The 72089-nt window shown below is 39.7% G+C and overlaps 1 protein-coding gene across 1 annotated transcript; it reads left to right on the top strand.

The window, feature by feature from the left end:
• The first annotated feature begins 46795 nt into the window (after positions 1–46795).
• LOC124146981 lies at positions 46796–69548 on the top strand. The gene is made up of 8 exons (XM_046517570.2): positions 46796–46855; positions 47696–47732; positions 60492–61694; positions 62121–62315; positions 62850–63113; positions 63692–63883; positions 66194–66430; positions 67166–69548. The coding sequence occupies exons 1-8, from the start codon at positions 46832–46834 to the stop codon at positions 68239–68241; spliced, it is 3228 nt and encodes a 1075-aa protein (XP_046373526.2). The 5' UTR covers positions 46796–46831; the 3' UTR covers positions 68242–69548.
• Positions 69549–72089: the final 2541 nt, after the last annotated feature.

Raw genomic sequence — 72089 nt, 5'->3', positions numbered from 1 at the left:
TGAAACTTTTCTGCTTCCAGGGTGTCTTCGTGACAGTGAAGTGTCACTGAATATCTTCTTAGCAATCAACGCCACGACATGTCCTCTAAGAAATCGTCTGCCTTCAGGATGTCTTCGTAACAATCCCAATGGAACTTTTCTGCCTCAAGGGTGTCTTTGTGACAGTGAAGTGTCATTGAATATATTCTTAGCAATCAATGCCTCGAAATGTCCTCTTGGAACTCTTTTGCCTGCAGGGAGTCTTCGTGACAGAGAAGTGTCACTCAATATATTCTTGGCAATCATTGCCTCGGGATGTCCTCATGGAAGTCTTCTGTCTCCAGGGTGTCTTCGTGACTGTGATGTGTCACTGAATATCTTCTTGGCCTTCATTGCATCAAGATGCGTCATGTCACAGTTTTCCCTCCAGGGTGTCTTCTTGCCAGAGAAGTGCCACTTAATAATTCTTGGCAATCAATGCCTCGAAATGTGCACTTTTATCTCTTCTGCCTCCATAGTGCCTTCGTGACAGTTAGTTTCCACTGAATATCTTATTAGCAGCATCACTGCATTCATAAGTCTTCTTGACCCCCTTTTGCCTCCAGTGTGTGACCGTCGTTATCCAGTGGTCAGGCATGCTTCAGGCGGATACAAAGAGGCTGACACTGCCTCTGACAACCAAACAATCCCCGATTTTGAACCTAAATCTAAATAATTTGGAAGTGTCTTTCTATAAAGTGATGCGCCTACGTGCAGGTTGTTAGTGCGGGTTAGTGCAGGTTAGTACAGTGTTAAGTCTCTGAACCTAACGTGCCTCAGAAGCATACCCGACCCTTAGATCGAGGTCTCCGGAGGTCTTATTTGGATACCAGTGATCATGGGAGTTGGGAAACCTGGTCCTGGAGGGTCTCCTGGTGATGCCTTTTGCCTCAATGATGTCTTATTTGCAGACATATTCCAAAAGATGTCTTCTCGGCCATTTTCTGCCCCCAGAAGTCTTGTTGGCACCCTAATGCTTCCAGTATTTCTTCGTGACAGTCAGTTGCCACTGAACAGCTCCTTGACAAACATTGCCTCCAGACGTCTCCTTGCAACTCGTCTGTGTCTCTTCTGTGATTTGTTACAGACTATCCTCTTGGACATCAATGTTTCCAGAAGAAATCAAGGCACCTTTCAGCCTCAATGGTGTCGTCGTGACAGTGAAGTGCCACTGAATATCTTCTTGGCAATCATTGTTTCAAGAATTCTAGGATGTCTTCTTGACAGTGAATTGTCACCGAATATCTTCAAGGAAATAATTGCTTCATGAGCTGTAGACGCCGTCGTAAAATGGAATTTTCACTGACAATCTTTTTGGCAATCATAACTCATAGATGACTATTTGGCCCTGCCCGCCTCCAGGATGTCTTCGTGACAGTTAAGTGTCACTGAATATCTTTTCAGCAATCAATGCCTCGAAATCTCCTCTTAGCACACTTCTGCCTTCTGCCTTTCTTCGTGAAAGTGAATTACCACTGACTTTCTTCTTAGCAATCAAGGCCTCGATATGTCCTCTTGAAACGTTTCTGCTTCCAGGGTGTCTTCGTGACAGTGAAGTGCCATTTAATATATTCTTAGCAATCAATTCCTCGAAATGTCCTCTTAGAAATCTTATGCTTCCAGGGTGTATTCGTGTCAGAAAAGTGCCACTTGATACATTCTTAGCAATCAATGCTTCGAGATGTGCAGTTTCATACCTTCTGCCTCTCGTGTGTCTTCGTGACATTGAAGTGTCATTGAATAGCTTTTTAGGAATCAATGCATCGACATGTCCCCTTGGAAGCTTTCTGCCTCTAAAGTGTCTTCGTGACAGTGAAGTGTCAATGAATATCTTTTCAGCAATCAATGCCTCGAAATGTCCAATTAGAAAACTTATGCCTCCAGGATGCCGTCGTGACAGTGACGAGTCACTGAATATCTTTTTAGCAACCAATGCCTCAAAATGTCCTTCCTCTTAGATCACTTCTGGGGTGTATTCGTGCCAGTGAGGTGCCACGTGTCACTGAATATCATCTCAGCAGACAATGCCTCGAAATGTTATCTGAGAAATCGTCTGCCTTCAGGGTGTCTTCGTGACAGTCCTATTGGATCTCTTCAACCCCCAGGGTGTCTTCGTGACAGAGAAGTGCCACCGAATACATTCTTTGCAATCATTGCTTCGAAATGTCCTCTTAGATCTCTTCTGGGCATTCTTCCTCCCAGTGAGGTGTCACTCAATATCTTCTCAGCAGTCAATGCCTCGAAATGTTCTCTTAGAAATCTGCCTTCAGGATGTCTTCGTTACAGTCCTGATGGAACTCTTCTGCCTCCAGGTTGTCTTCGTGACAGTGAAATGTCATTTAATATATTCTTAGCACTCATTGCCTCGAAATGCCTCTTGTACGGTGTCTTCGTGGCAGAGAAGTGTCACTTGGTATACTCTTGGCAATCAATGCTTCAAAATGTCCTCTTAGAATTCTCCAGGTTGTCTTCGTGACTGTGAAGTGCCACTCAAAATATTTTTGAGAATCAATGCCTCGAGATGTCCTCATAGAACTCTTCTGCCTCTAGGGTGTCTTCGTGCCAGAGAAGTGCCACTAAATATATTCTTGGCAATCAATGCCTCGAGTTGTCCTCTTGAAACTTTTCTGCCTCAAGCTTTCTAAGTATCAAAACTTTATTAAGTTTATTTATAATCTGAACGTATTTACGTAGTAACAAAACGATTTAATAGCAGCATAATGCAGATTATGTAAAATAATCAAACTATTTGTAATTTTAAGCACATACAGCATCGTACATATCTAAGTCTAAGTTTTGAAGCCGAAATTGGAAAATGGTGTTATTGATCTATCATTGCATGAAGGACAATTTAGAATGTCTTGGCAAACTTTTTCTGAGAATCTCCCGTTCTCAGAACGGATGGGTGGGTGGCCGCTTTATTCAATATTCAAGCAATATCACGGTGGAGAACACCAGAAATTGGCTTCACACATTGTACCCATGTCGGTAATATACCCCGGGTTATCGGCGTGACGAGCGAACGCTTTAACCACTATGTTATCCTCTCAGAACGGATGAAACAAGTTACACGTGATGTTTGTTATGTACCATAAAAATATGTTCTACCCAAAATGTTTATTGATTTTGTACCCATGAATATATATAGCAATCGATCTATATAATTATATTTCTTTTTACATGTATATTGCAAACAATAGTAAATGAGCAGAACATGTAAAAAAACATATGATCAATTTTATGATATGACTGATGAATATGAATGACTGTGACTGAGTGAGGGCAATCCAATTGGCAAAACTCAAACTGATTGTTTGGTTCTGATAGGACAGTGAAATTGATTAAACCTTAGTTGATTATAATGTTTTGATAGGAAAAATATTGTAAATTAAAGGTATAAAACTAATATTTACGTATATCTTGCATAACTAATGCAAACTTATTCTGGGTATTCAATCAACAGAAGTTATGATTTCGTGGTGTAAGGGATAGTAAAAAGGAGATATATCGCCTGTAGGTTTCCTTTTCACATTTTAAAACAAGAATTATTTTTTTATTCCATGTTTGTGCTACCTTTTACTGGAGAGCTGCAACATGGATTCTTTCCAAATGTAAAAACACATTCTATTCTAATAAAAAAGGTGCAGTCCAAATGTTGATTTTGATGTGTGTATTTTATGAAACAATATTATTTTTTTACAAGTTTTGAATGGTTTTTTTTAATTCAACATTGTGCGACCTTTAACGTGAGAACTGCTACATGGGTTCTCTTCAAATTTTAGGAACACTTTTTATATTAATTGGAGACATGCATTACAAAGCTTGATTTTGATATATGTATTTTATGAAACATTATGAAATTTTGCATATTTTGAACTTAGAATGTTTTTTTTATTTTATGTTTGTGCTACTTTTACTCGAGAGTGGTAAGTTCGTCTGATGCTTCATTTGAGGACTGAAAAGGCTCCTCAACCACTCAGCCCAAGTTCTGACTTGTCATTTAACAAATTAATAAAGGTCACCTAAACCACAACTCTATTGTCATTTTGTTGCTGTTATCATATTTTTTAATGGATCAAGGCAATCAATCATAGGACATCCGATGCATGGACTATTTTGCCTGTCTCAGTGTTGCTCTCAATGCTGAATGTATTGGGTAACGCCAAGGAAAATTAAATGTTTCAATTTGTGCCGGGCTTATTGTCTGATGGTTTTTAATTTGCAAACTCGTGGGAAAATCATATATCTTTTATTAGTGTTGAAACATTTGTGAACAATTTGCATATAGTCTTGAAAATTGTTTTGGAAAGTAGATATTATATCACGAAATTGTGCATGTAATTAAAAACATTTTGAATTCTGTCTTGGCCGTATTTGAAACTATGTATGCCGAGGCACCCTGCCAGAAGACAGCGCATTTCATTGACATGCTCTTTCATGGATAGAGTTCAGAGTGAATTCAGCTTGCAGAATGTAGTGCTTGTTACCTGATATTTTATCCAGATGGTACAAACACTTCTAGCAGCCTGGGAGGTATTGAGGAATAAAACAGGCGTAATCTAACGTTTGGCCAACGCTGTCTATCAACGTTGGACCAACGTTGTTTTGACGGACGGCACAACGACTGACTTCTTTCTGGGATGTGTCATGTACCCTGTGATCTGCGTCGTGTAATATTTTTTTGTGATATATGATGTGATTAATTGCATATTTGTGATGTGTGATGTGCCATGTGCCATGTACCATATGTGTCATGTATCCTGTGATATGTGTCATGTAATGTTTTCTTTTGGTGATATGTGATGTGATTATTTGTATATGCGTGATGCGCCATGTGACATATGTGTCATGTATGCTGTGATATGTGTCAAGGAATGTTTTGTTTTTTTAATTTTTCATATGCAATGTGATTAATTTTATATGTGTGATGAGTGATGTGCCATGTACCATATGTGTCATGTATCCAGTGATCTGTGTCATGTGATGTTTTTATTTGGTGATATGTGATGTGATTATTCGTATATCCGTGAAGTGCCATGTGACATATGTGTCATGTATGCTGTGATATGTGTCAAGGAATGTTTTGTTTTTTTAATTTTTCATATGCAATGTGATTAATTTTATATGTGTGATGAGTGATGTGCCATGTACCATATGTGTCATGTATCCAGTGATATGTGTCATGTGATGTTTTTATTTGGTGATATGTGATGTGATTATTCGTATATCCGTGAAGTGCCATGTGACATATGTGTCGTGTATCCTGTGATATGTGTCATGGAATTGTTTGGGGTTTTTTAATATGCAATGTGATTAACTTTATATGTGTGATGTGTGATGTGTGATGTGCCATGTACCATGTGTGTCATGTATCCAGTGATCTGTGTCATGTAATGTTTTTGTTTGTGATATGCGATGTGATTGATTTTACATGTGTGATGTGCCATGTACCATATGTGTCATGTATCCAGTGATCTGTGTCATGTAATGTATTTTCTTGATATGTGATTAATTGTACATTTATGATGTGCCATGTGCCGTATGTGTCATGTATCCTGTGATCTGTGCCATGTATTTTTGTGTGTGATATGTGATTAATTGTATATTTGTTATGTGCCATATGCCATATATGTCATGTACCCTTTGATCTGTGTCATGTAATGTTTTTTTTTATGCGATATGTGATGTGATTAAGTGTTAATGTGTGATGTGCCCTGCAATAATATATACAAACATCTTTAATAATAAAAAATAGATGTTTTTTTTTAATGATATCCCGAATCTAAAAGGGCGGGTTGATAAAGCCATACCAAGGATTTACGTCTGTCCGTTTATCTAAAGACATTTTTGTGTGTGAGTGTAGTGGAAGATTGATTTTGATATGTATATTTTATGAAACAATATGATGTTTTACTTGTTTTGAACTTAGAATTTTTTTTAATTCAACATTGTGCGAACTTTAACTTGAGATAATAATTAGAGAGATGTAGTGCAAAGGTTGATTTTGGTGTGTTTATTTTATGAAACAATATGAAATTTTCACATGTTTTGAACACAGAATGTTGTTCTTAATTCTATGTTTGTGCTACCTTTTACTTGAGAGCTCCCACATGGATTCTTTCCAAATGTGAGAAACACTTTCTATACTAATAGAAGAGGTGCAGTGCAAATGTTGATTTTGATATATGTATTTTATGAAACAATATGATTTGTTTGCATGTTTTGAACCTAGAATGTTGTTTTTAATTCTATGTTTGTACTACCTTTTACTTGAGAACTGCTGTATGGATTCTTTCCAAATGTGAGACACACTTTCTATACCAATAGGAGAGTTGCAATGCAAATGTTGATTTTGATATGTGTATTTTCGGAACAAATATTATTTGTTTCATGTTTTGAACTTTGAAAAAGGAATGAGTCGAGGTTACCCTTGTTCATTTTAGTGTTAAAAGCTTTCCTGCTAATGTATGATCCAAGAGCATCATGGTATTTTTGTCCATGCCACTTTCCAAGTTTTTGCAGTTTTTAACAGTTTAATGACTTGGACGGGTGGAGGTAGCACTGCTGAAACTTTTTCAGACATCAAATTATTGTTTGAGGGAAGGCAACTTTTTAAGGATCAAAATTATGTCTCTTACCTTGGAATTTAATTATATTTGTGTAATTATTTTATTCAGTTACCAAGGCAAAAGCAGTGACCATGGATAAGGTTGAAGATCCACCCTGTGATAAGTTCGTCTGATTCCTCATTTGAGGACTGAAAAGGCTCCTCAACCACTCAACCCAAGTTCTGACTTGTCATTTAACAAATAAATAATGGTCACCTAAACCACAACTCGATTGTCATTTTGTTGCTGTCATCATATTTTGGATCAAGGCAATCAATCATAGGAGATCCGATGCATGGACTATTTTGCCTGTCTCAGTGTTGCTCTCAATGCTGAATGTATGGGATAAGGCCAAGGGAAATTAAATGTTTCAATTTGTGCCGGGCTTATTGTCTGATGGTTTTTAATTTGCAAACTCGTGGGAAAATCATATATCTTTTAATAGTGTTGAAACACTTGTGAAGAATTTGCACATAGTCTTGAAATTTTTTTGGAAAGTAAATATTATATCACGAAATTGTTCACGTAATTAAAAACATTTTGAATTTTGTCTTGGCCGTATTTGAAACTATGTCTGCCGAGGTACCCTGCCAGAAGACAGCACATTTCATTGACATGCTCTTTCATGGATAGAGTTCAAAGTGAATTCAGCTTGCAGAATGTAGTGCTTGTTACATCATGTCTCATATAGATTGCTACAAACAAATCAGGCTGACTGGGCGGTATTGAAAAATAAAACAGGCGTAATCTAACGTTGGGGCAACGTTGGCTACCAACGTTGGGTCAACGTTGTTTTGATCGGCGGTCCTACATTGGGCGAACGTTGGCGCAAAGTTTGATTATGATGTGTGTATTTTCGGAAAAAAAATATGATTCTTTACATTTTTTTAACTTCGAATATTTCTTTATATTTCAACTCTTTCATCGTCAGAGTTCAAAGTGAATTCAACTTACAGAATGTAGTGGTTGTTACCTGATGTCTTAACTAGATTGGTACAAACATTTCAGGCTGACTGGGCGGTATTGAAGAATAAAACAGGCGTGATCTAACGTTTGGCGAACGTTGGCTTTCAACGTTGGGCCAACCTTATTTTGATCGGCGTTCATACGTAGGGCCAACGTTGGTGCAATGTTTGATTTTGATATGTATATTTTCGGAAACAAATGTGATTCTTTACATGTTTTTAACTCCGAATATTTCTTTTTATTTCAACTCTTTTAAGGTCAGAATTCAAAGTGAATTCAGCTTGCAGAATGTAGTGCTTGTTACATCATGTCTTAACTTGATTGGTACAAACATTTCAGGCTGACTGGGCGGTATTGAGGAATAAAACAGGAGTAATCTAACGTTGGGCCAACGTTGGCTTTCAAACGTTATTTTGATCGGCGGTCCTACGTTGGGCCAACGTTCGTGCAATGTTTGATTTTGATGTGTATATTTTCGGAAACAAATATGATTCTTTACATGTTTTTAACTTCGAATATTTCTTTTTATTTCAACTCTTTCGCAGATATATACTGAGTCAAATTAAGAACTTCACATTTTTAAAAGTAATCCCATATATGATATACAACGGACAAATGTATCAGAGAAGGTAATTTTTAATCATTTATGTCCAAAAGAGGGATTTTAATTAACGGTGGTAACCATAATTTGTTCCAAGCACCTACGGTATTTGGTAATAACATCAACAGTTTAAATCATAAGTCACAAGCACGAGAATCTGATGGCACACAAGTTCAGTAGCGTGTATGGCCACCATGTGCGTTGACAACTGCCACACAACGCCTCCGCATGGACCTTGTGATGCTTGTGACGCCATTGTTACTGCAAAATGGTGCCAAGATCTAGCAAATTCTGTGGTTGGTTCTAGAGAGTGCGCAGACTTCTGCCAAGAGCATCCCAGACGTGTTAGATGGGATTGAGGTCGGGAGACCTTGACGGCCAGTCCATGACGTTGACTCCCGCATTCCGAAGGAAATTCCTTGTCAAAATTGTTGTGTGGGGTCTGGCATAGTCGTGTTGGAAGATAAAACCGGGTCCATGTGCTGCCATAAAAGCAGCAGTTCTGGCGCCAGTACCTGGTCGCGGTAAGCAGCAGCGTTGAGGTTGCCACGGATGAAAAGAAGCCTGGAGCGTGCATTGCCACAGAAATCTCCATACACCATGACACTTCCGCCTCGAAATCTGTCAACTTCCTGTACACAACACTGGGCGTAACGTTCATGACGGCGCCTCCACACCCTCGCCCTTCCATCAGCAAATCGAAGATTAAATCGGGATTCATCACTGAGGACGACTTGATTCAAATTCCTCTGAGTCCATCGTAAGTGTCGCTGTGCCCACAATTGACGTTGACGTCTGTGTAATTGAGTCAGAATCGGCCCGCAGTATGACCGTCGTGCTTGAAGGTGAGCAGTTCTCAGACGGTTTCGAACAGTTTGCGCACTCAGTCTACCCCTAAACAGTTCATTTCTGGTTGATGTAGCCGTCAAAAATCGGTTACGCAGGTGACGTAAGACAATCTGACGATCCTCTGCATGTGATGTCACACGTGGTCGACCTGGCCGAGGGCTATCAGCGGTGGTACCCGTTTGCTGTAGACGCGTCTGTAAATCATAAACATGCCGATAGCACGTTCACGTTGCACATTTGAAACTCGTGGCATGACAAATGCCGTAAAGACTTTTGTTTTCTTGTGTTTTTTGTTGTTAATGACTGCTAACAAGTATGGCTGAAACACGTGCGGCATTATGGCCACGTGACCAGTTGCATGTGAAAAACCATTTTTGCCAATATAGTGCTGTGCACATGATTTTGATCGATTCACCTGCACAAAGACGGGTGTTATCTGAAGACAATACGTGGCCATTACTGTTTAAATACACAATAAGGGCCCACAATGATAACTGGTCAAAATGTTAAAATTTTAGGATTGTGAAGTTTTTGATTTGGTTCAGTATAGTTCAAAGTGAATTCTGCTTGCCGAATGTAGTGCTTGTTACATCATGTCTCAAATAGATTGGTACAAACATTTCAGGCTGACTGGGCGGTATTGAGGAATAAAACAGGCGTAATCTAACGTTGGGCCAACGTGTTTTTGATCGGCGGTCCTATGTTGGGCCAACGTTCGTGCAATGTTTGATGTATATTGATGTATATTTCCGGAACGAAATATGATTCTTTACATGTTTTTAACTTCGAATAATTCTTTTTATTTCAACTCTTTCATGGATAGAGTTCAAAGTGAATTCAGCTTGCAGAATGTAGTGCTTGTTACATCATGTCTCAAATAGATTGGTACAACCATTTAGGGCAGACTGGGCGGTATTGAGGAATAAAACAGGCGCAATCTAACGTTGGGCCAACGTTGGGTCAACCTTATTTTGATCAGCGGTCCTACGTTGGGCCAACGTTGGTGCAAAGTTTGATTTTGATATGTATATTTTCGGAAAACAAATATGATACTTTACATGTTTTTAATTTCGAATATTTCTTTATATTTCAACTCTTTCATGGTTAGAGTTCAAAGTGAATTCAGCTTGCAGAATGAAGTGGTTGTTACATCATGTCTTAACTAGATTGGTACAAACATTTCAGGCTGACTGGGCGGTATTGAGAAATAAAACAGGCCTTATCTAACGTTGGGCCAACATTGGCTATCAACATTGGGGCAACGTTATTTTGATCGGCGGTCCTACATTGGGCCAACGTTGGTGCAAAGTTTGATTATGATGTGTATATTTTCGGAAAAATGTGATTCTTAACATGTTTTTAACTTCGAGTATTTATTTTTATTTCAACTCTTTCATGGTTAGAGTTCAAAGTGAATTCAGCTTGCAGAATGATTTGCTTGTTACCTGATGTGTTAACTAGATTGGTACAAACATTTCAGGCTGACTGGGCGGTATTGAGGAATAAAACAGGCGTAATCTAACATTGGGCCAACGTTAGCTATCAACATTGGGCCAACGTTATTTTGATCGGCGGTCCCACGTTGGGCCAATGTTGGTGCAAAGTTTCATTTTGATATCCATATTTTCTGAAAAAGATATGATTCTTTACATGTTTTTAACTTTGAATATTTCTTTTTATTTCAATTCTTTCACGGCTAGAGTTCAAAGTGAATTCAGCTTGCAAAAAGTAGGACTTGTTACCTTATATTCTAACCAGATTGGTACAAACATTTCTGGCTGCCAGGGAGGTATTGAGGAATAAAACAGGCGTAATCTAACGTTGGGCCCAGTGATCTGTGTCATGGAATGTTGTTTGTGATATATGATAGGAGTAATTGTATATGTGTGATATGCCATATGCGCCATGTATCCCGTGATATATGTCATGTAATGTGTGTAACTGTATATATGTGATGTGTTTTATATGTCATGCATCATATGATCTGTCTTACAATGTTTTTGTTGTAATATGTGATGTGATCAATTGATATTTGTGATGTGCCATATATGTCATGTATGCGTGCCATATGCGTCATATCATAGTCATTGTATATGGGTGATGTGGCATGTGCCATATCTGTCATGTATCCTGTGATATGTGTCATGTATTTTTTGTGTTATGTGAGTAATTGTATAAGTGTGATGTGCCATGTGCAATATGTGTCATGTATCCAGTGATCTGTAGCATGCAATGTTTTTATTGTTATATGTGATGTGATCAATTGATATTTGTGATGTGCCATATATGTCATGTATGTGTGCCATATGCGTCATATCATATGTGGTATATTTCATTTCATATATCATTTGTCATTTTATATGTGAGGTGAGATATGTGTAATGCGATGTTATATGCAATGTGTCCTGTGTCTTGCGATATATATCAGGAGATATGTTTCATGTGACGTTTGTCATGAGTTCGTTTATATGTGTCCTGTATCGTGCGACATGTATTAAGTAATGTGCCATATATATCATGTATCCTGTGATTTGTGTTCTGTAATGTATTATGTGATTAACCTTTTATGCGTGATGTGTCTTCTTTCATGTGATATTCGATATGTTTATGATATGTATCATTTTACCTGTGATATGTGTCATGTATTCTGTGGTATGAGCCCCGAAAGGTTTTTCGTAATATGGGGCGTCCGGTATTTGTCATGTGGCATATGATGTGTGTAGTGTCCTGTTTTGTCATGTGTCGTGTCCTAGGTGATATATACGTCTCATATGTCGTGTGTCGTATCATGTGAAATGTGATTTGTGTGATGTATCATGTGTTGTGTCACGCGAAATATGTCATGGCATACATTGAATGTTATGTAATATGTTATAGTGAGTGAGTGAGTGAGTATAGTTTTATGCATCTTTTAGCATTATTCCAGCAATATCACGGCGGGGGACACCAGAAATGGGCTTCACACATTGTGTCCATGTGGGGAATCGAACCCGGGTCTGAAGCGTGTCGAGCGAACGCTTTAACCACAAGGCTACTCCATCGGCCCTTATGTTATATGTTTCATGTGATATTTGATATTTGTCATTCCTCGTGGATACATGTGAAATGCGTTATGTGTCATGTCATGTGTGTCATGCGATAGATGACGGGTAGCATGTATGAAATGTAATATGTGATGCGTGATGTGTGATGTGTGATAAACAATCTTACTCAACAATCTTACTCAGTATTCGCATGATAGAGTAACCCTGAAACATCGCTACAAACATTAAAGTTGCTATCCATAACCGTTTTATGTCCCCATGTTCCTACAACTTCTAAATGGCTAACCAAGAGTATTTTACAATTAAATAAGCATTAGACCGGTGTATACAAAGTAGTATCTTGCTGTTTAAAAGAGGAATACTGGCTTGACAGTCAACTCATCTCTCATCAATGTTATGCAACAATCAGACACCGAGTTATGTTCGGGGTAGTGAGTGAAATGTGTCGACCATATCCGACACTACTCGTGAGAACACCAGAGATTATGTCAGAGTTCACAGAGTAATAGTTCATTACTTTCTGTTCACGAGGTCACGGCAAGACCTTTTTGTCTCCAGCATTAAGACTTTAAATTACGTATAAATTACTCTGGCATTTAAACTTTAATTACGTACATACTTTGTTAATAAAGATTTTCAATAGGCGCTCATGACCATCTGTTTCGCTATGTTATTGTGTAAGCGTTGTATGCTAATCGGTAAACACACGGAAGTAACAGCTGTAAATACGTAAACTATGCCATTTCATTTCAAAATAATATTTAATGCAATTTAATTAGGTTTACACGTTTGAAGTAGTCGAACTTGAGAATGTAAAGCTTTTGGAAGCACGTGAGTAAAGATGAATATCGTCAAAGAAACATCTATGTGATATACTAGTCATTAACAATGAATGTTGACAAACTGCAGCAATTACTTGTAAATGAATTTACAGGGATTCTGTCGCGAAATCGTAATATGATAGCTTCTTTTATCAGTAAACATTCAATATTTGTAGAGACATCGTATTTAGAAACTGCAGACATGTTACATTGCGGCGCATGCGCATGTTGTAAAGTGCGTCTGGTGTTGCGGTAATGTCCGAACTCCCTACCCTTATTCTGGTGTAGAAACATTAAAATTTCCTCTGATTATGTAGGATATATGGTAGCATTTACGTGGTTTATAGCTCCTTACCGATATGTAGTTCGCTTTGGGACAGCACGCTTCAGATCTTGCCCCACGTGCGGGCACGTGCGTTTGTCGGTTGCATGCCGATTTAGTGTTTTATGGTTATAAAGGTGGGTTGGACGGGTGGATTTAATTAGGAAGTAATGTAAGCTATGTGACGTAGCTACATTGACCGATTGTGTTGGGAGGTTTGGAAGGGTGGTTTGTTTGTCCTTGTAGACTGTGTTAAGGATGCTGTAGTGATTATTTATTAAAGTGACTTAGTTAGGGGTTTGTTCGTCTGCTTTAGGCTGCTTCTGGGTTTTATTCTTAAGGTATAAGTAAGTAGGATTTTTGGCTTAATAATGTAAATTTTAGTTAGGAATAGTATTGACTAATTTGTAATTGTTGTTTTATATTTTGTTGTGTGTTTTTTTATTTCCTTTTATAAACTGTTGAAACTTGATTATATTTTGTCGTGAATCACCTCCCTACATCCAACGAACTGAGGTCGTAAAGGACAGACGGAGTAATTGTATATGTGTGATATGCCATATGCGCCATGTATCCCGTGATATATGTCATGTTATGTGTGTAACTGTATATATGTGATGTGTTTTATATGTCATGCATCATGTGATCTGTCTTACAATGTTGTGTTGTAATATGTGATGTGATCAATTGATATTTGTGATGTGCCATATATGTCATGTATGCGTGCCATATGCGTCATATCATAGTCATTGTATATGTGTGATGTGGCATGTGCCATATCTGTCATGTATCCTGTGATATGTGTCATGTATTTTTTGTGTTATGTGAGTAATTGTATAAGTGTGATGTGCCATGTGCAATATGTGTCATGTATCCAGTGATCTGTAGCATGCAATGTTTTTGTTGTTATATGTGATGTGATCAATTGATATTTGTGATGTGCCTTATATGTCATGTATGCGTGCCATATGCGTCATATCATATGTGGTATATTTCATTTCATATATCATTTGTCATTTTATATGTGAGGTGAGATATGTGTAATGCGATGTTATATGCAATGTGTCCTGTGTCTTGCGATATATATCAGGAGATATGTTTCATGTGACGTTTGTCATGAGTTCGTTTATATGTGTCCTGTATCGTGCGACATGTATTAAGAAATGTGCCATATATATCATGTATCCTGTGATATGTGTTCTGTAATGTATTATGTGATATGGGATTAACCTTTTATGCGTGATGTGTCTTGTTTCATGTGATATTCGATATGTTTATGATATGTATCATTTTACCTGTGATATGTGTCATGTATTCTGTGGTATGAGCCCCGAAAGGTTTTTCGTAATATGGGGCGTCCGGTATTTGTCATGTGGCATATGATGTGTGTAGTGTCCTGTTTTGTCATGTGTCATGTCCTAGGTGATATATACGTCTCATATGTCGTGTGTCGTATCATGTGAAATGTGATTTGTGTGATGTATCATGTGTTGTGTCACGCGAAATATGTCATGGCATACATTGAATGTTATGTAATATGTTATAGTGAGTGAGTGAGTGAGTATAGTTTTATGCATCTTTTAGCATTATTCCAGCAATATCACGGCGGGGGACACCAGAAAAGGGCTTCACACACTGTGTCCATGTGGGGAATCGAACCCGGGTCTGAAGCGTGTCGAGCGAACGCTTTAACCACAAGGCTACTCCATCGGCCCTTATGTTATATGTTTCATGTGATATTTGTCATTCCTCGTGGAAACATGTGAAATGCGTTATGTGTCTCGCATGTGTGTCATGCGATAGATGACGGGTAGCATGTATGAAATGTAATATGTGATGCGTGATGTGTGATGTGTGATAAACAATGTTACTCAATAATCTTACTCAGTATCCGCATGATAGAGTAACCCTGAAACATCGCTACAAACATTAAAGTTGCTATCCATAACCGTTTTATGTCCCCATGTTCCTACAACTTCTAAATGGCTAACCAAGAGTATTTTACAATTAAATAAGCATTAGACCGGTGTATACAAAGTAGTATCTTGCTGTTTAAAAGAGGAATACTGGCTTGACAGTCAACTCATCTCTCATCAATGTTATGCAACAAACAGACACCGAGTTATGTTCGGGGTAGTGAGTGAAATGTGTCGGCCATATCCGACACTACTCGTGAGAACACCAGAGATTATGTCAGAGTTCGCAGAGTAATAGTTCATTACTTTCTGTTCACGAGGTCACGGCAAGACCTTTTTGTCTCCAGCATTAAGACTTTAAATTACGTATAAATTACTCTGGCATTTAAACTTTAATTACGTACATACTTTGTTAATAAAGATTTTCAATAGGCGCTCATGACCATCTGTTTCGCTATGTTATTGTGTAAGCGTTGTATGCTAATCGGTAAACACACGGAAGTAACAGCTGTAAATACGTAAACTATCCCATTTCATTTCAAAATAATGTTTAATGCAATTTAGTTAGGTTTACACGTTTGAAGTAGTCGAACTTGAGAATGTAAAGCTTTTGGAAGCACGTGAGTAAAGATGAATATCGTCAAAGAAACATCTATGTGATATACTAGTCATTAACAATGAATGTTGACAAACTGCAGCATTTACTTGTAAATGAATTTACAGGGTTTCTGTCGCGAAATCGTAATATGACAGCTTCTTTTATCAGTAAACATTCAATATTTGAAGAGACATCGTATTTAGAAACTGCAGGCATGTTAAATTGCGGCGCATGCGCATGTTGTAAAGTGCGTCTGGTGCTGCGGTAATGTCCGAACTCGCTACCCTTATTCTGGTGTAGAAACATTAAAATCTCCTCTGATTATGTAGGATAAATGGTAGCATTTACGTGGTTTATAGCTCCTTACCGATATGTAGTTCGCTTTGGGACAGCACGCTTCAGATCTTGCCCCACGTGCGGGCACGTGCGTTTGTCGGTTGCATGCCGATTTAGTGTTTTATGGTTATAAAGGTGGGTTGGACGGGTGGATTTAATTAGGAAGTAATGTAAGCTGTGTGATGTAGCTACATTGACCGATTGTGTTGGGAAGTTTGGAAGGGTGGTTTGTTTGTCCTCGTAGACTGTGTTAAGGATGCTGTAGTGATTATTTATTAAAGTGGCTTAGTTAGGGGTTTGTTCGTCTGCTTTAGGCTGCTTCTGGGTTTTATTCTTAAGGTATAAGTAAGTAGGATTTTTGGCTTAATAATGTAAATTTTAGTTAGGAATAGTATTGACTTATTTGTAATTGTTGTTTTATATTTTGTTGTGTGTTTTTTATTTTCTGTAATAAACTGTTGAAACTTGATTATATTTTGTCGTGAATCACTTCCCTACATCCAACGAACTGAGGTCGTAAAGGACAGACGGAGGGACCGTAGACACATTCTTTAGTATTTTCGGCATCAATATTTCTTTGATAAAAAAATCACAACGCAAAGTCATGAAAATATTAGGTGTCTAAATGTGCCCAAAGCCTGTCCTGTTACAAGTGACACACCAAGCTGTCACTAACAGGTGAGGTGACCCTCCTAACACAAGTACCCCACCCCTACCCTCATTGTTTTTACCAATCACCCGTCTGACTGATCATAAATATCCAACGGTAGGTGTTGACAATGACGCAGGTTTTATCACACGGTTGTTTTACAACATGGATTTTTTTGTGAAATCACAGTGTCTATTAAATTATATGTAATAAAAGCATAACTTACGTTTGGTGATATTTGTATTTACACGGTTGTGTTTCTTCAAAACAAAGAAATGATTTTTGAGTGAACGAACACGCGCTGGTTCATGGGACAAATGTTTACATGACGCTAAACATTGAATTATATTAGACATCGGTTGAGTTATATGTCTTGCCTGCCAAAAATATCAGACTTGTGCAAAGGAAAATTGGTCACCACGTGGTTTTTCGACAACATATTGCTGCGCTTTTCACAACTTAGGATGTCTCCGCGGAAACAACACGATCAACTGTGTAAAACCGGTCACAATGCTTAGAGTTTCTGGACAACAGATTTTTAAAGAATGAAAATTGGACGTGGTATAGATAAGGGAAGAAAAATCTTTACCTTGTTGTTTGTCCATTGAACTGTCTCCATGTGGGTCGGGCGGGGTTCGGGCTTGCAATTGCTGCGTGCTTGTTTTTTTTCCAGTGTGTGGGAGGGGGTTATGTTTGTAAAAAAAGTCATATAGGCAATATACACCAGACGCACATATTCTCAATCACCGACTTCTTGGAATGCTCTCTGTGAACACGTTTTGGTGGACGTCCATTTTGGGGAATCACGTCGACTATTCATTTCTACTCTTCCTCTCTTCGTTCCGTTTTCTTTATCATCAGTGTATATTTCAGACAGTTCATTTTCAAAATAAATTCCATCACGTTGTCCAAGCCGTCTGTGTATTGCTTTGAAAATGTCAATGAGTGTGTCCTCCACACTTTGGATATCGTAGCCCGTCTTCCTTGCTGTGAGAACTGGTCAATGCTTCAATAACCCTGCACGGGCTGCCCATTGTTTGTTGATTGACTGGACGCTGGGTCAGTCAGCAGTGACAATACGCCTTCACATTTGTTTACATTTTGGACACTTGATTTTAAGCAAAACGCTCAATAATGTTCATGATTCACTCACATATACCCATTCCGGGTTGCTTCAAGGTCAAATTACATTATTTTTGCACAACATCATCTCATAATTAACCGATTGTGACGGAGCATTCTTTTCAGCGACATGCTATTCAGGCGCATGCGCATCCTGCTATGATCTACACTAACACCCAATGTGAATACGTACCAATATACATGTTGCACTCAATGTGTTAAATCTGATTCATTTAGGCAATTTCTAAAATGTCTAAATATTTTAGTCATTTTACAAATTAAGTGACAAATCTGTTCATTATCCATTGACACGCTGACTGATTATACACATTGTCTGAAACATAATGTTCTGTGTTGACAACCGGGCTGTGCACATGTACCACTTTAAAAAGCCACGATGCATACTGGCATCCAGGGTGTACATGTGCCACTATATATAGCTACGTTGTATACTGACATCATGGGTGTACATGTGTCACTATATATAGCTACGTTGTATACTGACAGCCTGGGTGTTCATGTACCACTATATATAGCTACGTTGTATACTGACACCCAGGGTGTACACCTTTCACTACATATAGCCACATTATATACTATCATTCTGGGTGTACATGTACCACTATATATAATTCTAGGTGTACATGTGACAGTATATATAGCTACATTGTATAATGACATCCTGGGTGTGCATGCGTCACTATATATAGCTACATTGTATAATGACATCCTGGGTGTACATGTGTCACTATAAACTGCTATATTATATACTAACATCCTGGTTGTGCAGATGTCACCAGGTAAACGTATTTCATATACTGACACACTTGGCGTGCACGTGTCACTACATATAGCTACGTTGTATACTGACATCCTCTGTGTACATGTGTCACTTTATATACCTACGTTGTATAATGCCACCCTGGGTCTACATGTGTCACTATATATAGCTACGTTGTATACTGACATCCTAGGTGTACATGTGTCACTATATATAGCTACGTTGTATACTGACATCCTGTGTGTACATGTGCCACTTTATATAGCTACGTTGTATACTGACATCCTGAATGTGCATGTGTCACTATGTATAACTCTGTTGTATACTGACACCCTGTGTATACATATGTACATCTACCACTACATATAGCTACGTTGTATACTGAATTTCCCTGTATATTTGTACCAATATATAAAGCTTAGTTGTATAATGACATCCTGGGTCTACATGTGTCACTTTTTATAGCTATGTTGTATAATTACATCATGGGTGTACATTTCTCACTATATATATCTACGATGTATACTGACATCCTGTGTGTACATATACTACTACATACAGCTACGTTCTTACTGACATCGTAGGTGTACATGTGCCACTATGCATAGCTACGTTGTATACTGACATCCTGGGTGTACATGTGTCACTTTATATAGCTACGTTGTATACTGACATCCTGGGTGTACATGTGTCACTATATATAGCTACTTTGCAAACTGACATCCAGGGTGTTCATGTACCACTATATATAGCTACGTTGTATACTGACATCCAGGGTGTACATGTGTCACTATATATAGCTACGTTGTGTACTGACATCATGGGTGTACATGTGGCACTATGTATAGCTACGTTGTGTACTGACATCCTAGGTGTACAGATGTCACTATGTATAGATACGTTGTATACTAACATCCTGGGTGTACATGTGTCACCATAGATAGCTACGCTGTATACTAACATCCCGGGTGTACATGTGTCACTATAAACAGCTACATTATATACTAACATCCTGGTTGTGCAGGTGTCACCAGGTAAACGTATTTCATATACTGACACACTTGGCGTGCACGTGTCACTACATATAGCTACGTTGTATACTGACATCCTCTGTGTACATGTGTCACTTTATATACCTACGTTGTATAATGCCACCCTGGGTCTACATGTGTCACTATATATAGCTACGTTGTATACTGACACCCTGTGTGTACATGTGTCACTTTATATAGCTACGTTGTATACTGACATCCTGCGTGTACATGTGTCACTATATATAGCTACGTTGTATACTGACATCCTGGGTGTACATGTGTCACTATATATAGCTACGTTGTATACTGACATCCTCGGTGTACATGTGTCACTATATATAGCTACTTTGCAAACTGACATCCTGGGTGTTAATGTACCACTATATATAGCTACGTTGTATACTGACACCCATGGTGTACACCTTTCACTACATATAGCTACATTATATACTTAGTCTATCATTCTGGGTGTACATGTACCACTATATATAATCCTAGGTGTACATGTGTCACTATATATAGCTACGTTGAAAACTGACATCTTGGGTGTGCATGTGTCACTATATATAGCTACGTTGAAAACTGACATCTTAGGTGTGTATGTGTCACTATATATAGCTACGTTGTAAAATAACATCCTGGGTGTGCATGCGTCACTATATATAGCTACGTTGCATACTGACCTCCTGGGTGTACATGTGTCACTATATATAGCTACGCTGCATACTGACATCCTGTGTGTACATGTGTCACTTTATATAGCTACGTTGTATACTGACATCCTATGTGTACATGTGTCACTATATATAGCTATGTTGTAAAATAATATCCTGGGTGTGCATGCGTCACTATATATAGCTACGTTGTATACTGACCTCCTGGGTGTACATGTGTCACTATATATAGCTACGTTGTATACTGACATCCTGTGTATACATATGTACATCTACCACTACATATAGCTACGCTCTATACTGAATTTCCCTGTATATTTGTACCACTATATACAGCTAAGTATAATGACATTCTGGGTGTACATGTGTCACTATATATAGCTATGTTGTATACTGACATCCTGTGTGTACATATACCACTACATACAGCTACGTTCTTACTGACATCGTAGGTGTACATGTGTCACTATGTATAGCTACGTTGCATACTGACATCCTGTGTGTACATGTGTCACTATATATAGGTACGTTGTATACTGACATCCTGGGTGTATATGTGTCACTATATATAGCTACGTTGTATACTGACATCCTGGGGGTACATGTGTCACTATATATAGCTACGTTGTATACCGACATCCTGGGTGTACATGTGTCACTTTATATAGCTACATTGTATAATGACATCCAGGGTGTGCATGTGTCACTATATATAGCTACGTTGAAAACTGACATCTTGGGTGTGCATGTGTCACTATATATAGCTACGTTGTGTACTCCCAACCTGGGAGTGCATGTGTCACTATATAAAGTTACGTTGTAAAATAACATCCTGGGTGTACATGTGTCCCTATAATAGCTACGTTGCATACTGACATCCTGTGTTTACATGTGTCACTTTATATAGCTACGTTGTATACTGACATCCTGTGTGTACATGTGTCACTATATATAGCTACGTTGTATACTGACATCCTAGGTGTACATGTGTCACTATGTATAGATACGTTGTATACTAACAACCTGGGTGTGCATGTGTCACCATAGATAGCTACGCTGTATACTAACATCCCGGGTGTACCTGTGTCACTAAATATAGCTACGTTCTATACTAACATCTTCGGTCTACATGTTTCACTATATATAGCTACGTTGTATACTGACATCCAAGGTGTGCATATGTCACTATTTATAGCTACGTTGTGTACTGACATTCTTGGTGTGCATGCATTACTATATATAACTGCGTTGTAAACTGACTTCCTGGGTGTGCATGTATCACTATGTATAGCTACACTACTGCCTTGAAGTTCATTCCCCTTACACGCATGGGAAACGCGTTACGCAACCCGTGTGCACCCCGTTGGTCACTCGAACCGGTCCGCGACGTGTGTGATACCCGTGTGCAATGCGTGACACACTCATTAGAGGGAGAACAAACTTTTGTCCAAAGTAGGATCCATGTCTAGCTGAACCTGGACGTTCTCTAGAGTTTATTTCCTCCAAGTTTCAGGCCATAGGCCCATAGAACATACATGATATCAATAAAGTGTATGCATAAATACATGAAATTAATATAATACATAAATAATATATCAGAGAATTGTGAGTGACTCGCGTAATCTAAAAGCGTGGTAGATATATTTAGCAAGTTGTGTAATAGTGTATTTACATTTAGAAGACATAAGATTTACAAATTTTTCATATGATGGATTAGTGTGAAAATATGTATCAATAAAATGTAAACGTGATGTTGAATATGAAGTACAAATAAGGAGGAAATGATATTCATTTTCAATGTAGTTGAAGTCCAATTTTTGACATTGTGGGCAAAATCTTTTGTTTTCTTCTATATTGGTATGACGTCCAGTTTCGATCATAAGTTTATGGCAGCTGCATCGGAATCTTGTTAGGGTTTCTTTATAGATCTTCTTGTTTACTTCCTGAAGGTACATTTCTATTGTTAATACCGATTTGAAAGTTAAATATGTTTTAAGTTTTGATTTTTGAGATAGGTTTTCAGTCCAACGTTGTTGACCACAGTCCACGATACGTTGTTTGAATTGTGAAATGAATATTTGCGGATCTCCAACATCTTGAATTATCCAGGCGTAGCCAAATCCATACTTGAAAAGAATGGGTTTTTTTTATATATGTTGCCCATGATATACGGCCAGCTTCATCTAATTTGTACATCACTAAATACGTTTGCTTCGGTAGACGATCAGTGTTCATAGAGATTAATTTTGTCCAATATTTAATACATTTACAAATATAATACACATATAATCGTTGTCTTCCAGTTTCACCAAGAACAGCGTCATTGCTTGCATTATTTGGTAGGTAAAGCATCCGTTTGTAATATTTAGTCTGTACCATCTCTATAGTTTCGTAGTATTGGAAACCCCAAACTTCAGAGCCATATGTTAATATTGGTAAAACCATGGATTCGAACATCTTGATTGCAGTAGTGATTGGTAATCCTCCACATAGATAGTTTATTTTATAGATATAATGACATACTTTTTCTGCTTGTTGTGAAAGTGTTGCCGTTGCTTTTGTCCATAGCAATTTAGCAGTGACAAATAGTCCCAAATATTTATAAGATGAAACAGTCACTATCTTTTCTTCTCTGTAAGTCCAATTTTCATAGTTCCTTAAACGTCCACCATTTCTAAAAACGATTATCTTTGATTTGTTCATATTTAGAGACAGTCCCCATTTTTTACAAAATTCACTTATACATTTGATCTGTTGTTGTAATCTTCCAGTGGATCGGCAGTGTTGGCAACATCATCGGCGTATAATAAAGAACAAATATTTGGTGCTTCTTCTGAGATGAATATTCCACGAGAGTCAGATTGATTTAGTTCGTTGACAAATTCATTTTTAAACAGGCAAAAGAGTGTCGGGCTGATCATGCATCCTTGTCGTGTTCAAATAAAACAGTTAAAATATTCAGTTAAACCATTATCAGTTCTCACATAAGCTTTTAGTTTCGAATACATATCTCGTAGAATCTTTAGAACGTTTCCATGGATACCATATTTCATAAGCCGATGCCAAAGCAAGTTATGGTGAACACAGTCAAACGCTTTACTGAAGTCAATGAAGAGACAATAAAATCTTCCACCGGTTGATTTTGATAGGTATTTCTGTATCATTCCATACAATGTGAAAATACTGTCGACTGTTTAGCGTCCTTTTCTAAAACCAAACTGGTTTTCATATAATATATTATTGTCATCACACCATAGCTGCAGGCGTTCGTTGATCATTTTTGTGAATATTTTCCCCCAAACGGGTAATAATGAAATGCCTCTATATATAATTATTCACACTGTTCGTATCTCCATCTTTATACAGCGGACATATAACTGCTCTTCACCATGATTCCGGATAAACACCTGATTTCATTATCTCGTTAAACAGATGCACACATATAGGAACAATACTATCCAAAGAATTCAGAAATAGTTCAGAAGAGACCCCATCACATCCTGGTGCTTTATTTGATTTCATGTTGATAATGGCTGTCTTCACTTCATCACTTGATATCTCTCTGTTTACGTCTTCACGGGATCCACGTTCACAAGCCTCACATACATCATTGTCATGCTGTGATATGTCTGATTTTACTAAATCTTCAATAGATGACTTCGAACGGGGAGAATTTAATAGATTCTGGAAATATGAAAACCATCCCCAAGAACTGATACTGTTTGTTTTCCTGCAACATTTTATTTTCTTGATTTCCTTCCACAGTTTGTTGTTATCACTTTTTATCTCATTAAATCTGTCTGAATGAACGCTGAAATTCATCTTGTTTCTGTTTGCATAATTCTTTAAAGGTTCGTCTGTGCTGTTTATATACTTGGTAATATTCATCTCTATCCGTGTCTCTGAATCTAGCCAGTGCAAAATACTTCTCCGACTTCAGTCTATCACACTCTGCGTCCCACCATGCAGGCTGAACCTAGACGTGGTAACAAGGAGATAACGTTTTGATTTCCTGACGAAAAATGTTAACACACATTTTATTTTATGTACTTGCTGATGTCTCATTTTTAGATGTGATTTTGTTTGAAAATATGAGGAGTACTGTTGTGGCTTCTACATGATGTTTTCCGATGGTGTTAAGAGAATACATGATCCTGTTATATGTTATAGCTATTCAAATGGGTTTTTTTGTGATTTGACATTAAAAGTCTGTTGTACGACTTTCAGTGATCATGTTTATGAGGTTTGATGGAGCATTGTTTTCATTGGACCCTAATTATTTTATGATGGTTGGGTCTCTTTGTCTCAGCTCCATAGCCGTGACGCTGGGAAAGGGCAGCATTTAATTAATGAGAGTAGGTTATATCATGGAGGACACACTTGAGGGAGGGGGTTCTACTAATTACCGTACCACAGGAAGAGACCTGTAGACGTGAGCGCGGGGTTTTGTGTAAGATGGCCGTTGCATAATGGCCGCCAGGAGTGCTAAACATTGAGCTAAAGCAGTGTTGTTTTCACGGGCCTGTTGAATAAAATCCCGGCGCTGCTGTCCATATATCTTCTACTTGATCCTGGATACATCATTTTGGCATTTTCAACGTACATTAATGGTTAAGTAGTTATATCTTTTAGAGTATTTGTCAATTGTGTCGAACGTACAAGCAAAAATTGTAATTTGTGGTGACATATAAATATAAAACGTCTCATTTAAAACATGAAGTAAGTACGATAGTAAATAATAATATTCAAATCCAATTAAAATACAATGATAACAAGATTTATATGTAACCCTAAAGCCTGTGTTCCACATTCATAGCCAGGAGGACAGCTGCTGACTAAACAAAGGGAAGAAGCTTGCCTTTACATATACTGAACCAAATTAAAAACTTCACAATCCTAAAATTTTAACATTTTGACCAGTTATCATTGTGGGCCCTTATTGTGTATTTAAACAGTAATGGCCACGTATTGTCTTCAGATAACACCCGTTTTTGTGCAGGTGAATCGATCAAAATTATGTGCACAGCACTATAGTGGCAAAAGTGGTTTTCCACGTGCAACTGGTCACGTGGCCATAATACCGCACGTGTTTTCAGCCATACTTGTTAGCAGTCATTAATTAAAAAAAGAAAAACACAAAACAAAATAAAAGTCTTTACGGCCATTTGTCATGCCACGTCTTTCAAATGTGCAACGTGAACGTGCCATCGGCATGTTGCAGACGGGAACGTCCGTAGCTGAAGTCGCAAGGTCGATGGGTTGTAGTCGACGGACTGTTTGTGATTTACAGACGCGTCTACAGCAAACGGGTACCACCGCTGATCGCCCTCGGCCAGGTCGACCACGTGTGACATCACATGCAGAGGATCGATAGATTGTCTTTACGTCACCTCCGTAGCCGATTTTTGACGGCTACATCAACCAGAAATGAACTGTTTAGGGGTAGACTGAGTGCGCAAACTGTTCGAAACCGTCTGAGAACTGCTCACCTTCAAGCACGACGGCCATACTGCGGGCCGATTCTGACTCAATTACACAGACGCCAACGTCAATTGTGGGCACAGCGACACTTACGATGGACTCAGAGGAATTGGAATCAAGTCGTCTTCAGTGGAGAATCCCGATTTTATCTTCGATTTGCTGTTGGTAGGGCGAGGGTGTGGAGGCGACGTCATGAACGTTACGCCCAGTGTTGTGTGCAGGAACAGGACAGATTTTGAGGCGGAAATGTCATGGTATGTGGTGCTTTCTGTGGCAATGCACGTTTCAGGCTTCTTGTCATCCGTGGCAACATCAACGCTGCTGCTTACCGGGACCATGTACTGGCACCAAAACTTCTGCCTTTTATGGCAAACCCGTGAATATTCCGGGGTAGAATATGTCTTCAGCAACCCATGCTTGCCGTAAAAGGTGACTATGCTTGTCGTAAAAGGCGACTTACGGGATCGGGTGGTCAGGATCGCTGAATTGGTTTATGCATGTCATCGATCCCAATTGCGTGGATCGATGCTCATGACATTAATCACTGGATTGTGTGGTCCAGACTCGATTATTTACAGACCGCCGTCATATAGCTGGAATATTGCTGATTGCGGCGTTAAACAACAAACCAACAAACCAATTCAACCAACCTTTTATGACAGCACATGTACATGGACCCGGTTTTATCTTCCAACACGACAATGCCAGACCCCACACAGCAATTTTGACAAGGAATTTCCTTCGGAAACGTCATGGACTGGCCGTCAAGGTCTCCCGACCTCAATCCCATCGAACACGTCTGGGATGCACTTGGCAGCAGTCTGCGCATTCTCCAGAACCAACCACAGAATAAGAAAGATCTTGGCACCATTTTGCAGCAACAATGGCGTCGTCTTCCCAATCATGTGTTCACAAGCATCACAAGGTCCATGCGGAGGCGTTGTGTGGCAGTTTTCAACGCACATGGTGGCCATACACGCTACTGAACTTGTGTGCCATCAGATTCCCGTGCTTGGGACTTATGATTTAAACTGTTGATGTTATTACCGAATACCGTAGGTGCTTGGAACAAATTATGGTTACCACCGTTAATTAAAATCCTTCTTTGGACATTAATGATTAAACATTACCTTCTCTGATACATTTGTCCGTTGTATATTATAAATGTGAAGTTTTTAATTTGACTCAGTATATATGTAGGGACATCATCTGAATATGACTATATATGCAAATGTTACGATACTGTATCTATCTTCACGAATTTTTTAAAAAAGGGCATAAAGCTCACGGAGAGGAAGGCTATAGATACAATACCACATTTGATTTTTTAGATGATGAAGTACATTTGATAATAAATTCAGTTATTGATATCTAAAAAACCGATTTGCCATATTGATAAACATTTCATGATAAAACAAAATCAAATGTGTGATATAAATTCATTCTTTAGTATCCATATATGAATTATTGATATCATATAACGAATAAATAGTAAAAAGGCGCCCTATATATTGTTCTTTGTGGACTGTATTAAGTAACGCATTTGCATCACGGCTATAGTGTTAATTGCTAGTCTGTTTTTCTGCACCATCATTTCTTTCATCTTATGAAAAACTGTTTAAAAAATGGCAACTTATAATTAACAAAGGTAATAATACTTACCCGACCTGCGTTTATTTATCTCCCTGTCATTATTATCGTTAACATGTGTCTACTTTTAAGTGTATATACTTATGCCATACATCGTACTGGTTACTCCATACACATGAGCACAACGGTACTTTGATTCTATAGCACAGAAATTGTTTCCCCGAGTTACTGTGTAAAGGTTCACCCCTTGTTTTCAGGCGTCTCATTCAGACAAATAAGTCATGATCAGGTGTGACAGTTATCACAATAAAAAGATTTTATACCTGGCGACTGACACTCTTGATGGGTCAGTGATTAAGACAACAGATCAATACACACGCTTCCTATTCAGCATGTACGTATGATTACATGGCTGTGTGTACGCATGGTATGTATGGCTGTATGTATGATTAAATGTATGTAAATTATGTATGAATGTAAATGTATGTAAGCCTAGATTACAAAATAAATGCTTTGGTCGTTTGAAGCCAGAAGGCAGAGGTATTCCCGGGAAAGAAGCCAACTCTCGGAGTTGGTCACTAGAGCTGAAACTTCTCTCAATCTTTTTGAATAAGGCGAATGGACCAGAGTAAGCTTCGGGATTATCGGCTGTTGTGTGAAAACAATACTACAGAAAGAACGACGTCCTGTCCCAATGAACAAACCTACAGATTACGGATTGAACGTCAAAAGTGTCTGTCAGGTTTCTTATTGCTTAATTACTTTTCCTGGAGAATATGTTTCTTGTACAAGCGCTATCAAACATGTTAACATACAAATATATCAATGTTGAAGCTAGGCTTCACTTCAGTTTTCCTTTATTTAGCAGGCCCCTCATACTGCCTAACTGTTTATATTACTATATCCTGCTGTGCTTTACACCTACCAAAGCTATACATTACTAATATATATGGGCTTAATTTTATCTATATTGCAAACTTTTATACATCATTTATAATTAATAGTCAACATATATACCTATAAATCTTTACTATACTCAATAATGTAACGTAATGTAATACATTAACCCCCCTTTCTTTCTCTGTGTGTAATTCTGATGGAAAGAAGTCACTCAACCAGTTCATGCATACCATGGTAAAAAAAAATCTGACTTGGTTAGAATCCGTATTTACCTCCGACAACTTCCCACTGGTGACATTGTAGTGAACTTGGGAAGTGGTGATGACTTTTTATATTCCTATTATTATAATCTGCCAAACTGTACATAAATGTGTGTGTTAAATCATAAAATTCAAAGGGACTGTTCCCTACACCCATCAATATCATAATGAATGAACATTAGTTTATTGTATGGATTATAGAAAGCTCTCACTAAGTATATGTTTTACATGCATGAAAGATGGGATTAAGGGAGAAAGGAGAAATGTTCTAACTGTCAATCGTCTTAATAGGACCATAACGTTTGTTATATATCGACTGCCTGTCTCTATGTCTTAAGTTGTTAATCGGTAACTGCGGTCCAGATTTATTTAATTTATTCATCTATTGTTGCAATCTTGACTGATTTGTTTACACAATCAAAATTCTAATTGATCATGCACTACTGAGGCAGTCAAGCACCTGTATAAGAAATATAAAAGCAGCCATGTTACATGTAGTCCCAAAAGCTGGCAATTATTTCGCCGCAATATAACTGAAAAAAATGCTGATGTGACGTGACATATACCCACAGACAATACATTTTTCCAATGAGTGTAGCACAATTTTATCAAAGTTTTATTTACAATTTGAAAAACTATAATAATATGAATATTATATTTCGTCATCACTTTTCAAGTTTACTAAAATGTCACCAGCTGGAAGATGTCACAGATAAACAAGGATTCTAACTAAGTTTGATCGTCACAGGTTTATCCCCAATTTGCCAGCACAATGCAGAGGATTAACAGTTACTGTGAGTGAGCATGGTTTTACGCCGCTTTTAGCAGTTACTGTGTCTATACAAGCACAGAAGTCATGCAAAAATCGCTCACAACCTTTGAAAGCTAACATGTGAATAAACTCAGTTCACTGAAACTTAAATAATTAAGGCACTTGCAGTGACCAGTTAACAAGTAATCAGTGAGATAGTATATAAATACTGGGAACGCCAAACAACTTCATTGTAAATAGACAAATGCACCTGTGAATGGTCAAGGTTTTACATACCGAGTGAAACAAAGACGAGGCGCCAGCCTACACTGGAAATGCTGTATGCTGCATGTCCAGCCTCCATCAACACCTCTAGTGATCTTTTCTTGATTCCGAGCCTTGCGCATAACCATTGTCATGACCTGGTTGAGTGACTTCCTTCCATCAACGTGAAAGGATTACCCACAGAGAAAGAAAGGATTAAAATCCTAAAGATATCCTATCCAAATGGTATAAGTACTCACAACCAATTTCCTCTAATAGTAAACTGTCACCTTTGGTATCCCCAACAATCCTCACCATGGTCATTGGGCAAATGTAAAAATCACAAACCTTAACGAGATTCTGTCTACATGGTCACACCCGGTCATTGTGAAGATCTAAAATTCTATCAACAGTGAGACAACATGGCTGTTCATAATCATTTCCAATATCCTCTTAGAATTAGTGATAAATGTTAAGTCCCACACTAAACATTCCCTTAATAATTCTTACAAAACACCAAACAGAAAGTGGGGTGTGGGAAATTGGGACATATTCCTACGTGAAATAATAAGACATAAGTAGTGATGACTGTTCTATCATAATTGTACTATCTAAAGCATGAATTTGGCGAACGAAAAACATTATATTCATAGTCACCCTCAATGACTAACGTGGGCAAAACTTAAAATGAATATGTCCGCAATCCACTAACAATCACTTCACTAATGGCGAGCATTTACCAACCCGCGACAATCGTGTCAACTCGGGGATTCCCCTAGCAATAAACTCGCTTCTAAACTCACTGCTGTTCTACTGTCGGGTAGCCACAATGGCTAGACTGGACCCTTCTGGAATGGTTCATGCCATAAAAGTCCAACAACGGAACACTAATTAAGACGGGCCGACCTTGTGTTCATGGTCTGGTGAACACAGGTCAATGGCGGCTCGTTGACTCAAGATTCACATCTCACTGTTTTGATTTATCTCACTATTCTTTTAATATATTTTCCAACTTCAACTGAAACCCGGTCCCGTGTTACACGCATGGCACACGCGTGTGCAACGAGTGACTCACGCGTGCTCAACGGGTTGCACACGCGCTGCACACCCGTTGCACACCAGTGTCATATGCGTGTTACACGCGTTCTCAACGCGTGTTAGGGGAATGAACTTTTAGGCAGTAGTGTATATGTACTAAATATAAAACGTCGACGACAGAAAATAACCAGCCTCGACAAAAAGATCACTGAAGGTAGGAAACATCGGTAAATCCACGACTAGAAAGTGCAATCGACCGTCTGTCATTCAAATTGACAGTGGAAGCATAAATCAATGCCACAAAGGAACACATTCATCAGAACAAAGTCAAAAGCTGCTTTTGTATGAACTATAAAGTCTTCTTGGTGCCATTATTGTGGAATGAATACGCTTTATCAGATATTTCAATTCTGACCCTGTTTTTATTTTCTTGATTTCCTCAAAATGTATTTCCCTATGTCTGAAAACATTGATGTGCTACCAAGCAAAGCTGATACATTTTGAAATTCGTCGTATGTTGATGCTGCTGTCACGTGAACAGAAAGGGTATCTCTCCGCCAATCAAACCACGCGCCTGGAGCATGTGGGGTTAAGATATGGTCGTTGTAGCCCCGTAACCATGGCGGATGGCACTTCCGCCTGTAACAAAGAACTTGAAGATGTCTGTCTGCGAACAGCATCCTCGGAAATCTCTCGTATGTCCTATAGGTCATCAAGGCTGAGTTATAAATCCACCTTTCATCATGATAGTCTGAAAATGTTTTGATATATTCTTTAATAAATCTTGACCCTTTTTTAGCCATGAAGACTCCAATATTAAAGGTTTCCGGCCACAGTCCAACTTTCACCCAATCAAATCCTAAAACGGCTTCGTACGCTAAATATTCATCATTGACGTGATCCAACCATAACACATCCGGGTCCTGGTGTACTCCGCCATATTGAGATAGTATATACGTCTTAATAACGTCGTTGGAATGGGCGGGCTCTTTCACCTTGTTACCGTAAACAAATTCGGGTTGTTCTGTGTGAACAAATGTTATGTTTTCTTCGTTCCTTAGCCGTTTCCAGTATTCCCCAAAAGGTTCATGATCTCCATGAAAAGACACCACATCGAAACCAGCGACGTTAATTGCACTCAGAACACTTAAATAGTGAACAAACTTGAATTCTCGCTTACCAAACCAAATATAATGCGATATTCTTGGTGCAAGATTTGTGTATTTTTTATGTGGATAAATCACACTTGAAGAATCATATAATATCCATCGCATCAGTTCTCCAAGTTTGTTTTCCTTTCGCCAAATGTATTTCGGATATAACAGATGGTCAACTTTGAGGTCAACACATTCACAGTGAGTCTTCATGATGGTGTAGTCAGATACTGAGCAACATGGGGTAATCTCTCTCGAATTGCGGGGCACATTTTCCATGATTTTTATAATTCCATCCAGGTCTTTGAGGCGAGAATCAAACCCCAAATTCGTGGATACCTGACTTTTTAAGCTGCTTTCAATGTTCACGCTCATGTTCTGAAATGAAAATGACTTCGTTAGGATCGTATTCTCTCCTATGTAAACTCCCGCTCCATTGTTACCAAGGAGTCTGTGGACTGTTCTCATCTTCAAAGACATTGACACGCGACAATAATGATTTGCTCCAAGATGATGCAACACCAAATATGGTAATCGCCTTAAATCCTGAAACCAGGTGAAATACTCGTGAGGGTCCACCTGGGGTTCTGTTGTATAATGAAACACTATTTTCATTGGTTTTAAGATTTTTACAACACTCATAACACTGAGATAGTTTTCCAGAAGAAATATACCGTCCTTACACCAGACATAGTGTACTGTTGGAGTCGTGTTGACATACTGGCTGCTTTCTTCCAGCAGAACTCCATTGGGAGAGTCCAATTGTTTTGTTCGTGCAAGATCTGAGGTTAGATATTGTAGTTCCGTGTCGGGTATATTATGTACAGGATAATGCTGCTCCAGTTTTGCCAGTGAGGGACAAATGTACATAACATTGAATCGTGTTGACATTAAACAAATTAACACAATGCAGGGAATGATTAGGAAAGTCATTAACTGGCGTCTACTTGTGACAGATGTCAGTCCTCGTTCCGAGTACATCTCCATAAGTGCCGTTAGCTGTCAACCTAGAATGCGAATATATATGTATATGTTACATACTGAACAATGTATGTGCTGTAGACCGGAAATCAGACTGAGTGTATGTATTGTAATTGTAAATTGTAAATATAAATATTTTGATGTGTTGTATATATTGATTTCGGGTGTTACGACTAATTATTAGTGCCACAAAAATATTTCCCTATATGACTACAAAAAAGGAAGGGTGTAAAATGAGTCTACTCCATCGCGTGAACAATGAGAGATATGCTGTTACATTGTATTTGTATTATTTATTATTTGTTCTTAAATTCGTTATTTTCCCAACAATCACAGAGAATTACCTTACCCAGTTTTAATACTTACACGACGGAAAACAGTTCACATACTGCATCACAAAGGACGACATGGCGTCATTTTTCATACTTACACGACGGAAAACAGTTCACATACTGCATCACAAAGGACGACATGGCGTCAGTTTTAATACTTACACGACGGAAAACAGTTCACATACTGCATCACAAAGGACGACATGACGTCATCAACACCACGGAAAACAGTTCATATACTGCATCACAAAGGACGACATGGCGTCAGTTTAAATACTTACACAACGGAAAACTGTTCACATACTGCATCACAAAGGACGACATGGCGTCAGTTTAAACACTTACACAACGAAAAACTGTTCAGTTGCTGTAACACGACCATGCTACGTTTCCACCAGGTCGTACTTTCCTTGACAATCTTCTCACAAGCACATCGACATCCCATGTCACAGATGGTAACATCGAGTAACGGTATCAAATTAGCCTTGGATTCACGCACCTGCTGGTCAAACAATTGTGTTGAGATACGCTCGTATCTTGACGGCAATGGTATTCTACTGTGTGAGGCGAGAACTGACTTAATCGAACGGAAGATCTCCTTACCACAAATACCACATTTAATATTATATTTAAATATTAACTGTGTAAGCCTTAAGGCAGTCAAGATGTTTACTTCAACTAAGTAAATTCTCTGACATATATGCAGATCTGGGCACCGTTTAAAACACGAGCTAAGCGGTTATATAAGGTTCTCGACATTCCAATACTTTAACATAGGCTTACGGTAGTCGTAGCGCTACGATCGTTTTATGGAACGGGGTCCAGTCTTATACGTATGCTTATAACAACTAGGATGGTTGGTTGGTTTGTTGTTTAACGCCGCACTCAGCAATATTCCAGCTATAGGACAGCGGTCTGTATTTAATCGAGTCTGGACCAGACAATCCAGTGATTAATATCATGAGCATCGATCCACACAATTGGGATCGATGACATGCATCAACCAAGTTAGTCGCCTCTTACGACAAGCATAGTCGCCTTTTACGGCAAGCATGGGTTGCTGAAGACCTATTCTATCCGGAATCTTCACGGGTTATAGTACGTAACCCAACTACACTTCAAAATTGTTGCTAACAATAAAAAAAATACCCCCGACTTCGACTCCAACATATGTCTTAAGTTCGAAACCTGAAAAAAAACTTGCACTGCACTGCACCTCCCTTGTTGGTATAGAAACTGTACCCCCAATTGGAAAAGAATTGTTGAAGTAGAAACATTCTAAGTGAAAAAAGCGGCATTTTTTCAGAAAATCCAAATATTGAAATCGAACTTCGCACTGCATCTCTCCTATAGGTATAAAAAATGTTCAAGTTTGAAAAGAATCTATGTGGTAGTTTCAAGTTATAGGTCACACAAAAAAATGTCCTGAGAAGGACGGAAGGACGGACGGACGGACCACATCTCTACTACATGTGAGAGATTTTGACAAAATTTACGGTAGTAACCAACTTAACCAAGAAATCTCAATAGTTCTGGTTTAGATAATGTGGGGCAAACAAACAAAGCCGTATGTAGTCTTCTAATGAAGTGAATTCAAGAGACATATTCTGAAACAAGAGAAAGACGTCGTGTATAAAGGGGAAGCGCTCGTAAAATACTCATCTGACAGTCATAATCATGTAAAGTTTGTTTGTTGTTCAACGCCGCACTCAGCAATATTCCAGCTATATGACGGCGGTCTGCAAATAATCGAGTCTAGACCAGACAATTCAGTGATTGACATCATGAACATCGATCCACGCAATTGACATGCAACAACCAAGTCAGCGAGCCTGACCACCCGATCCTGTTAGTCGCCTGTTACAAGCATAGTCGTCTTTTATTGTAAGCATGGGTTGCTGAAAACCTGAATACACCCCGGATCTTCACGGGTCTATTTTACATGTAGTACTTTTCATAGCCACGAAATGGCTGAAATTCTGCCGCCTATGACGTTTTACTAACTTAATTCACTGTTTAACTTTGCACTCAGCAATATTCCAGCTTTAAGACGGTGTCTAGTATGGGCCAGGCCAACCAGTGGTTGACATGTATATTTGTTTGTTGTTTAACGCCACACTCAGCAATATTCCAGCTTTATGACGGCCTGATGAGCATCGATCTACGCAATTGGGGATACGATGACATGCATCGACCAAGTCAGCGAGCCTGACCACCTGGTCCCGTTAGTGGCCTCTTACGACAAGCATGGGTCGCTGAAAAACAATTCTAGCCCGGATCTTCACGGGTCAGTGTACTTTATGAATAAGTCTAGTTCTTGCTAATCTACTTAACAAAGTACATGTACACGACCGTCTTTTGAATCGATTATGATCTCCAGTTAACATGCATGTACATCATACGGGAGTCTATGCGGGTTGGGTTGTCTTGTCATAACGGATTTTGAGTAAATGTCCTAGTTAGAAGAGGCTAGGTGACGACGAATAACAGACACAACATAATCGAAATGATACAGGACTAAACAGGAAATCTGTTTATCTGGTGGAGAACACAGAACTGTTTATTGATTAAATCTGATAAATGATCTTTCTGCAGAGTATTAACACAATCATCGTGCAGTTCAGGGGGCACGGGTGGCCCAGTCGTCTAAGGCGCCGCGATTCGCTGTGCAGAGTTGCGTCCCTTGGGCACGCCAGAAACCTATGATTGTGGGTTCGAATCCCGGTTCGCCCCGATTATGTTTCTAGGTTTGTCAGCACCATACCCGTGCTCGTGGGTTTCACCGAAGTGGTAAACGTCTGAGACCTGTATCACTTCGGGCTTTCCTCCCACATTAAGCTGACACGCCACGATATAACTGGAATATTGTTAAAAGCGGCGTTAAGCGCAACTCACTCACTCACTCACTCATGCAGTTCATGTTCACTCAACTACATATACCTTTGTCCCCTTTTGCCTGTGTTCGAGGAAATGCCAGTCAACAGGCAGATGTCCTTACACAGCCGCTCTGTCAGTTCTCTCAAATACAAAGTTCTACATATTGGGACATTACCCTCAGTCTATCACAGAGTGTAAGTATAACAGCTGTCGCAGTGCGTGCCACAATGACACGTATCTATTTGGCTGCATGACACATTCGCAAAGTCTTGACAGGGGATAACATATCGCAGTGCAGAGCACTCAGAACTCCCAGCACGCAATAGTTTATAGCGAGTGGATTGAAACTGAACCAGTGTGTATATGGGAATGGCTTTAATATAGGGTCCAAACATTCGAAATGTGAAAAGATAACGCGCCGCAGTTGACTGTGCACGTTACGACCCTTAAGCTTTCACCTCTCCTCAAGACCCGTGAAGATCCGGGGTAGAATGTCTTCAGCAACCAATGCTTGCCGTAAAAGATTATGCTTGTCGTAAAAGGCGACTAACGGGATCGGGTGGTCAGGCTCGCTGACTTGGTTGATGCATGTCATCAATCCCAATTGTGTGGATCGATGCTCATGATATCAATCACTGGATTGTGTGGTCCAGACTCGATTATTTACAGACCGCCGCCATATAGCTGGAATATTGCTGAGTGCGGCGTTAAACAACAAAACCAACCAACCACCTGTCCTCAATGGGTTCGAATATCATGTTCCTCTTTATTATGATTCATTCGTCCGTCTGCATGAAATCCGGGCTTGTTTGTTTTACCAGATTCGTCACCTCTTCCATTTGCGTTACGGATCGGTCGGGTAGCCTGGCGGTTAAAGCGTTCGATCGTCACGCCGAAGACCCGGGTTCGATTCCCGACATGGGTACAATTTCTGAAGCCCATTTCTGGTGTCCCCCGTCGTGATATTGCTGGAATATTGCTAAAAGCGGCGTAAAACCAAACTCACTCACTCACTCACTCACCATTTGCTTTACTTTTAATTTGAAATTCTGTCAAGCTTTTGGCTATCCGTATCCGGATTATTTTTGTAACTTCTTATGAATGTTTTTCTGTACACCAGTGAAGTTCACCTTAATATATCTATATATATATTCTGAATTACATTGTTTCAGTGGAGATTCAATAGACGTTCATTGCATTGAATTTGAACAATGATTTGTTGTGGGGAATGAAGTACTTTTTAATGGTGAAATGACCTCTGAACTGTGTGGTGAAGTGTACGACATGTTGTGTGCCAAGACAAGAACCGACGAAGTATACGCCAAGTTACGTGCGAAGGCCGACGAAGTGGTGGGCGACATGATACGTTCGAAGATAAGGAAACAGACTGATCCCAAGAAAGTAGCACCGAAGAAGATAAAGAAGACCCAGAAGAAAAAAACAAGCAAACCAGCAGCAGCAACAACAACAGCAGCGAAACGAAAGTGACAGAATTTTTGAAACCTGCAACACCTGCAAAAAGGCGACCACGGAAGAAGTTGTCTTTGAAGATCCCTCATCAAGAACAGCTGTAAGTACCATACTATTCTTTGGGATGTGTATGCCGTTATTTTCATGAGTATCACGAATGCATGACTATGATCATGGGTATACTTAAGGGTTCTTTTCTTGTTGGATTGACAGGACACCCATCCTTCCTTCCCCCGATGTCAGTTCAACACAATCCATGTTGGATCAGTGGTGGGAACAAACCCCTCCGGAGCAAACCCCTCGGGAGCCAACCTATTCGCCTAATCCGCCTGTGATGATGATCAGTGACGATGATAATGAAGCACACAAGTTGTGCCACACACCCACCCTGCTTGATGCTTCTTGGTCACCATCATCACTGGAGGATGTCTTCTCCTCAGGTATGCCAGCGGTTTGAAACGACGACAACGAGGACGATCCTTATGGAGAAGCTCAACTCACTTCCATACAGCGTGAATGTAGTGTCTGCCGCCACAACATGTTGAAATACATAAGCTGCAACAGTGGTCAAGTGATGTGTCATGTCTGTTTCAGGGAGGCCATAGACTTTACCTGTTTTACTGAGGGGTCCCAAACATTGTTGGGACCTGTTTGGGACAGTATGATGAAGGACCACATCTTATGCTCGTTGTAAAGTAAAAAGTAAAGAAAAAATAGATTAAAGAGAAAGGCCATGCTACAAAGATCAGTTGTCTTGTGCCAGTCACCCAGAACACATGATAGAGCCCTATCACATCGTCAGTGGCATGTAAGACGTCACGGAGTCGTGTTCAGACTGTGGTAAGACATTTTCTAGAAGAGATGCCTTACTTCATCATAAATAAACACGCCCATGGCCCTTTCACCAAAACCATCACCTATGAGACCAGCGACATCACTGTGGCCACTGCCGCCGCCGCTGCCGTGTGTCAGTCACCCAGAACACAGGATGGCGTCACGTGGTGATGATGATGAAGAGGTCATGACCTCACCTTTGACCCTACGCCACCCTTTTACGATGTTCATTGCGGGACCCACAGGACCAGGAAATAGTTCCTTTGTGAAATCATGTATGGAGCAGATGCATCGCCCTGAGGTGTTGGATACACGGCCTCAGGCATTGAATCTCAATTTGTTTTGACTTGTGGAAATGTACGCTTACTTAGTAGCAAGTTAATAATAACAAGCATGAAATACTCATATCCCCCGCCAATGTGACATGTCCGGTTGTGTGCAATGCATTAGCTCCTGTGAACTAGGTCCACTGGGCCTTTTTGTAAATGGCCAAATAGCAGCACTAAAAAAGTTATTACTGTTGTTTTGCCATCTGCAGTTTATGCTAGAATATGTAACTGTATTTGTAATGTGTAAGGATGAGACATACCGACAAACAACTTCTTTATTACAATTAGGATGGATGGTTTCGGTGTAGGTTCTAACACCATTATCAAGCAAGTGAAGTACAGGGTATGGTTAACAAGAATATATACAGGACGGGAGGCAGTGTTTATACAGTTGAGTAGGTTTAAGATCAGTTACACTGTTGTATTTGTAATGAGTTGTGTTTCTGCATAAAGTTAGTCAATGAATGCAACAACCGTGTCCGTGACACTTTTGGAGGAACATACACACAAGCAATGCAGAACTTACCAACAAGAATGGAAATGTAATCAATGATGCGAGATGACATTATGTGCCAAGTTTGGTGAAGAAATGTTGTACTGTTTTCAAGATCTGCTCCGGAAACGAGGACTAATGCCATTTTCAGTCTAAATCAAAGTCGTTGCCATGGAAACTCGAAAAATATTATTTTTTTAAATCCCAAACTATCAAAATGCACCAGTTCACCACTAGACCTATCTATGTGCCAAGTTTGGTGAAGAAATAGGGTACGCTTTTCAAGATCTGCTCCGGAAACGAGGACTACCACCATTTTCAATCTAAATCAAAGTCGTTGCCATGGAAACTCGAAAAATAATTTCTTTAACAATCCCAAACTATCAAAATGCACCAGTTCACCACTAGACCTATCTATGTGCCAAGTTTGGTGAAGAAATGTGGAACGGTTTTCAAGATCTGCTCCGGAAACGAGGACTAATGCCATTTTCAGTCTAAATCAAAGTCGTTGCCGTGGAAACTCGAAAAATATATTTTTTTTAAATCCCAAACTATCAAACGGCACCAGTTCACCACTAGACCTATCTATGTGCCAAGTGTAGTGAAGAAATAGGGTACGCTTTTCAAGATCTGCTCCGGAAACGAGGACTATACCACCATTTTCAATCTAAATCAAAGTCGTTGCCATGGAAACTCGAAAAATAATTTCTTTAACAATCCCAAACTATCAAACGGCACCAGTTCACCACTAGACCAATCTATGTGCCAAGTTTGGTGAAGAAATAGGGTACTGTTTTCAAGATCTGCTCCGAAAACACGGACTACCGCCATTTTCAGTCTAAATTAAAGTCGTTGCCATGATGATACTCACTGACTTAAAATTTCAACTTGAGTCACGTCAGTCATGATAAGTCGCCAACCTGGATTTTCTGACGTCACGGTTGCGTATCATGTGACCTTAGGTCACCTATAAATAGACATGTCAAGGTGAACTTCGGAGCAGCAATTTTGACTTTGACAAGTTAGTGTTCCAGGGTTACGTCAGAGCTAAATTCTATTTTTCGCATTCTAAGAGATATTCATTGTATAGCTTTTAATTAAAATGGCTAATATTTATACTTGGTCTGCTCTCTAAGTATTTGATTAACGGATTAGTGATTATTTACCTTTGTGGACATCCAGATGACGTCTGACAGTTCCGACAGCCATTCCGGATTCATTCCGACGGAATATTCCAAGATCATAATTATTCAAGCACACAAGTTACTGTGAGTTAGTTTATGCTTTACGTCACATCGGCAGTATTCAGCCATATCGTGAAGATATAAGTAACAGTTACAGTTATCGCAAGTCGCAAGTGATTTGTCGTCCGTAAACATTATTACAGTTTACAGTCTACATTTAGATGCTTTGACAGTCGTCGATTGTCATCGCGATCCGGGGGGTCCGAGGTCATTCCGAACGGATTGTTTACGTCATCAAGTTGCTTGATGATGCCATCGCAGTCAATGCTTTTTATCTCCAGACGTTTACAGGGATCGTTCTAGAATCGATCCTATATATTTAATTCCAAGCTTTAATTAGGATTTGACTTCATGCTGACTTAAATCGCATTTTGACAGCTCTCGGAGGTGTGGCCTCATTGTTATCCATTCTGGGTCACATGACTTTCGGAATGTATTGCTTACATTACATGGATCCAGTTCCGGTTGCAGCCAAGTTCGTACACTTTAAAGTTTCAAAGTTTACTGTACAGTTTAATTGTTTTAACAGTTCAGATATATCATTTATGACAGACATTTACACAACAAATATTTTCATTTGGGGACAGAGTATGGTGCCTCTTTAACAGGCGCAACAAAGGACTTTCTCCCAAGTTACAGATGAAGTGGTCAAGGCCTTTTTCCATTGTTGGAAAAATCTCTGATGTTATTTAGATAATTCAGTTAGGATCCCACAGCAAGCCTCACGACGTTCATTTTGACTCCGCAAAGTGGTTACTACCGGGATGGCCGCCGTTTCTGCACCTGAGAGTAGAAAGATATACAAGGGCAGACCAAGTACATTCAATGCTTAGATGAATGAGGTTTCATGTAGTCTGCTAGAGACACTTAGACACTTGGTAATAAATAGTGCTATTATTATTTCAGATGCCTCTTTCTTATGCCCATCGGGAATGTAGGCACTGGTTCAGTTCGTCAGGTTAACTTTCCCGTCATGTGAGGAAGAAGCATAGGCACCGACAAAGGCTTACATGCACGGATTGCAACTTGGACTATAGCAGGAAGGATGACATGATCAATGACCTGAGACTGCGTCATGGACGTCAGCAAGTACAGCCAGCAGTACAGCCCCAGACACAGACACCACCCGGGTTTATGTTCCAGTTGGTAACACTGGCAGCACCAGCACCAGCACCAGCACCAGCTCCTGTTGTGTCAGGCTCGATGACTTGGTAGATGCATGTCATCGATCCCAATTGCGTGGATCGATGCTCATGATGTCAAGAAGTGGATTGACATCAACAACAAACCAAACCAAACCAAATTTGAAGACCTATTCTATCACGGATCTTCACGTGTCTCTATTTCTAATCGACCCGTGAAGCTCTTTAGCAATTTTCAGTGTTTCCCAATTGCGTTGATCGATGCTCATGATGTAAATCACCGGATAGTCAGGTCCAGACTCGTCTTATTTACAGCAGTTTTGTTTGTTTGTTGTTTAACACCACACTCGGCAATATCCCAGCTATGTGGCGGCGGTATGTAAATAATGGAATCTGGACCAGTCAATACAGCGATTGACGTCAGGAGCATCGGTCTACATGCATCAACCAAGTCAGTGAGCCTGACCACCAGATCCCGTTAGTAGCCTCTTATTAGGAGAAGCAAAGTCGCCTTTAACGGCAAGCATGGGTTGCTGAAGACCTATTCTATCCCGGATCTTCAGGGGTCATATTTACAACAAACCGCTGTTATCTACAGCGGTCTGTAAATAATCGAGTCTGGACCAGACAATCCAGTGATTGATATCAGCAATGATCCACGCAATTGGGATCGATGACATGCTTCAACCAAGTAAACGAGCCTGAAAACAACAAGTTTGATAATATAACTATAAATACTTCAACTTGAGGGGATCCGTTTTTACTCTGTAACAAGCTGCTGTTACACGCACATCGCAATCCCCAATAGGAACCACTGAGAAAGAAATATGTGTGAATAGCTAGATCTATAAAATACATTAGACAGGATGAAATATTTTAAAAAGACAAAAGATTATCACTTTCTTAATATTGGTGAAATGGGGTTTTTTTTAAAACAAATTGATTTGTAAATATCAGCCAAGATCTACTGGAATTCCGATATCTAGATCTAACATATATGATTGCTTATTTGTGTTACACAAGAGCCTATCGGTCTAGATGAACTAGTTCAAGATAGATCAATGCTGCTTAAATTCGAATCTGAATTAAATGATTTCAGTCCTTTACTGCAGAGCAACCGGAAAGTTTCTGAATATCCGATCCACGAAAGAAAAAAAATTGAATATTAGTTTGAACACATGCGAGACAAGTTGTAGCTTGATAGTTTCCCAGAAGTGTTGGTCCAGATTGTGAGAAAATTCTTTTTCAGACACAAATAAAAATGATAACATATCTGTTTCGTCTTGCATTTAAAAATCAACACATTTTGGAACGTCAAGTAGGTCAATGAGAGAACATAAACGCATTTCCTTCTGAATGTTAAATAATGTGGTTGGCGAAGTCGAAAGCATGCCTATTACAGAGCTTGTATTCTTTCGAAAGTTTACCCCGTTATAAGACTTTCACTCAAAGCTGTAGACCAGGGTGACCTTCTGGGTACATGGTACGTTAATTTCGTATGAATTTTCTTATAACGGGACATGCTTGCGTTATTTGATAATTTGTCAGCCATAACTGTTCTTCGTATTTGCATAAAGTTTCATTTATAAGATTTCTCCATTTCATTTTCGGAGAAAAAGTACCGTATTGAACATATGTTTCTTTGTTTAACGCCGCACTCGGCGATATTCCCATTGAGTGCTTTTACACTAAATGCGTTTCTTGAAGTCCACTCAACCATCTTCTTTATCATTTCCTGCTTATACTAAGACATCATTCTCCCGGGGCGGTCGGGAGGCTTAGTGGTTACAGCGTTCGCTCGTCACGCTGAAGACATGGGTACAATGTGTGAAGCCCATTTCTGGTGTCCCCCGTCGTGATATTGCTGGAATATATTGCTAAAAGCGGCGTAAAAACAAACTCACTCATTTTCCCGCCATCCCCTATCAGGTGACGTCACAACTTCTAACTGGTTACGTCATCACTTTGTTCCTGCATTTCGATGCTCTTGATTTTTTCGCAATCTCTAGCTATTACGGTTCAATTTTATTTGATACTCTGTTGGTTGGTTGGTTGGTTGGTTGTTTAACGCCGCACTCAGGAATATTCCAGCACTATGACGGCGGTCTGTAAATAATCGAGTCTGGACCAGACAATCCAGTGATTGATATCATGAGCATCGATCCACGCAATTGGGATCGATGACATTATTGATACTCTGTTTGGTTTGGTCGCTATGATGCCTCCAAAACGCAAAGCATCTATTAATCACCGGCTGGTGAAGGGTGCTGCGAGCAGGGCAAAACAACAGAGGACAAGGCAATCGGCCGTATCAACTGATCCAATGTGGTATTGCCAATTCTTCACAAACGTTGCCCCAATGTTGCTGTGAAGTTGGTTTGGTTTGTTGTTTAACGCCGTACTCCGCAATATTCCAGCTATATGACGCCAGTCTGTAAATAATCGGGTCTGGATTAGACAATTACCAGACTCGATTATTTCCAGACCGCCGTCACACAGCTGTACATGTAATATTGCGGAGTACGGCGTTAAACAACAAACCAAACCAACTTCGCAGCAACATTGTAAACACTACATATCCAGGTCGTGTGACTTGTGTTGTGTGTTAGCCTTGTTCTGGTTTAGGTCTGAAGGGACGTGACGCCTCATTAAGAATGGCCCATGTCATTGTAACCATTAACATTAATTATTACGCAACTGCCGTGGAGCTGCCACTTAGGATTGGTCCCGAGCTGGAATACTGTCCTTACAAAATAAACAGAGCTTCAGTAACACGAGATTCCGCAGGGAATTTTTCATTTTGATCAGAAATTAGTTGGTTTGGTTGTTGTTTAACGCCGCACTCAGCAATATTCCAGCTATATGACGGTGGTCTGTAAATAATCGAGTCTGGACCAGACAATCCAGTGATTAATATCATGAACATCGATCCACACAATTGGGATCCATGACATGTATTAAACAAGTCAGCGAGCCTGACCACCCGATCCCGTTAGTCGCCTTTTACGACAAGCATAATCGCCTTTTATGGCAAGTATGGGTTGCTGAAGTCCTATTCTACCCCGGAATCTTCACGGGTCGATCAGAATTTAAACCAGAACCGGCATACCTTCATTGTGAATTCTAAAGAGACGACACATCCGCTTGGTTGAATATTCATCTTGATATTATATTGATGTGGATAGCCAAGCCTATCAAATCGATTGGTTGGCAGTTGTTTGTAGAAAATATTGAGATTGTTGCTGCTCTGAAGAATGTTGAAGTTGAATTTTTAATCAATATTCTTTGGAACGTTTAACAATTATTGTTTTCAAAAGATCGTTCGGAGGCCTTCTTTCGATTATTAGAGTCGGGTTTCCAAAACAAAGATATGAATTTTGAATTTGAGTGTTATTGTGTTCCTGACATCGATTGGTATTTTCTTATGATGAAGTGAGACGTTTGGATGTGTGGGTTTTCTATTACAACGATCGTTAAACAAGCAAACGGAATAACTAGATATACACGTACACTAATTGTCATAACATGGTGGTGTTGCTTCTTGCACAGTAGTCTTCACTGCATGTCAATTTTACACAAGTAGGGTTGAAGCCCTTTAACAGGAGTCTATATCCTTCTTTGTATAGTCTCCCCGCCTTTAGAAACCAGACGTGGAAGAGGAGCCGTGTTTGTGTAGTCCATTTACAGATATTCAAAAATGTAACCCGCCCCTTTCCCGTACGGAAGCCTTTTAGGGCCATTTGTTTTTTTAATTTTTTCGATAGTATCTTGAAATTTCAACTTAGTATCTTGAAATCGCAACTTAGTATCTTGAAATTTCAACTTAATATCTTGAAATTTCAACTTAATATCTTGAAATTTCAACTTAGTATTTTGAAATTTCAAGATAGTATCGAAAAAAATATAAAAAACAATGGCCCTAAAAGGCTTCCGTATTCCCGTGAAAATCCGGGTTAGAAATGGTCTTCAGCAACCCATGCTAGTCGTATGTGGCTAGCTGACTTGGTTGATGCATGTCATCGTATCCCAATTGCGTAGATCGGACCCGTGAAGACCCGGGGTAGAATAGGTCTTCAGCAACCCATGCTTGCCGTAGAAGGCGACTATGATTGTTGTAAGAGGCGGGGTCGGGTGGTCAGGCTCGCTGACGCTTGGTTGATGCTTGTCATCGTTCCCAATTGCGTGGATCGATGATCATATCAATCACTGGATTGTCTGGTCCAGACTCGATTATTTTAAAGACCGCCGTCATATAGCTGGAATATTGCTGAATGCGCCGTTAAACAACAAACACAGAATTGCAGTAGTTCCCTTACCCCCTCTGTCCACGTTGTAGGCACCCATTCAGTCCTCTTCGTCAAAGTGGACAACAGCAAATATGTTGCAAAATTAACCTGCACCAAACAAAATCACAGTACACGGACAGACGGTCTCTTTTTAAGGGTGCTATGAGTCACACTCAAATGTGTTTTCGTTAGGAATTTAAAGGGTGGCAAGTCACGCACAGTGAGACTAAAAGTAGCAGCAACCATGCATTAATTAAGTGAGTACAAATCTTTCACTGATTATTTAAAATTTGATTTCTTATTTTTTTTTGGTCCATCGTGAAAGTTACAGTGATGGAAAAAGACCTATGTGCCCAATTTGCTCATCAAAGTATGGAAGTATCTTCAAATCCCTAGGTGACGTTTAACTGTGAGCCTACTGTAGGAAAGACCGGTGAAGTTCCGGGGTAAAATAGGTCTTCAGCAACCCATGCTTGCTGTAAAAGGCGACTAACGGAATTGGGTGATAGGCTCGATGACTTGGCTCGTCGTATCCCAGTAACGTGGATCGATGCTTATGATATCAGTCACTGGATTGTCTGGTCCAGACTCGTTTATTTACAGACCGCCGTCATATAGATGGAATATTGCTGAGTGCGGCGTTAAAAAAACAACCAACCGAGCCCTGTAAACATCTTGGAAACCCCATTCCTTTATAGTCAGCCTGCAAAAAATGTCTCCAGTACAGAGCTGTAACTGATGCAGAATGAAGGACTTGGTACCGGGCCACTACACCGGAAACAATGAGAACAACGCCATTGGTATGGTCGATACAAGATTAACACATTGACCTCAACAGTTGCGATGTATTGAAGTGCTGCAAATTCAATGCCCGGTCTCCGCAACACTTAAGGTAAACGCTTAGAAACTCCTGGATGACAGGATATGCTCGTACATAATTGTATCCAAGAGAAGCAATTATCGATTAGGAATTGATTATGATTCTTGTCTAAAGGGTTTTCCTCGGTGTTTGAAGACAGAACGCCATTAAGTTGACAGTGAAACTGGTCGTTCATAAGCGTTCATCATGTCACTGGTATTCGCAATCAGCGTAAGTACCTTATGTTTCAATTGTGTGATATTCGTACAGAAACAGAGACAGTAGGTCTCTTTGTTTTTACCAATTGCTCAATATCCCTAAATGCGAGCATTTGATTATAAATTACATCAAAGAAATTGGTTCAACAAATAGATTAAATAATTATAAAACTGATGGTTGAAACATTCAAGTTACAGAGTTAGAGGCTGAAATGTATGTTACCATGTATCGTAATTTAGTTTGTTTCATCATATTAATGTCACTGCTTTACTAAGCTTGTACACCCGAGCAGATCCGGGTAAGAATATGTCTTCAGCAACCCATGCTTGCCGTAAAAGGCGACTACGCTTGTCGTAAGAGGCGACTAACGGGATCGGGTGGCCAGGCTCGCTGACTTGGTTGATGTATGTCATCGTATCCCAATTGTGTGGATCGATGCTCAAGATGTAAATCACTGGATTGTCTGGTCCAGACTTGATTTTTATACAGACCGCCGTCGTCATATAGCTGGAATATTGCTGAGTGCGGCGTAAACAACAAACAAAGTAAGCGTGTAAGCCTGAGAGATCTGACTCAGGAGGTTCCTCGATCAATACATTATCGCACTAAATTGTCATTTGGGGGTTCTTTTTATGCTATTTTCATCGTACCCTCAACTGCAAACTAAATCCCAATAAATCAAAACATGTACGCGAATTGACATCTATATGCCTAATCCTATTTTGATTAACGACCGTCTTCTTGCAAGAATGAGCGTTGTATAAAATCAATAATCACGAGAAATATCAATTATCAGGAAATTACTTGTCGCATTGATTACTTCCGATATAGATGTTTGTCCATGATTTTCAGATACTGACTTTCTTGATTGTCATGGCTTGCTCAGCTGGTGAGTATCCCAGTACAGTTGTGTAGCATAGCATGGGAAGTGATTTTGTCGTCTTTATCTTAACACGTAATTTCATCCGTCACCTGTCTGGTTTACATGTACATTTTCTAGATCTCTGAATTATGTTTAAGGGACGGGAACGATATCTTTTATGAGTGAGTTGTGTTTAATGCCGATTGAGCAATATTTCTGTTTTTAATATCTCGGCGTGTCAGCTTATAACGGGTGAGGAAAGACCGGGCTGTATCTTCAAAGGAGGTTAAAGTAGTGAAATAGAGAATCTCCCCGAGTGTCTTTTGATATCAAATATATCAACACGAGTTGATAAAAGTGGAAAAAATCCGAGGCTTGCCGAGGATTTTTGCCACTTTTATCAACGAGTGAGATTTTATTTATCATCCAACATCATTCTTCCAACTTTTTCAATTAGTAGACAGTAATTAGCAGTGACTTCAGTGTAAAAAGTACTGCTAACAGCTTCAGTAGCAGAGCCATTAGTTATGTCATTTCATTGTGACGTCACAATGGCCTGCAAAGCATTGTGATGTTATTTCATTGCAGCGATATCTACAGTGTAGATATCGCTTGATCTCATCCAAGCGATATCTCCTGTGGGAGCCAGTTTTGGATGATAAAACGTATTGTCCCCCTGAGAGGATATGTAAGACCACTTAATTCAAAGTACCTTTATTCCTACCACAGTGCTTGTCGTAAGAGGCGAGTGACGGAATAGAGTGATCAGGCTTGGTTGATGCATGTCGTCGTATCCCAATTGAGCCACCTGATCCCCAGCGAGGTGGCCTAGCTTTGGTTACTGGTGGCCTATAGCCCGTGTTTTAAAACTGTATATATGATGTTGTTATGCTCAAATATGTTTCATGAATTGTTTCCAAATATAGTATGCTCAAATATGTTTTACAACTTGTTTTTAAACAAAACTTTGCATTAATGACTAAATTGTAAATATTAACTTGGTCTCGTCGCTATATGGCTGGGATTATGCCGATGCGACGTTAAATGTTAACTTACTCACTGATTGGAGATCCGGGGTAGAATAGGTCTTCAGCAACCCAAGCTTGCCGTAAAAGGCGACTAACGGGATCGAGTGTTCAGGCTCGCTGACTATAAAAAAACATGCTCAGCAGTGAGTTGATACTTACAGGGGAAAAAATAAGTTTACGGTACTCTAACGTCAATGATCTCTCAATGTCGTAAAGCATCAACACCAAATTTGAAAACAAGCAAGAAGTTATTCACATACATATTTAAAATTTATAGGTCGTTAAGGATAGGATGCACTGTAATAATTCAAGTTACATAACGGCAATCAATAAATTGACAGACCAGACAACACAAGAATATTATGAGTATAGGTCTGTGTATCGGATAAGCGACAATCGATCGACTTCATTTGTTTGAAGGCAATATTTGTTTACTTTTCAAAAGATAAACAAACCTAGATTGATGCAATTGTATTCACAATCAAAATTATTTATAGATAGAACGTAATGCAAGCTTCTTAACGATTTGTATATTATTTTGTATTGGATTAATTAAAGGTCATAAAATAGTGACACTTCACTAACATCGATTGTGTTCTGCACATATTGTTGTCTGCTGTTGTTATGTACAACAGACAACCAGTAATGTGTTACTGAATAAGCTGTCCTTGTTGTTATGAACGTGGGTCCATTATTTAGCCGTCACGAAACACTGATGTATTGTTGAGCAGTGTCCTGTACATTCCCGTTACAGCTGTGTTCCTCTGTGCCAATAGTGAGTGAGTTGGGTTTAACGCCGCTTTTAACATTATTCCAGTTATATCGCGGCGTGTCAGCTTAATGTGGGAGGAAAGCCCGAAGTGATGCAGGTCTCAGACGTTTACCACTTCGGTGAAACCCACGAGCACGGGTATGGTGCTGACATACCTAGAAACATAATCGGGGCGAATCATAGGTTTCTGGCGTGCCCAAGGGACGCAGCGAATCGCGACGACTGGGCGACCCGTGCCCAATCTGTGCAAATATATTACTTAAACTAAAGCCCCGTGAAGATCCGGGGTAGAATAGGTCTTCAGCAACCCATGCTTGTAAGAGGCGACTAACGGGATCGGGTGGTAAGGCTCGCTGACCTGGTTGCTGCATGTCATCGTATCCCAATTGCGTGGATCGATGCTCATGATATCATTAACTGGAATGTCTGATCCAGATTCTAATATTTACATACCGCCGTCATATAGCTGGAGTGCGGCGTCTTACAAACAAACTACAATGATACTATGTATGTAGAGGAGTGGTGTTATTTCATGGAAGACAAATTAGGGATGGCAAGTAATTACGCATGGAATCAAACACTATTTTATTACATAATATATTTTATATATTAAAATAACCTTTGTTCTTTCATTACACTCAGAGTGTCGGCCGACATTGATTATTTACAGACCGCCGTCACATAGCTAGAATATTGCGGCGTTAACACTATACAAACAAACGTGAATGGAATTGTGAGACATTAAATAACACGAGCAAGGTGCCCGTCGGTCAGCAGTGTGCACAGTGAAAGGGTGGGCACTCTCATGGGGCCTAGTGGTTAAAGCGTTCGCTCGTCACGCCGAAGCCCCGGGTTCGATTCCCGACATGGGTACAAATTGTGAAGCTCATTTCTAGTGTCCCGCGCCGTGATATTGCTGGAATATTGCTAAAAGCGGCGTAAAACCATACCAACTCATCAAAGCCGTGAGATTAAACGCCCTTCACATCAAGAAATACATGGGGTCACGGTCTGACATTAAGAAAGTTTATCTACATGCCCCCACTGACGTGTTCCTGATGAAAAAGTAAGTTATTCCGTAACATAATGTTGGAGTTTTTGTCTCTCTTATTAACAAATCAGGTTTGGAGAACATATAATGGTCGTGTGCTTTTAGAGGAGACCCGTTTCCAACGTTAAGGGTTCTTGTTCTTTATAAGATAATATAATATGGTCCGACCAACCTGTGCTCCCTGCTCTATTATAATTACAATAGTGTATACCTTGGAATGTACATGTAGGGCTATGGTCTATGATATATTGGTGTTAAGGCATTTCGGTGAGACTAATTTGGGTCTGACACCTACGAATATCGAATCGAGACACGTATATCGTGTTTTGTTTCTTTTGAAAGTTTATAAACCACTTAAATGAATTATTAGCGTTTGTCACATTATCAATATGTCCAGTCTCCTAAACCACACAATCGTGATCAAGCCTTAGGTTTCATGTCTAGGTTATTTCAACAGGTCCAGTGTGTATCACAAGGACCTTAAGAGCGTTTCAATCAGAGTTTGAAAAATGTGTTGAGGTGTTTTTGTTTGGAGTATGAGGGATTGGGATGGAGAAATCATGTTTGTATTGATCCCCGCTAGGGATGCTAGACAGGATTCTCTAGGTTTTTTCCCCTTTGAGTTGGTCTATGGTCATACACATAAGGTCCTCTTGAAATTGGTAAAAGTGGTTAGACGATAATCCGTCTGCGAATTTGTTTGGCAATGTGGCTCAGATGAAGGATAGGCTCTGGCAAGCTACCAATTTAGATGAGCAACATTCGTTTACTGCTCAGTGTAAGGCAAAGGCTCACTTTGTCAAGAAGGCTCGTTCTAGACAATTTAAAGCCGGATACCAAGTAATAGTCTATCTGCCCATTCAAAGCTAGATCCTTTGTCCCTTGCGCAGATATACGTCAGGTAAATGCTGTTGGGTATATCAGCAGTATACCAGTTCGAGGCAGGAAGGTGATATATTGTCACTGACTTGTTAACTTGCTGAAAGCGTACCGAATTAGACGCGCCAAACAGACAGGTCAGTGAAGTCACCCACAAAGAAAATGATGGTCAAGTTATGGAAACCAAACTCCGTAACAGTGAAGTCCTGGCTGACTTAGAGAGCAAGGTGAAGCATCTTCCGGGTCAACAAAGCGAATCTTTGCAGAGCGTGATCACTGATCACATATGCTCCTGGTACTACCAGCGCCATGGTGTGTGCGAGTGGAGTCCCCCCTGCCCGATGGTGACCTAGCCTGGGAATCGGTTCCGTATCTATGTCGACCTGAGACAGTGAATGCTCATGTGAAAGGCGACACATCCTCTGCCACGCATCGACTCGGTCTGCATCGGCCCAGTGATTGACATGAACATCGATCTACGCATTTGGGATACGATGACATGCATCAATCAAGTCAGTCAGCCTGACCTCCTGATCCCGTTAGTCGCCTTTCGCGACAAGCATCGGTGTTCGAAGACCTATTCTAACCCGGATCTTCACGGCTCTATATTTCTCATTTATTATGCCATTGGTAATTTTTGCCATCTTTCTTATTATACATATGGTTGTAGTGAGTTAAAATATAACGTCGCATCGGCATTATTTCAGCCATATCACATATGGTTGTAAATGTTATCGGTACATTTGGATAGCTTATTTTGGTATCAACATTTCCCATATCGATAAGTTTGCTACTCGTGTTTTACTTATTACACCCCCGTTTACGAAGTAAATCGGGGGTATATAGCGTTCCGTTCGTCCGTCCGTCCGAGCTTTTGTACGGCCCATAACTTTTTAACCATGCACCCTAGCTTCACCAAACTTGCTTCACACATTTAACACAATGAGTACTTGTGCCTTTTGCTAGTTTGAAGATTCTGATTTTTTAAATTTTTGCCGTTTCCATGGACACATTAAGAAACTTAAACTTTTAGGGTGGGTGTTTTGTACGGCCCATATCTTTTTAACCATGCATCCTAGCTTCATGAAGCTTGCTACACACATTTTACCACAATGAGTACTTGTGCCTTTTGCTAGTTTGAAGATTCTGAATATTTTTATTTTTGCCGTTGCCATGGAATCATGGTGAAACATAAATTTTGGGTAGAGTTTTTGTACGATCCATGTTTACAATATTATGTATCCTAGCTCCATCAAACTTGCTACATTAACCACTATGATTTGGTTTTTAAATCTTTTATAAGATTCTGAAAGTTTTCTCTTTTGCTGTTTTCATGGAAACATGATGGAATTTAGAAATTTTGTTGACTGGTTTTGTATAGCTAATATATTTTCCAAAATTGTTTCCACACATGTAGATCATCATAAGTATCTGTGCTTTGTGTTAGTTTGAATTTATGAATTCTTTACCATCTCTGTTAAGGCTAGATGGAAATTATAAATTTATTGATTTTCTTACATGATATTGTTCCATTTTTTCCGGTTTTTATATCAACACTTTTTGGTCCTTTTGATAATTCTTCTTATGTAACTCCTCAAACAAATTTTTATTCAAAGGTGTTCATAGTGATCTACTTCCTCGTAGTGAACGCTGGTAACATGGGATATTTGGGGGGGGGGGGGGGGGGGGGGGGGGGGAGGGGGGTGTCAATTGTCACTGGAACTCAATCTTAGTTTTTAAAACATTGAAGTTAAAATCAGTTAGAAATATGTAATATTTCATTAATTAACAAACTATTTACTATTTGTTGTTGACCAGCGGGGATAACGGGGGTATGTGAGCTTTGCTCACTACTTTCTTGTTTTAGAAAGCACAATTCTGTTAGCTTCCCCGACATTGTCGTTCTCCAGGCTAGCAAAGGGAGGTTGATTTCTTCGACGTCCTTGCGACCCTTGGCGCTGCCATGTATCGACCGCCAGGATTTGCTAGACTGTTTACAGGTCGCAACCTAGTTACGCTAGGAAGTAATTATGTGTCAGTTTTTAATCTGGTACTGACTTACTTTTTCACTGAGCTAAACTTATTGACTAGGGGTATAACGTCGCAACCTAGTTACGCTAGGAAGTAATTATGTGTCAGTTTTTAATCTGGTACTGACTTACTTTTTCACTGAGCTAAACTTATTGACTAGGGTATGTTATACCCAGTTTTCTAAAAATCCGTGTATTGTATAATTTTCCCGGGATGGCCTAGTTTTGATAAAGTTGATAACTTTCAAGAGAAGATGATTGGTGTACTGGGAGAAAGGAACATGGAAATTGCCTTCTGAGAAAGTTCAAGCTCACGAAAATCAATCTCGGGCAGTAATCTCTTTGACATGATATTACTATGGTAAGATATGATGTGAAGCGAAAAGGCAATGAAAGTAAACATCTGCATTTCATTATCGACTCAAAATGATTGCTATTTACAAACGAACATACGCTATTGATGGTAAGATTGATTGCATGAGCGGCTATGCTTGGTCGTAAGAGGCAACTCACGGGATAGATCACTGGATTGTCTGGTCCAGACTTGATTAATTACAGACCGCTGTCATATAGCTGGAATAGTTTAGTGCGGCGTTAAACAACAAACAAACGAACTTTATGCAAAGATCTAAGTAAGAAACATGAGGATATGTCACTGGTCTCCCATATTTCAGGTCGGTAAATCATGATCAGTGGCTATTTGATGTTTATTGAACGATATCAGATCATTGATTTAACTGAAGCCTAAGTTACTTCTTGTCCAAATTACCTTCAGTTGTTTTGACTTTGCCAATCAAAGCAGAATTTCTGATTTATATGCATATAGAAACAGATCAGCAAGACAGGGGGAACAATTGGTTCCCATAGGGATGCCAACTTCTTGTCTTTATTTAATGCTTACCCCAACATTTTAGTTGGATGTCATCAATGACAAAAATCCGCATTTCACATTTGCTTTCATTTTAAAGAAAAGCCCTGAAGATGTAAATGTACTGTTTTTGTGTTCACCGAGGCTCATGAAACGTGTATCCTCATCTAGTAGATATACAATTCTGTCAAATGCATCAACTAGAATGACTAGTATTGAACCGCGCTGATGCAGGCGTCCTGAACCCGAAGGATTTTCCATATCACAACACATGCGATCAATGGTTTGTGTAGGTTGTGTATGTTGTAACGATATTTGCCACAGGACAGTTGTTTCTTAGGTGTTTCCTCATGATGGATATACGTAGGCGATATGAAAGTCCTACGATAAAAAAACTCCAATTTAAGAGATCCGAGTCATACATAGTATTGTTTATCTCCTAGGGGAGATACATCTTTTTGTTTACATCTGTCACTAGGCGCGTCCGTAGCTCTGGACGCTCTTGAATTATTAAAAAACCTGATCAACCATGACAGATAAATGTCATATAAACCCATATTCAGCAAGACAGCTTTCATTTCCGAAGTTGTCGTTGGGCTTCCTGGCGTCTTCATCCCAAGGGAGTTTCCATGACATGAAACCACAATGTCACAACACATGCAATCAATGGTTTGTGGTGGTTGCCTTTCCTTGGATCACTGGTTGATCATTCACACTCGAGATAACAAAGGCAATACAATTTTATGTAAGATTTATTTGTTGTTGGCGCAAACAGCCTGGATATGATTACCCTCCAGCTAAACTTGATTAAATATGTATTTGAGTGCATACTGTATAACATTTGCAAACTTAACATAAAGTGAGCCAGTTAACATGTAGCTCACCTGGCAAAAAGAAGTATGTGCAGGATATTCAATGAAAACTATCGATAAAACCCTTCCCATAGCCAAAAGTAATCTCTGCTAATAGCAGAGTCGATTGTACGATTCCGACTGTGTCATGAACATGTGTTAAGAATCACTATGAAATGGGGTTGGTTGGTTGGTCTGTTGTTTAACGCCGCACTGGGCAATATTCCAGTTATATAACGGCGGTCTGGAAATAATCGAGTCTGGACCTGACAATCCAGTGATTGATATTATGAGCATCAATCCACGCAATTGGGATCAACCAAATCAGCGAGTCTGGCCTCTTACGACAAGCATAGTCGCCTTTTTCGACAAGCATGGATGGCTGAAGACCTATTTTACCCCGGATCTTCACGGGTCTGGACAACACCATTTTGTTTACTTTTGTGGTTAGACGAGCAAATGTCTGGCGGGATCTGAGCTGCCTGATCGACCGCTTGATCGTGCTGCTCGAAACCTGGCCCACGGAAATCGCGAAAGAGAGTCTGCAATTATGTTTGCCTGGGATGGTATATGGGTCATTCCCTAATTACAGAAACGGGCTCCGTCCGTCCGTACATCCATACGTCACGTTTCGTTTCCGGAGCATAAGTCAGAAACCGTTCAATATTTTTTCATCAAACTTTGCAGGTCTGTCAAGTACATGCTGACCTGGTGCCTTTTGCTATTTAGAAATTTTAGGATTTTTTATTTTTTACGGTTCCATGGCAACAAGATGGACTTAGGTTCTTTGAGGGTAGGGTTCGTTTCCGGAGCATAACTCATAAACTGTTCAATATATTTTCATCAAACTTTGCAGGTTTGTCAGGTACATGCTGAACTGGTGCCTTTTGCTATTTAGAAATTTTAGAAATATTTATTTCTTACGTTTCCATGGCAACAAGATGGACTTAGGTTCCAAACTCTTCTTTTTTTTACAATTTCCATGACAAGTTCAACCTCGGATAAAAAAAGGTTAGGAATTGTTTAGATTTAATTATGTCATAAATTCTGCAACAGGGGCGGGGGATATAGCCACGTTAGTAGCAAACTCTTGTTATGTAACATTTTGGCCTATGAAAAAACTACAAATCTGAAATGTTTTTATCGAGCAGATAAACAACATAACAATTACTGAATACAAGGGTAAAGCGTGCAGGCTTAATGTGTCTTATTTTCCTTTTTGCATCTCTGTAAAAAAATGTCTGTTGTTACCTTGCATAAAATTTAGTTTTTGTCACAAAAAAATAAATATAAAATGAATAAAATATATGATATGGTTGTTGCATTTTGGCATAGTTCAAATACCAACAGCTATAACATTTCATTTATTGGTTTTACTAAATTATTAGACTGTAAATATATGCATACTATGGAAGTATTTGCAGAAAGATATACGGTAAACTTGTCTGCTGCTTACATTATTCTATAAGGTAATAATAGTTATTAAACTCATTTTATTAATTATACATTTATTTGTCAGCAGAGTTGAAACAATAATTACTTTGGAGATGGCAGAAACCTGGTGACACGAAAGACAACATGGTAACAGGAAAGGCAAAATATTTTGTAATTGCCAAAACTATAATAACTATTTCTGTGTTGGTAGTTTCAGAAACAAAGGTAGTTAAAATATGGAAACTCAATGAATGTACATATCAAAGTGTTAGGTTTAATTTGTATGAGACACTAGTTAAATAAAATCGGTTTGGTAACAGCACAGACAGACAAAAATTTATAAACAAATCTTATGTGGCATTGCTCATCTCAAAAATAGAACTTGATCAGAAAGTATACCAACAACCTTAATAACACTTCTTTAGGTTAATGTTACTTATGCCAAGCAAAAACCTGTAAGGAAATGAGAATAGTCAACTTTCAAAACTGCAATAGTAACAGCACAGACAAAGTCTGATAACAAATTTGCACTTTTACCAAATAATAGCATTATAACTTCTTTGATAGGCATTTAGAAGTTGGAGTACTAAGTAAGGATAAGAATTTATGGATGAACAACTTCTTTATAACAATTAAATAGAGACGTTTCGGTGTAGGTTCTAACACCGTCACTCTTAAATTGTAATAAAGAAGTTGTTCATCCATAAATTCTTATCCTTACTTAATAGCATTATATGAGAACATTCAGTAAATCATTCATGTGCACATATAAACACAGGTTATTGTTTGCCATGAATTGTTTCCAAAATATCTTCCCACAAAGAAGGACCAACACAATAGTGAGAGGACAGTGATATTTTGGAAGGCTCTGGTATCAAGCTAACAATGTCCTCAAAATGGTACCAGCATTTATCTTTGATTTGCATTCCACTGCTTTCACACTTTACGCATACATTCCTCAAAAACTTCATCTGACTCTATATCATCAACATAACCAGGATATGGTATGTTATCATACATAACAACAACAAATTTCACCAGGCATTCATTTATCTCAACTGGCTGATGTATTTCCTTTTGTCTTTCCATCTTATCTTTGTCTGAACTTTGTACTATTTCCTTGTCTCTTGGTAAATCTCATCATCATTCAGACTCTCCATTCTGTCAGCACACACCTCCACTTCTCTCTTTCCCCCACTCTGACTCTCCATTCCGTCAGCACACACCTCCACTTCTCTCTTTCCCCCACTCTGACTCTCCATTCCGTCAGCACACACCTCCACTTCTCTCTTTCCCCCACTCTGACTCTCCATTCTGTCAGCACACACCTCCACTTCTCTCTTTCCCCGACTCTGACTCTCCATTCCGTCAGCACACACCTCCACTTCTCTCTTTCCCCCACTCTGACTCTCCATTCCGTCAGCACACACCTCCACTTCTCTCTTTCCCCCACTCTGACTCTCCATTCCGTCAGCACACACCTCCACTTCTCTCTTTCCCCCACTCAGACTCTCCATTCTGTCAGTATAGTACACACCTCCACTTCTCTCTTTCCCCCACTAAAACTCTCCATTCCGTCAGCACACACCTCCACTTCTCTCTTTCCCCCACTCAGACTCTCCATTCTGTCAGTATAGTACACACCTCCACTTCTCTCTTTCCCCCACTCAGACTCTCCATTCTGTCAGTATAGTACACACCTCCACTTCTCTCTTTCCCCCACTCAAACTCTCCATTCCGTCAGCACACACCTCCACTTCTCTCTTTCCCCCACTCAAACTCTCCATTCCGTCAGCACACACCTCCACTTCTCTCTTTCCCCCACTCGACCCGTGAAGATTCCGGGGTAGAATAGGTCTTTGAATTAAACCTTGGAACTGATAACCATAAGACTTACAAACACTCGATTTTCCACCAAACTTTGACACAACTTCACTTGATTGTCACCCACTACTAATTTACTTTATAAAAGACCGGTTGCTAAGCATCAAGGTCAGTTAACTCTAATCCTCACAGCCGCCTCCGTGGTCTTGTGGTTGAGCGTCCGACCGGAGAGCGGAAGGTCCGGGGTTCGATCCCCGGCCGCGTCATACCAAAAGACGTTAAAAGATGGTACTTGTTGTTACCCTGTCTGGCGCTCGACATTAAGGGGCTAAAACAAGGACTGGTCGGCTCGGAGTCAGTATACTGTGTCTGAGTGGGGTATTCATGTTAAACTGCGGCATGGTATCTCAGTGAGCTAGCACTATAAATCGGCATCAGTCCGGACTAGTACAAGCAGCCACAGACACACACGTGCATGCCCGTCGCTATATAAGTGCAATAATCTTGGACGCGACGTTAAACCCAATTTCACCTCACCTCTAATCCTCACACGGCTGCGGTCGCGTGTTTCGATGACTCACTCGCATGATATGGTAAATACAATCGAAACTATCGATATTCTTAACTAGAATCAATACTATTGATCAGAAACCGATTTAACAATCGATTTATTGACTTTAAGTGCTTACCAATAACATGTTAAAGGTGACTATGCTTGTCGTAAAGAGCGACTAACGGGATCGGGTGGTCAGGCTCGCTGACTTGGTTAATGCATGTCATCGATCCCAATTGCGTGGATCGATGCTCATGGTATTATTGACTGGATTTTCTGGTCCAGACTCGATTATTTACAGACCGCCGTCATATAGCTGGAATATTGCCGAGTGCGGCGTTAAACATCAAACCAACCAACCAAAGCTTACCAATAGCAGTATATATAAATATTTCGATTTATCCTGACACCCCTATTGCTTATGAACATGAAAGTAAATGGGGGAATACATGTGCGAGGTGACTTTTGCCTGTAAAAAGTAGAAAAACTTATAGAGTGAATTAATGGTTGGATATAGAATAAATGCGAATTACTGCTAAATGTTAGTAATGACATTTGCATGGCTGGCGAGTAAGAGTTCCTGTACATAATCGGCAATCCAGTGGGTGATGGTATGAGCAACGACCAAGCCGTCCAGGTACGCCCCTTGAAGATCCGGGGTAGAACAGATATTCAGCAACCCATTCTTACCATACTAGGCGACTTGGCTTGTCGTAAGAGACCACTAACGGGATCGGCTGGTCAGGCTTACTGACTTGGTTGATGCATGTCATCGTATCTCAATTGCGTGGATCGATGCTCATGATATCCATCACTGAATTGTCTAGCCCAAGCTCGATTATTTACAGACCGCCATCATATAGCTGGAATATTGTTGAGAGCGGCGGTAAACAAACAAACAAACAATCGGCAAACCACTTGTTGATGGTACGGGCAACGAAGTTGGCGGGGGATATAGAAATGGGTTCCGTGTGTGTGTGTGTGTGTGTGTGTGTGTGTGTGTGTGTGTGTGCGCGCGCGCGTCTCGAAATCGTTTCCGGAGCATAACTCAGAAACCGTTAAATATTTCTCTACGAAACTTTGCATGTCTATCAGACTCATGCTGAACTGGAGCCTTTTTGATTACGTTTCCATGGCAACAAGTTGGACTTAGGTTCTATAAGATGGTGTTCGTTTCCGGAGCGTAACTCAAAAACCGTTAAATACTTTCTTACAAAACTTAAACTGGTGCCATTTGATATTAAGGAGTTTTAGAAATGTATTTTAGAATTTCCATTGCAGCTATTTTGACATGGGCTAAGCGAAATGTTGGGTCAGTTACCTGGTTTGGGACCATAGCGTGTTAACATTGGCTTGGGGATATAGATGACTTCGTCGGCTATACATTTGTTCAACATAATAATGAAGTGAAATACTAATCCTCTTAAATCTTATTGCAGAATATATTTATAGATTGATTAACACAAACAAACATCAAATGCATTTCTCTTTCACAGAATATATGGATCAGCGTGGACGAGAGTTTCTACTTGGATTTCCGCTCTGGCCTAATGCGTCCCAAAGTGGCTCAGTTCGACTGCATGTACGAGGGCCGAAATACACCAACCTTACAATTGAAATGGTCGGGTCCGGGGAAATTAACAATTATACCATTGGGCTTTCAGAAAATCTCACAATCCACCTACCGACAAATGTTGAATACAATGGATCAGAAACACCTCATAATAATAGTGTCCGAGTTTTGAGCACTGCTGAAATATATGTTTATGTCATTCGTGGAGTTTCGGGGGCTTATTTTGCAGTACCAAAACTGTCACACTGGTCAAAAAAATTCTACGTTGTGTCCCACTCTCCATCAGGTGGTGGATACTCCTACTTTTCTATCATAGGGTATGAAGAAGCAAACGTCGAGATTATTTTCAGAACGGAACTAAACTGTGGGTCACTCTCCATAACTCCTCACGTACCAATACGTGTTAGAATCTTGCCCATGCAAATGTGGAGTATATACTGTTCTCAAGATTTGACAGGAACGTACATTAAAAGCCCAAAGCCAATATCCGTCCTCTCTGGTACAACCTTTCCGGAAGCTGCGTATGGGGGGAAATTTGTAGAAGAAATGTTACTACCTAAAGGTTTCTTTGGGAGCAACTTTGTTCTTCCAACCATTTCAGGTGAAACTGCGGTTTTGAGAATCGTCGCATCAGAAAATGATACGGCCATATACGCTGAGGGGGGCCTATATTGTTATATGGGAGCTGGTGACTACGTGGATGTGGTCACGGACGACGAAGATGTGCACTGTCTTAAAGGCACACGTCCAATCCAGGTAGTGTTGTTAGGGAAGCGAGCAAATGGCAGCTCCCACAGTGTGGATGGCTTTCAAGGGGAGCTGGTCATGGCAGCCGTACCTCCTGTTGAACGTTTTCAGATTCACGACAAAATTGATATATTTTCTGTTGCTGGTGATGGACTTATTAGCCAGGTGATGTTTTTCTTTGAAAATGACACTGACATCGAGATTGGAGGAACTGCAAGTTCTTTCTTTGAATATTCTGAATGTTGTAACCATGTGATATCCTACTTAGTGGATAGTCAACAGACCATGCTGGTCATGCCAAAGAACTTCTCTGTTGGAGTCATGCAGCTGGCTACTTCCGGGAGCAAAGGATTCGGGCTGACGATGGGGTGGTCTTTTGGTGAGTTTTCAATCTGAGCTATACACATGCATAACTTTACATCTTATGTAGTGAGTGAGTGAGTGAGTATGGTTTTACGCCCTTTTAGCAACATTCCAGCAATGGGGACGGCAATGGGTGTCACGGCAGGGGACACCAGAAATGGGCTTCACACATTGTACCCATGACGGGATTTGAACCCGGGTCATCGGCGTGACGAGCGAACGCTTTAACCACTAGGCTACTCGACCGCCCCTAACAGCTGATGAAAATGAACGTACAATAACAATACAACAATTGAATAAGGGAAATGACTAAGGCATTTTGAAAAAAACATTATTACAAATACAACAGAACATATTCTGTACAAAAGAATCAAATTTGACATAATTCTCGACAGCTATTATCAATTTTATGGTGTGTACATCAGATGTGTCTGTTTTTCAGATCCTCCATTTTGTCCCAGGAGATCTGGATTCACGTACTTCAACACCTCAGGGCTCTGTATTAAGGCATTCACCAAACCGGCCACGTGGATGGAGGCCCGTACCTTATGTTGGGATCAGAGGTTACGCCTCGTTGCTCTTGACACACAGGCTAAGATCGACAGCATCAAACAATCCCTGAATGACAAGCTTAGCGGTGTGTATCATAATGAGATTCAGTCACGTTTTGTGTTCGTATTTGATCCAGCTTTTGCAGGTGTAGAGGAGAACAATATTTTCTCTGTGAGTAAGATTTCCAATCAGAGAACGTTTTTCAAAATCAACATCCAGGTTCTGCCGAATTAAACCCTACAGAGCTTTTAAAGCATCACGATGCCAGGTGGTTCAAGGATTTCCTGCACATTATTTTAACCTTATAGCTCCGCTAAATATGCCTTGATCAAGTTCAAAACGCATACATCAACACTCACCATAACGTAGCATCCACTGGCCAGATTTGCTAGTTGCTACTGGCATCAAAATCGGCATGTTCTATGAACTTAAATGATAATTGTCAAAAGTTTAAATATTTCAGAACACTTATCACCCGATATTGGATTGGTGGAATTGATGCTAAACTTAAACCACAAACTTCGCCCTTATTTCCAAAACACACTATTGTGAACTATATTCGATGTCTGGAAAATATGGACAAAATATAGATATTAAAAATAACACTATTTCTCCACAGAACACTCGTTTTCAATTGGTCTGCACGCGTTCTCGGTGCTGTTTAACATGAACGCGTACAAGTGGATCGACGGGGGATCTCTTGGTAATGCTCAGGACTGGCTGCCGCAGCAACCACATAACTTCAGTTCGTGTGTCCGGTTGACCTCAAAGGACAAGAACGTTGGGTGGGAGAGCGTCCTTTGTGACGTTACATCCGGCTATGTCTGTGAGATGGTGCTAGCACAGACACAAGATGTCCAACTTTTTTCGGGAGAATGCCAGTGTACGTACATAATATTTGCATAATATTACCCATGTAGTGTTTGTTTGTTTGTTGTTTAAGGCCGCACTCAGTATTATTCCAGCTATATGACGGCGGTCTGTAAATAATCGAGTCTGGACCAGACAATCCAGCGATTTACATCATGAGCACCGATCCACACAATTGGGATACGATGACATGCAGCAACCCAGGCTTGTAAGAGGAGACAGGCTAGGTCAGAACGGTTGACGCAGTCGATGGCGTGTGATCGTATAACAACGGCGTGGGACGTTCCGATAATATAGATCACTTGTTTGTCTGGTCCAAATCCGTCATGTACATGAATATTGCAGAGTGCATTAAAGAACACACAAACAATTAGATTTATTTTTGCTCGTTGAATGTCAATTCAAAATGATGACATAGGACGTTATGATACTCACCTGAAATGGGGCCGATGCGAAGATAAATGTTAACTCGCTCACAGATAGTCACTTCTGTCATGCTCAATATACAACTGCTACTGTCAGGTATGCACACTATGAAAGTCCATGTAGTATATTTTATGCAAGTCTATATGTAAATACCTATGTTACTAGACTCCCACCCAGGATGCCCCACGGCTGACGGTTACACCTACATATACGAGGCCGAGCTCTGTGTCAAGCATCACCCTCAGCCCAAGACGTGGATCAACGCTGCTGCTGCGTGTCGTGCTGATGGAGACCGCCTCGTCACGGTGGACAGTGACTCGAAACAACACTATCTGCACAGAGTATATCGACATATTTGTGAGTTCAATATGTCATGGTCCAGTATATTACCATCAAGATAATTAAGGTTAACAAACAAAAGTATTACTCAGTATTTAGTATTATCATGTAACGAGCGACCTGTGAAGATCCGGAGTAGAAGAAGTATTCAGCAACACATGCTTTCCGTAAAAGGCCACTAACGGTATCGGGTGGTCAGGCTCACTGGCTTGGTTGATTGATACATGTCAGTCAATCTTTATTCATGGTACTGATGCGACCAAAGCTATATAGTACATTGTCTGGGGCGTGTTACAAATTCACACATTTTCTTAGTTTCATAGCATGATACCTGGACATTGATCACTTTCTCATAGTTTCTGTACAATCACAAGTCATTAATTTACAAAAAAATTGTTACCGTTTGGGTTGTGGTAGAAATTGCTATTTAGATATTTTGCTCTTAAATCATAATACACTGGTGATACACATAAAAAATGATAATCATCTTCAATTGATTAACTTGACCCAGTATTTAATAAACTTTAAAAAACTATTGATATGCATGGGAAACTTTCCGCATTCACCATATACCCTTGAGTTTTCTGTGCTAGATTCTACACCCAAGAACTTTTTACATGCATATAAACGTATTTTTTCATTAACATCCAACTGTTCTAGGCCCCAAATTTCTGATCCATACAATAGAATCGGGCTTATTTCTATATCAAATATACACAAAGATAAAAATTAAGCACACTCTAATATATTTCGTTATTGTTTGGTACCAATATTTGTAACATTCATGAAAAATATCATAACGGGAAGAATTATGTTTCCTCAAGATGATGTAATCAGTCATGCGTGACGAAAGCTCACGTGCCATACATTGTATGTCCGTGCAGCATGCTACCCTAGAGTATCTCTAAAAGCAGTATATCCAAACGTTAAAATTGCTTTCTTAAGCTCGGTTTTAAACAGCTATTCCATGACATTGTGTGACCATGACACGAGGGCGATTATCAAACGCCACAAGATGGCAAATAATCGGCCTGCATAACGCAGGAATGGTCGGTCCATTGGTCGGAATTTGGGGTATCATCACACTGTCGTAAGCCGTTTAGTCGAGAAACATGCTCAGACCGGTGATGTTCAGGACCGTCCTAGATCCGGAAGACCTCCTGTGATGACACATCACGAAGACAGGGACCATCTTCGTCTCATACGCCGAGAACCCATTTAACAAGTACTCGTCTGAAACAGCTGTGGTTGCCCAATCGTCGTTTCAGCACCAGAACCGTCAGGAACCGACTGAAAGCAGCAGGACTGAGGGCGAGACGAGTCATAAAGCATCCCTTGTTGAGAGATAACCACAAAGTTGCTCGTTTAGCATGGTGTATTGCGCGACAGAACTGGAATCTGAGAATCCATTGGTCAGACGAAAGTCGCTTTCTGCTCCACGTCACAGATGAAAGAACGAGAGTTTGGAGGCACCTGAAGACGGCCTACACCCCCAGGAACATTAAACCGACTGGTGCATACGGCGAGGGCTCGGTAATGGTTTAGGGGTGTATCTCTCATGATTGCAGGTTGGATTTGGTCACAATAAAGGGCAACTTTACAGGGGCTCAGTACATCCGGGACGTTTTGAGGCCAGTCGTCGTTCCTCATTTTGACAACCACCCTCTTGCTCCTCGACCTCAGTACATGGATGACAATACCAGGCCTCGTCGTTCGCATGCAGTCGTGGATTACATGAGGGCCAATGCAATAACGACTCTACCCTGGCAAGCAATGAGCCCAGATTTGACCTCCCTTGAACATGTTTGGGATATTCTGCGGCTGCGCATACAGGCACGTGATCCTCCTTTCCGCCAATTGGAAGCAGCATTGCATAAGGAGTGGTTGTTGTTGACCCATCAACAGATCGAACGTCTGACTGGAGGCATGAGACGTATGGTGGAATGCGTCATCCGGGCATGTGGAAACATCAAATGTAACTCGTTTACTTAATCCTGCAGCTCCATACGTTTTTTAAGGTACTGTCTGAGGTAAAAAACAGTACCTGTGTTACCATGATGTTTTTGTCAGTAAATTTCAGTCACAACTCACCAACATCTTCTTTATTTGTTGTTAAATGTTTGTCCTATCCGGTGACATTGGTATCGCTCAGCTCCTGTGGTCAGTCATCCCATGCCATGATTTTTGCCATTTGTCATTTTTCAGAAATAGGGGTGTGCTTAACTTTTTTCTTTGTGTATATTTTAAAGTAAACATCATATGTAATATTGTCCAGAGATCTAAGACTTTTAATTACGAGTAGTTACATAAACGTCCATCATGTTCCAGCACCAAAGTACTTCATAGGCAGCTTCTGGCGTAACTTGACCACTGGGCAGTGGGTGTGGACGAACTGCTCCCCACTGACCTATACCAATTGGGATGCTGGTGAACCCCAGGACAACGACGGTCATTGTGTGCTGACCTTCCCAAGCGGTTTCTGGCACGACGTCCAATGTGGTGAAGTCATGCCGTTTATATGTGAAAGATCTCTGTCAACTACAGATGATGGTGACATGTGCGAAGGTAACATTGTACAGATCTTTGTCTCCATGGCAATCGAATTACTCGATGCCTTAATGGGGGTACCGGCTCAGAACAGGTCCCCAGCAACCTGTGGTTGTCATAACTGGCGACTTTAGGTAGTCAGGCTCGGTTATTTGTTCGCTACCGATCGCATGAATCGTGGTCATTATATCATAATACTCAATTGTCCGATCAAGACTCGTCATATAGCTGGAATATTGCTGAAAGTTGCGTAAAACACTTTCAGATACCATTTTATTTTGTATGAGCAAAAAATATATTCATGTCCCATCAGGTATGTCTTCTTGATACTCATATAATTTATGTGGATTAATGTCTTGTATGTTGTTCTTCGAGAACGCCTCGTGTAATCACTTTTTTCTGAAATATATTTAAGATAGCATTCAAAAAGCTGTCAGGGAGCATCCATTTGATTTGTATCGGGTGGAAGTTTTGTTTAGAACAATCGATTTTACTCCCCAACTATATCCAACATACTATTTATTTACGGAGCACCATAAAATAATCAATTAATTTCCACTATTAACACACAAAAACGAAAAATGTTAATTCAAAGAAACTAATATTATGTAGACCACTGCCAACAAACTATTCATTTGGAGCATATTTCTGAAGACACTATTCATTTAAAGATTATCTTACATCCTCCACCCCACCCCCATATAGAAATCAAATGGATGTTCCCAACATAATGAATTTCATAATTCTCTTCAGAAATGTCATCATTATTTTCGTCTTCGATGCTGATAACGACATCACTGCTGCAGTCATCATCTTCGTCGGTACTTGTCTCCGAACCGTCTCCAACCCTCCAAGCTACTCTTTCACCGCACTCAGGCGACAGTAATGTTGTCTCAACTGAGACAGGAGAGTCATCGACATCGGAGATCGACTTGATTTCACCAGTGGGGTTGTCTTTTGGTGACACTCTATCGTCAACATTTTCAACCGATACCCCACTCGTCACCAGTCAGACTACAAGGGCATCGTATGGTGACACAGTGTCATTAACACCTTCAAACGATATGTCATCAACCACCAACACAGACGTCATTCCCAGCAGGAACAGTTCTGAAGTTTCCGAAACATTTGTGGAGTCATCCTTTTACGATAGTGGCAATGCCATCATGCCATCAACCACATTCTCTCTCCTAGAGTCCCACGAAACTTATGTATCTCATAAAAGTACAGGGTCCCAAGACAATTTGGGACTCAATGAAAGCTCAGGACCCAATTTGAGTTCAGATTCCTCCACATTAGAATCACCAATGTCAAGATGGGATACTGACCCTGTGTCGAGCAGCATAATCTCAAATACTTCTCAAGAAATGCAAGCAGATATTTCATCGGTTAATGGTTCTGAGACAGGTGTGACTGAAAGCTTGGAAACTCAAAGCGTACATCATACGTCCTCTTACACTGGCGAATCACCAGCATTTACAGAAAGCCTCACTTACACCACAACCCTCATCCCAGATTCAAACCGTGAGCGAGTTGTCTATCAGATTTGCAGGTGTTCCTGTATTCCGGAGAACCGACTCGATGACCTCTTGACTCATTCAGTCCACGCAAAAAAGAAGGCGATTAGGGAAAACCTGCTTCTTGATAAAAGAAACTTGACGAAGACCATCATAAAATACACCAGTGCTACCGATGATCGAACCTCATCCACCAGCATCGGTGCTTCTGGGTTGGTGTTGATTGTTTTCACAGTTCTGCTAATACTTTCTTCCGATGTTCTTACTTTCTTTCAAAACAGACCATATGAAAGACAAAAGCATCAAGAGTAGAGATGCCATTTTTTGGTATGTACTCGTTCAGGTTGCGTGTTTGATAAGTATAATATATATTTTTTGAATATTGACTTACATCGTATTAGGATTTGGAATTACTCAAGTAGCACTGAAAACATAAATTAAAGTCTGATATACAAGTAGTAGTTAATACGTTGCAAGTGAACATATGATACTATATGACATTTAACTGAAACAATGTATACATTTCAAAGATGAATTGTACAATGGATAGAGATTTATTTCACAGTAGAAACATGATTCGAGGCAAACAGGTGTGATTTTCACACAATTAATACAATGTTTTGCCTTTTGTGCCCAGTGGAGTCTGTTTCGGTGGATAATCAATACTGATTATTCTCTAGCGTTGCCGTTTTGAATATAATGTATCTCCTAATTGATATAAATCACCATTGTTGCCTTCTTTTGTATTGTATTATAACGGGAGTCAAGTCAATTGATTTTAACATGTGCATATTAATGTTTTGAATACATTCGCATACACCTATTTGTACTTTATAACACTTTTTTTGTAAATACAGTCTAGTTGTCGTGACAATGAAAACCACCTGAGGATAAGTACATGTATGTTAAACATTCCCGACTAGAAATCTGGCCCTGATAACCAAACACCATCGCGGAACTTTGCAATGTCAGTGACGTAGCCCATCGATTTAAAGCCATCACACACACACGCCTTAAGACAAATGTTCCTGTTTTCGCAATATATACACTCAGTTAATTCTCATGCACTGACGTATATTTAACCTTTTGCACTTTGACATGAATTTACAATCCATCAAAATGCATATTCTCACACTATAAGCGTGACGTCACCTCTTCAGAAAAAAACATAACCTTATGAGTGAGTGAGTTAATATTAACTGTCGCATCGGCACTATTACAGCAAGAACAACTTTTTATATCTCCACTCATGTCATAAATGCAAAATTGTATTTAAAAGCAAATTTGCCAAACATATTTCAGCATAACAATATTTTTTACAGCCCTTGAAAACACGAGCTATAAGTCACGAGCAACAAAAGCTAGGAAAACCTCGCTGGTGATTCGCGATGCCATGACATTCATTATCCACTAACAGGCGCCAATCCACTTTCGTTAACTTTCAAGACTATTTTTTAAATTAAAGTTAGATAGTACCAAATTATGAAAAGTTTCGCAAAAGAAATTGCCTTACCAATGTAACGTATCTGTTACTAAAGTACTCACGGAAATGAAAAAAACCCTGTTTTTTCGATCTCAGATTTTAAATAAATGCAGTTAATATACAAAATGTATAAATATTCAAACAACTCAATTAGTGCTTATTGGGCCTTGGCACAAATACAGCGTATCAAAGGTTTTTATGTCCTTTTACACGTAAAAGTGTCTGAACAAAACAGACTATTGTGAAACTGAGCATAACCAGGTGTTAGTAGATCAAGGTGAATGTCCATGACCTATGACACCTTGACGACAGGTGAAAACAGGTGCTTGAAACCCACGTGCATGTGATTTGTCAGTGGTTAGTGATTTGTGAGTGGCATTGTGGGATAGTGAATCATCGTCAAAATATAAGAACGTAAAAGTAACATATTCCCTTCTCAAACAACAACTTACATGTCATTATTATTATGTACATAAACATAGCTGTTATTTTTATTGTTGTTTTGATAACTTTTTCCAGGCTAATTTGCATAATGCCTATAGCCTGATTCTGCCCTGGGTTTTATTTTTGAATGTTGAAAGTGCCTACAAATAACCTCCTGTAAAGTACATTTTGTATTGAGCACTGAGATAATACTAGCAAATCCAGACTAGTACTTTTCCAGTTGTTTTGTTATTTCGTATTTACATCTACATGTACGTAATGCTTTGTGTCGATTATTAAATCCAGTAAAACAGGGTTTTTTTCATTTCCATGAGTACTTTATTTGGATTCCTTGTTACCAACTAAACTATTCAAACACTAAATGTTGTCAACGAACAGAACAAATAGTATTTTTCATTACCACAAATTTGTTATGTGTCTTTTTTTGCTTAGGACTAAGGTGTGATAGCGTATCTGTTCCAAAAACCGTTGTCACCGGGTCGTAAAACCAGTCAAATCACGGACTAGTTACTTCACCGCTTCTCTCTTAATTGTCCGGCTTCCGTCACCACTCGTCAAAGTCCGGCGGTCATCGTTGTCCAGTAGCTTTACAAATTGTTTTCGTAACTTTGATTTGGACGTAGAAGCGCGATTTCCTTGTATTTGCCCCAATGGTTGTACATATCTGGTTGTAAATATGTAGCGGTACCGTTGGATAACTTATGTTCAGCTTTATTTTTTTGTACTTACACCTTCAGTATTGGTTTGGTAGTGTTTGCTATTCCTGTTTTCCCTAGGTAAGGTTGTATTTATTTATTTGTTTGTTGTTTAACGCCGCACTCAGCAATATACCAGCTTTATGACGGCGCTCTGTAAATAATCGAGTCTGGATCAGACAATCCAGTGATTGACATCATGAACATCGATTCACGCAATTGGGATCGATGACATGCATCAACCAAGTCAGCGAGTCTGACTACCCGATACAAACTACACAACATGTTTTTATAACTGTAACGCATCTATTCACATGTGCTGTCAATGTTTATCTTATTAAAGCAAAAGATCATGTTGACGGATTCAGTCGGAGAGCCCGTAAATATCGAGGTTGCATGATAAGAAAACACATTCCGAATGGCACTTTCTTTATCAGGTAAGCGACGCCCTGATTGGGTGGATGAAAGGTCATTCTGACGTGACCCGCAATGGCATGTCCTCAGATCATTGTTTAGCAGTAGCGAGAACTACGATCTGATATTAATGAGATTGACTATAGTTATCACTGCTTTTCAGCTTACTGAAGAAAAATGGAAATTTACCAGAACAAGATAACATAAAAGAAACAATTATGTACAGAATAACATACGTAATACAAAGAATTAAAGTTATGTAACCTATCTTTTCTCTCTGTTCATTTATATTTCCCATTCTTTTCTTTCTTTCTGTTCTGTTCATCTTAAATACAATGTTTAGAATATTTACATTGTGTAAATATCTAGGAGATGGTGTCCTAAGTTGAAGCACTTGTACCCAATCCAATTCATTTCCTTTGTGAATAAAATATGTTTAAACCGAAGAAACAGGTATTTGTGTATTCAATAAATAAAAGCGATTAACTCGTTTTCATAGACACAAAAAATCTCTGCTAAAATGAGAGTCTATTGTATGATTCCTAGCATGTGTTTATGAATCAATATCACATAGTCATGATACCAGGTGTTCGCAGACCCGTGAAGATTCCGGGGTAGAATAGGTCTTCAGCAACCCATGCTTGCCGTAAAAGGCGATTATGCTTGTTGTAAAAGGCGATCGGGTGGTCAGGCTCGCTGACTTGGTTGATACATGTCATCGATCCCAATTGCGTGGATCGATGCTCATGATATCAATCACTGGATTGTCTGGTCCAGACTCAAAATTTACAGACCACCGTCATATAGCTGGAAGATTGCTGAGTGCGGCGTTAAACAACAAACCAACCAACCAAACCACTGTGACCAGCTATGGCGGTGTCTGGCAGCCATATCTACACTACACTACCCTACCTCTTCACGGGTATATATACCGTTGTCACTTTATCAAGGCGCACATAGTCATGATACCAGGTGTTCGCCAAAAGGTGGGCATTGCCTGCCCCATCGGTGGCAACCGTCACAAACACATACAAAGGCAAGTCAACTGTCCACCTGAAAAGTAATGCAAGTCCAAGACGTTAACCACATTGGTGAAACCTACGACCACAAGAATCATAGCAGTG

Source organism: Haliotis rufescens, unplaced genomic scaffold (assembly GCF_023055435.1).
Source record: "Haliotis rufescens isolate VD_foot unplaced genomic scaffold, xgHalRufe1.0.p SCAF_7, whole genome shotgun sequence".
NCBI lineage: Eukaryota > Metazoa > Mollusca > Gastropoda > Lepetellida > Haliotidae > Haliotis > Haliotis rufescens.
The sequence above is the reverse complement of the archived record's forward strand: the minus strand, read 5'-3'. Positions and strand labels throughout refer to the sequence as shown.

Coding starts and splice junctions, on each gene's coding strand:
- LOC124146981 (XM_046517570.2), top strand. CDS start 46,832: ATGTCACTGGTATTCGCAATCAGC. Junction 46,856..47,695: donor CACTGGTATTCGCAATCAGC/GTAAGTACCTTA, acceptor CATGATTTTCAG/ATACTGACTTTCTTGATTGT. Junction 62,316..62,849: donor CCTGAATGACAAGCTTAGCG/GTGTGTATCATA, acceptor ATTTCTCCACAG/AACACTCGTTTTCAATTGGT.